At 45.4% G+C, this 67,040-nt stretch overlaps 2 protein-coding genes across 3 annotated transcripts; one reads left to right on the top strand and one right to left on the bottom strand.

Annotated features, from left to right (window-relative positions):
- The first annotated feature begins 2,925 nt into the window (after window positions 1-2,925).
- On the top strand, window positions 2,926-35,580 carry POU2AF1 (POU class 2 homeobox associating factor 1). The gene is made up of 5 exons (XM_081843198.1): window positions 2,926-2,956; window positions 25,529-25,668; window positions 26,779-26,821; window positions 27,344-27,615; window positions 33,330-35,580. The coding sequence occupies exons 1-5, from the start codon at window positions 2,941-2,943 to the stop codon at window positions 33,642-33,644; spliced, it is 786 nt and encodes a 261-aa protein (XP_081699324.1). The 5' UTR covers window positions 2,926-2,940; the 3' UTR covers window positions 33,645-35,580.
- Window positions 35,581-46,439: 10,859 nt separating this feature from the next.
- POU2AF3 (POU class 2 homeobox associating factor 3) lies at window positions 46,440-63,362 on the bottom strand. Of its 2 annotated transcripts, none has more exons than XM_081843200.1 (5): window positions 62,771-63,362; window positions 55,318-55,412; window positions 50,182-50,245; window positions 48,662-48,891; window positions 46,440-47,696 (listed from the first exon to the last, which is right to left on the bottom strand). In XM_081843200.1, the coding sequence occupies exons 1-5, from the start codon at window positions 62,775-62,777 to the stop codon at window positions 47,340-47,342; spliced, it is 753 nt and encodes a 250-aa protein (XP_081699326.1). In that variant the 5' UTR covers window positions 62,778-63,362; the 3' UTR covers window positions 46,440-47,339. The 2 variants fall into 2 exon arrangements, with proteins under 2 accessions (XP_081699326.1, XP_081699325.1); XM_081843199.1 differs by lacking the exon at window positions 62,771-63,362 and adding an exon at window positions 61,805-62,033.
- Window positions 63,363-67,040: the final 3,678 nt, after the last annotated feature.

A 67,040-nucleotide genomic window follows, 5' to 3' on the forward strand; every position in this document is an offset into this window, starting at 1 on the left:
TAAGGAAGCAGGTGTAGGTTTGTGCTGCATGACTAGTCATTTATTTCATCACATTTGTATATCCTCTGTTGTATGGAACTCAGGGCCGGTTCCCCACCAATATCCCATCCAGAGACTGGCCAGTTAAAGATTTGCTTCACTACAGAAAATGGTGCCAGTGCCAGACCTGAATCGGGGGGGGGGGGGGCTTTGGTAATATGGCACCTTCAGTGAAGACAAAATTTGGGGGGCCCTCCAATATTTCTTATTTTTACAGTAATTCATGTTTGTACAGTTGCTTTTTTATGAATCTCCTCAGTAGTTACTGTATAAATATAGATATTATTGTTATTGTTATTGTTAATATTTTGTGCCCTCTCGGATTGGTGCCCTGTGTGGAGCAACCACCTCCAAGACCCTAAATCCAGTGTTTAACAACAACAGCAGCAGCAGCAGCAACAACAATAATAATAATAATAATAATAATATTTTTTTATTTATACCCTGCCCATCTCACTGGGCTGCCCCAGCCACTCTGGGCAGCTCCCAATCAAATATTAAAAATACAATACAGAATTAAACATAAAAAACTTCCCTAAACAGGGCTGTCTTCAGATGTCTTCTAAAAGTAGGATAGTTGCTTATTTCCTTGGCATCTGATGGGAGGCGCATTCCACAGGGCGGGCGCCACCACCGAGAAGGCCCTCTGCCTGGTTCCCTGTAACCTCACTTCTCACAGTGAGGGAACCGCCAGAAGGCCCTCGGAGCTGGACCTCAGTGTCTGGGCTGAACAATGGGGATGGAGGCGCTCCTTCAGATATACAGGACCGAGGCCGTTTAGGGCTTTCAAGGTCAGCACCAACACTTTGAATTGTTCCCTGAGTGGACTCACAGCTTGGAGCTGCAACAACATGAACCATTGCTTGGCATTGCTTCACCCCAACACACCTTGTGTTGCATCTACTGAAGAATGTGTATACTGCCGCCAGTCACCCACCTCCCCTCTCCTCCCTGGGCATGTCTTCTCATTGGTGGCACTTTGGAATGGACCCCGTCAATGGCTGTCAACCACCATTTTGCAACAACAACATGGAATGCCCAGTGTCAACATTCCCAGGGCCTCTTTCAAATGCTGCTCCTACTCTAAGGAGACTCATAAACATTCGTGGTCATGACTAATTTAAGCTCATTAATTTAGGTGGGTTTACTCTGAGCAGAACTTACAACCCCAAGGTTTATATTTCACTAATATGCACATTTTATGCACTCTTTTTTACCCCAATATATTAATTTCTGTACAGGTAATGTAGCTGGAGAACTGCGCTGCAGAATTCAGAGAAGCACAGATTTTGAAAGACGGCTGTGTTTTGGTTCGGAAAGTGAGAATTTGGTAGGTTCACTTTTAAATGCAAACTGAATTGAATTTTTCCTTTAGACCACCTCCAGAAAGAAGGGGCTCTTATGCTCATCTCCTGCCCATGGGCTTTGTATTTCAGGCATCTGGTCAGCCGCTGTCAAAAACAGGCTACTGGTCTAGATAGGCCTTTGGTCTGCTCCAGCAGCCAGGCTGCCCTGATGTTCTAAAAACAAGACTTCACTGAAACAGCTGGGGCTGTTTCATCTGTCAGTCTTTCTCCACTTTAAAGCGGCATTTTTGATTTTAAAATGACTAACCGTGCTCTGACCCTTATAGGAAATGTTATATTTTCACATGCATGAACCCGAAAGGAATCGGTCGTCTTTGTCCGATGAGGCATGACATTCTTACAGGTGCTTCCTCCCAATTTCTGACATAGGGACCCCAGGGACTTCAGATTCTTGTAAAGAAACTGGAGTGGGGGTGCACACATGAGACCAGCCACCTTTCTTGAGAATCGTTACTGAGACAAGTCCTTCATTTGGTGTAAATAAATGAGGAGAACCGCCAACTGGTTTTAGCAGAGAATTTAAAGTATCCTGGAAGCTACCTTAAAACAGACTCAATCTCCAGGGTCAGATTTTGTCCTCTGCCTGGCAGGGTCTCAGGCAAGGTCCTGTTGCCTGGTCCTTTTTGACTGGAATCACCAAGGTTTGAACTGATGCACTCAAAGGAGCAGCCACTTCTGAGTTGCAGCTCTTCACCCAAATCCTCTAGCTCACATCAGAATATGAGCAGAAGGGCTCCTCATGACTCACCCGGCTAATTTCCACTGGTTGTGAGCAGGCACTCACAAGGTTATCTAAGTGATGGGTTCAGTCAGAGGGCCACATTCTCTTCTGGGCAAGCTTCCAAGGGCCACATCTGACTGGTGGGTGGAGCCAGAGGCAAAAGTGGGTGGAGCGACCTATGTAAATTTTAGTCTTGTACTACAGACTAGTTTCGACACTATCCTCCATTCAGACAAGCAAAATGCTTTATCAGAGTTCAAGGATGCTCTCCAGTCAGGCAAAAAGCACTAAGACTGCACAGCAGGACCTTGCCTAGGGAAAGTGGGTATGGCCAGGGAGCATTCTGAGGGCCAGGCAGAGAGGTCCAGAGGGCCACATTTAGTTCCTGGGTCTGAAGTTCCCCTAATAAAAGGTCTACTGGCCTTAAGAATCCTACAACAGTGCCTTCCTCCCATAAATAACAGCTTACTTTATTAGGCTGAAAATATGCGGTGTTCTTTGTGGGGTGATTGTTGTTGTTTTTAACGCTCAGATAAGAAATTTGTGCCGTTTGTGCCCAACATCTTTCACATTACAGTAACTTTGGAGGAACTGTATGTTGTGGTGAAGAACAGCACTGTGCAAAAGGGAGGGAATTTTTTTTTTAAGTGCTTGTGGTTAGAGGATGTGACATCGTCACGCCGTTCAGCGGGAACCTGGTCTTTAAAGAAAAAAGCTGAAAGGAACATCTTGACGGCCTGTTATCACATCAAGGTGCAACGAGCAACTAATAAGCCCAAGAGGGGTGGAAAGGACCCCCTCTTGCCCCAGAATATGCACTGGCAAAAATGTGAGTTCTGGACTCTTCTTTTTTTTTTTAATAATAATAATAACAACTAGAATGCAAAGATAGGCTCTGGGAGTAAGCCCTACTGAATTCAATAAGATGCATTGCTGAGTAGACATTGTTAGGATTGCACTGTTGAACAGTTCTGTAGCAAAACTGTAGAGGAAGAACTGCTAATTTTTATTATCCTTTTGGATTTTCCAAAGTGCTTCTCAGTTTTTATTGTACTGGAACCACTCTGAGGTAGGTCTTTATTCTTATTCACATTTTGCAGCTGGGGGGGACTGAGGCTGAGAGTTTGTGACTTAAGCAGAGATGGCCCTGGAGCTCTTCCAGATTAAATCATTCACAGCATAAAAAAGAAGGAGGTGCAAGGCTGAAGCCTTTTCCTCTTGCTCTCTGGCATATTTGGAACAAGCCGTGCTTACCGGGTGATAAATGGTGAGCACTTTGCATATGCTCAGATGAACACTGCTCTCTAGAACTACCTTGCAACGTTTTGTCACTGAATCCTGGCTGGCAACCAACAGAATAGAATTAACTCTTCTTACTCTTTTAACTCTCACCTTGGTACCGTTCAGCTTTGCTTCAAGTGCGCCTGCTAAGAATCCACAGATCTGAGGCTGACAGATCTGTGGCAATGCCTTCAGAGAAGACGTTTGGCTTTTGTGTACTGGAAAGGCAAATTATCTGAACCATCACTTGTTTTCTGGCACACATACAAATTCACAGTGCGATTTAAATCCTGCATAGTTTTACTTAGAAGCCAGTCCTGCTGAGTTGTATCCAATGCTAATTCTACTGAGCGTAGACTTATTGAAATTAATGGACACGACTAACTTAGGTTCGTTCATTTCAATGGGTCTACTCTGAGTATAACTTAGCTGGGTAGAGCCCACTGACCTTTAATGGAGGATTCTCCAAGGTAAGTGGGTAATAGCTCAGCAGCTTTAGGCAGTGATCCTAAGCACACTTACTAGGGAGTAAACCCCAGTGAATACAATGGGACTTGCTTCCAAGTAAGCATGTTAGGTGTGCAGAAGAGAGAGCAGAATCCCCTAGTTGATAGCTGTGTCATGTGCAGTAGTTTGGCAAGGATTTCTGATTCCCAATACTTCAACAATAGCAAGTAAAATGGATTTTTAAAAAATCTGCTGAGGATGATCTTGTGCAAACCTCTTTCCTCTCAGCCTCAGTGATCCTCACCTGTATAATAACTGCCTCCCTTTGATCAGGTCTTAGTGCTGCTTTACTACTGATCAGGGAATTTTGTGTCAGGATCCCTGATCAATCATAACTTAGATATCGATTTGCATCTGTGAGGAGCAATAGATAATTGACCTCACTCTGATTGAGCCCTGGAGTTCTACTGAAAAACAATGTGCCACATTTACTTGAAAGTAATGCACACCTTTTTGGGTCAAATTACATCGAAGAAAATTAGGGTGCACATTAAATTCGATGGCGCATTAGATTTGCGTAAATATGGCAGGTCTTGCAAGCCTGAAGCCTGTCAACCCCTGCAGTAAAGGACGCCACTGTTATTCTCTAAAAACCAAGGTACGTGGAATCCCAGGAAATGTCACAGCATCGTGTTATCTGCCCGCAGCCGAGCAAGCTTGCCATTAGGAGCGTACAGAGGGTAAAGTGGTACCTCGGGTTAAGTAATTAATTCGTTCCGGAGGTCCGTTCTTAACCTGAAACTGTTCTTAACCTGAAGCACCACTTTAGCTAATGTGGCCTCCCACTGCTGCCGCGCCGCCAGAGCACGATTTCTGTTCTCATCCTGAAGCAAAGTTCTTAACCCGAGGTGCTATTTCTGGGTTAGTGGAGTCTGTAACCTGAAGAGTATGCAGCTTGAGGTACCACTGTAACTTACCTAAGGCTTCCAAGGATAGTGGTGAAGTTAAAGCACCGTTTTACAGAGATGGAGGATGAAAGAATGTTAAGAACGTAATGATCTAAGAAGAGCCCTGTTGGATCAGACCAAAATCCCCTCTAGTTCAGCATGTTGTTCTCAGAGTAGTCAATTGTGAAGCCCTAAAAGCAAGACATGAGCGCAACAGCAACACTCCCCAACTGTGAATCCCACCAAGTGCTATTCAGAGACACGTTGCCTCTGACAGTGCAAGTACCGTGGTACCTCGGGTTAAGTACTTAATTTGTTCCGGAGGCCTGTTCTTAACCTGAAACTGTTCTTAACCTGAAGCACAACTTTAGCTAATGGGGCCTCCTGCTGCTGCCGTGCCACCGGAGCATGATTTCTGTTCTCATCATGAAGCAAAGTTCTTAACCCGAGGTACTATTTCTGGGTTAGCGGAGTCTGCGACCTGAAGCGTATGTAACCTGAAGCGTATGTAACCCGAGGTACCACTGTAGAGTATAGACAGCAGGCTAGTAGCCAGGAGTAGCCTTCTCCACCAGGAGTTTATGCAACCTTCTTTTAAAGCCGTCCAAGTTGGTGGCTGTAATTGCAGGGAGTGGGAGCAAATGTCATAGGTTAACTATGCACCTGCCTTGGTCTGTCCTGAACCTTCTTCCAACATTCAGCTTCTTTGAGAGAGGGATAAAGACTGTCCGCTTTCTCTAGACAATGCATAATATCATTTACCTCTTGTCACGTCCCTTTTTTACTCACCTTTTTTGGCGAGTCGATTTACTTTCTGTGGGGCAAGCAAATTTCCAGCATGTATAATGCAGAGAGAATATTTCCAATGCTTTTGTCAGATTAGTCACCATGAATCAAATGTCACTGAATGATTCACAAGCGCAGCAATGCTTTTTTTTTTTAATGACAGCAGTGGTTGCCAACCAAACAATTTCCATTTTAGAAAGTGAATCTTTTCTTTTGCATCTGCCTTCAAAAAATGTCAAATAATCAGCAAAGAGTTAAGGGGAATGGCATCGATCAGGCCACTGGCAGCTGCTGTTGGGCTATTGCATTTGAGCATGTGCAGAATGCCTGTTAACACAGAGTAACTACAGGGTACCCAACCACCTTTATTTCTTTCACTCCTTCTTTTCTATATAGCATAGATTCAAAGTGGCTGACAAATCAGAAAAAGCAGGTAAAAGTACAGTATGTACATCCATCAACAGGGATGATTGAAGCTTTCAGCTTCGGTTCTCTCCGTTTCTTACTTTTCCAAATCTTAAGCACAGTTCTCCTCATTTCTGTTCGTTTATTATGTTTATTTACTTTTAAAGTTCTCATGAACTTTAAGTGCCATTTAAGCGCACATTTTGCCTATTGAACTCATGTTTGTATGCAATTCTCCTTTAATAAATGTTACTTTTGTTATTTTTCACTAATATATGCCTTTATAGGCACGTTTTATATTAGGGATGTCATATTTCTAAAAGTGAAAATCCAGATGCAAAAGTTGTTTAACCTTTTATGGCAAAATCTTAAAAAATAATAATGAAGTTTTTGAGCTATTTTTAAGGAAATTCACCAAAATTTACACTTCTGACATGGGTTGCCATACGTCTGAATTTTCCCATATATTTCAGCAATTTCTGCCCGGACACAGTTTCCAACGGCCGAATCCCGGCTATGTCCTGGAAATTCCAGATGTATCCTATCTCATACAAATCCATGTATTTCTGTATGCCTTGTTTAGCTGGAGAACTTCACTGCAAAATTCGGAGAAGTGTGAATTTCAAAGGATAGTGGTGTTTTGGTCCGTGTGTTGTTTTGAAAAGTGTGAATTAGGCTATCTGAATTTCTCCTCCATCCCAATTGGAACTGGAGGCTGCTACTCCATTTGGTTCGCCATTACTGCGAATGCTTTTTTTAAAAAAACGAACTTTTAACCAACCACATTCTGGCTGTGAACCAACACATATTTTGAAGTGCTTTCTTATTTTGGGCATTTCCAACAGTTAATTTATGGAATATGCTGCCCTAAGATGGCCACTGGCTTAGGGAGATTTTAAAAAGAATTAAACAAATTCATGGAGTAAATGGTCCTATCAAAGGACACAAAATAGAACCCCTGGTTCAAAGGCAGTGTCCCTCTGTGTTATGTACTGAAGTTCTCACCCTGGGCCAGCAGGGGGATACTGTAGATAGTTTTCACTCGGGTCCACATATGCAAATAAGGGATTGAAAGTTGCATTCAGTGATTGGATAGTTACAGAAAGTGGTTACTGTTGCGTTGTAGTGGAGCTCTATATAAGCTGGGTGGCTGAACCCTTCAGTTCAGTTCTGTTCTGGCCTGTGAATAAACAAGAGCTGTTTGAAGAATCACTGTGTTGTCTGATATGTTCACCCACAACTTAACACTCTGAGTACCAGGTGCTGGGGACAAACAGTGGGAGGGGGGGTTCTTTCCTTCACACCCTGGTTTGGGGTTTTCCCAGAAGCATCTTGTTGGTGACTGATGGGGAAAGGATGCAGGACCACGGATCCATTTAGCGCAGTTCTTAAACTGCCACTGTGCAAATGAGTCCCCTTGGAAATTCAGAACATCAAATATTTAGACATCCCGAGCACAGCCAGTTGAAATGAAAAGGTGGATGTCAAATGTTTATCCTTCACTGATTCTGCAGCAGGTGAGGGTTAAGAACCCAGCTCTGAGAGTTCTTGAGAAGTGAGACCGAAAGATGAAACCGCCATGTGTGATGTGTTCCATCATGTGCGCCTCCGTTCAGGCGAAGCCACCTTGGGAAAAGTTGGTGGGGGGAACGAACTTCATTGAGGCTTCGTAAAACAGCTGCTTGACTGCCAACAACATCAGCAGGGTTCTTAGTAGATTTTTTTGTTTCTTGAAATGTAAAATGCAGCTAAGGATGGGCAAATCTGTCAATTTCGGCTTCTCCCAGTTTATATGCAACATTGCCTACCATGCACAGTTTTGCAAATCAATTTCCCCTAATATAAGGAATCTTTGCATGTTCTTTTCACTAATATATGCAGACTTTGTTCTAGTACGTGCATTTTTGAACACGTAGCTTGGCTGGAGAACTGCACTGCAAAATTCAGAGACGTTTGAATTTCAAAAAACAGTTTCGATTCACGTACCGCTTCAGAAAGCGTAGATTTGGTGTGTTTGTCTTTAAATTGTGAACTGAATCAAATTTCTGCCCCATATCTAACTGTAGCACAGGGGGTGGCTATGCTCTGCCTTCATGGTCAGATCCAGTAATGCTTCTGAATACCATCTGCTAGAAGGAGCGTCTCCACTCCCATCGTTCTGCCTGGACGCTGAGGTCCAGCTCTGAGGGCCTTCTGGCAGCTCCCTCACAGCGAGAAGTGAAGTTACAGGGAACCAGGCAGAGGGCCTTCTCGGTAGTGGTGCCTGCCCTGTGGAACGCCCTCCCATCAGATGTCAAGGAAATAAACAACTATCTGACTTTTAGAAGACATCTGAAGGCATCCCTGTTTAGGGAAGCTTTTAATATTTGATGAATTATTGCATTTTAATATTTTGCTGGAAGCCATCCAGAGTGGCTGGGGAAACCCAGCCAGATGGGCGGGGTATAAATAATAAATTGTTGTTGTTGTTGTTCTAGAGAGAGTTCTCTTGTGCTCAGGTCCTGCTTGCGATTTCCCCACAGGTTGGCCATTGTGAGAACAGGATGCTGGGCTAGATGGGCCATTGGCCTGACCCAGTAGGCTCTTCATACAGTTATGATTAGTAGCAAAGAGAGCCCAGCATGAAGCGTGACATTTTCTCACTTCATGTGTATTTGCCAAATTGGCAGAGTGAGCAAACCATGTGATGCCTGGAGCGGAGTTTGGCATCATCTGGATCCCAAATTCCTTCTCCTTATTTTTAAAACTGTAGCTTAAACCAGGATAGACTCATATCATGGACCAGAGACCTCTTGGTCCTGGGAGTATGTCATGTGATCCTGGAGAGCCAATCCCAGGTCACGGCCCACTATATTGCATCAGTGACTCGCACTCCCTCAGAGTGGCATATATTTGTTGGAGAGGGACACAGCTATACATCTTGGCTGCCACCCAACCCCTTGTTGCCTCCCAAACCTGCCTCTTCATCAATTCCCTGGCTAGGAACCTCAAGTCCAGGAACTGTGATGCTGTCTTAACATGTCTAGGATATACATATAAGCAAAGACCTTGCTTTAAGAGACACCTTTCCCATTTAGGCCAATCTTGTCACAAAACTGGAAGCTGCAATCTATTGAGGCAGTTCACCTGTCCATCTAGCTCAGTGTTGTTTACACTGACTGGCAGCAGCTCTCTAAGGTTTCGGACAGGGAATCTGTCCCAGCCCTACCTGGAGATGTCAGGGACTGAAGCGGGGACTTCTGCCATTGAGGTATTGGCCTTCTACAAAGGCAAGTATCTTTGCATACTCAGCCAGACAATGGCTCTCTAGCATCTACAGCAGAGGGCTTTCCCATTATCTGTTACCTGGTCCTTACGACAGGAGATGCCAGGGACTGAATCTGGGACCTTCTGGCAGACAAATCCAATTCAGTTAATATTTAATTTGCACTTACTTTCTGAAATAGTGCGAGAACCAAAATGCAGCCGCCTTTCGGCATTTTGCACACCTCCATTTGCACACCAGATTTTGCAGTGCAGTTCTCTAACCAAGCGATGTGTACAAAAACGCACAAGCTAAGGAACTGCATGCCTAAAAAGGTGCATAAACGAAAATAGCATCCATAAATGCAGTATGTTAGAAGAAGCTGTTTTGCAAAAAATATGCGTATCAGGCATAATTGCACAGAAAAGAAAGTGTCTATTATGAAAAAATTGCATAGAAATGAATCACAACTGATGTGGAAACGTGAAGAACTGAAGACTGGAAGAAACAAAAATTGACAGGATTCGCCCTTCCCTTACCACTGGCAGAGCTATCATTCCCTCTGTGCAAGCACCATCATGGCTGGACTCCTCAGTATCCAGGAGTCTGCAGCCTTTCCAGTTCTTGCAACCTAACCATTCTAGCACTCAGAGCTAAGCACTGGACATAGGCCACTACTGCTTTGTATTGGTGGGGTTTTCCTCTTCTGCCACACGCGCCAATAAGGCCCATGCAAAACGCTTTTCCCACATGCACTGTCAGCCATATACTCAGAATTCTCCAGCGCTATAACCAGCTCTACTTTTGCTCAAGGGCTTTTGATCACTGAGTAAACACTCCCAGCCTGGTGTTTGCTTAATATCTTTGCACAGGGTTAAATGTTTATTGAAACATCCTGACCCAGATGTGACCAGAGATGGGGAGGGCACGGGGGGTTGGATCCATTCCTTGCCAGCTTTAAGTGACAGCTTTGCTCCAGAAAATCAAATGCCACCCTGGGAAAAGCTAGACCTGTGTCAGTTTCAGAAGGGAGCCTGCAAGAGTCTCTCCAACAAACAGGCCTCAACATGCACCAAGGGTGGGTGGGTGAGCGTTGCTGGATAACTGACACTGTTGGGGGATTGCGGTGACACACACAGCGTCAAACTGAGGCCACAAGCTCACTGACAGGGCGATGGGAGCAATTGACAGTCAAGAAAACAAGGGTTGTCTTCTGCGTGTTGACCCAGCACTGAGTTGACAACCGCAGTAGGAAGCAGAAGGCATTCCCACAGGCCAGCTACCTCTTACACAGCTGCACAGCAGCCAAGGAGGAAAAAGGTACTCTTGAGGTCACAGAGAGATCCCTCTTCAGGACCCCTTCCAAGGTAGTGTCGTTTTTTGGCGCTCCTCTTGAGATTCTGAGGGCTGCAGGGACAAACATAGGGGCACGGCTGTGTGGCTTCCATATTATTGTCCATGCAAACTGTCAAATTCACGGTGATGGCAAAGTAGAACCTCCATGTTCAGGGGCAGCCTGCGCCACTTACTACTGGTTGCTGGGGGGGGGGAGGCAAGCAATGGAAGAGGGCTGTTGACTTTAAGTCCCAGGATGCACCTGGCTCTTCTTGTGTCCCCACTTTCCCACCAACTCAGGAGAATCACAGAACGTGAAGTCGTAGGAAGCATATACAGTCATACCTCGGGTTGAAGTAGCTTCAAGTTAAGTATTTTCGGGTTGCGCTCCATGGTGACCCGGAAGTAACGGAGCGTGTTACTTCCGGGTTTCACTGCTCGCGCATGCGCAGATGCTCAAAATGATGTCATGCGCATGCGTGGAAGCGGCGAAACATGACCAGCGCACGCGCAGACGCACAGTCGCATCTTACGTTTACTTCAGAATGCGAACGGGGCTCCGGAACGGATCCCGTTCATATCCAGAGGTACCACTGTACCGTATTTTTCCATGTATAAGACTAGGTTTTTTTCCTAAAAAAATAATGTCAAAAATTAGAGGGTGTCTTATACACGGATACACCCCCCCCCATTTTATACACGGGGGCGTCTTATATACGAAAAAATATGGCACTTACTAGAGTCAAAGACATCCTCTGGAACTGCAGAGTCCTAGGCTGAAGAGTTTTTGTGTGGCATCTCTCTCTCTCTCTCTCTCTCTCTCTCGATGGTAATGTGTCATATTAATTCACCTAGTTCAACAGGTGACAGAGCCCACCATACTGCATTGGGGCCCCTCATCTCTGCTCATTATGCTGAGTAGGGCCCTGAATGTCTGCCCCCAAGTCTTACCCTGATGGCACAGGAAGGTGTGGAGAGGGCATGGATGTGGCAATGTCCTTGTGAACACAGGAGCCAAAGTAGCTCAGCTGCGAGAGCATTAGACTAGAAATCTGAATGCGCCCTGATTTGATCCCAGGCAATTCTACTTGGCAGGGCCCTCCTTGATGCAAATGGGCTATCTTTCAGTGACACACTTTAGGTGTCAAAGGCCCTGCATTACACCCCTGGAATCTCAAGTTAAAAGGGTTGGGGGTAGCAGGTAGACATGGGGGAGCAATTAGGTTTGGTTCACATGCTTAACGCACACTTTCTGGAAGAATACGTGAAGAAAAGCATTCTTTGAAATTCACGCTTCTCCAAAATTTGCACCGCAGTTCTGCAGCCAAGTAATGTGTACATAAATGCTCATTAGTAAAGTGTGCTTATTAGTGCATTTAATTTGTGATAATATAACATGCAGAACGCATATTATGGAAACGGCTAGCAAAAATGTTTCTAGTAGGTAACGTTACATATGAAGATGTGTGTATTAGGAGAGATTTGCACTAAAATGCTTACAAATTTAAAAAATAAATAAGCCACAAACCGAATGCAGGATTCATCCACACCGTAAGTACATTTAAAGCACATTGGTCGCCCCCCCCCCAAAATAATAATCCTGGAAACTGTAGTTTGTTAAAAGTGCTGGCAATTATAGCCCTGTGGTGGGGTAAACTCTAGTTCCCAGGATTCAAGGGAGCACTTTAAAAGTGTGCTATGGGTGTGACTGAAGACTGGAAAACTGGAAAGCTGAGAGAAGATGAACTTAACAGGGAATTGGAAAGAGCCCCTGCCTGAGACTCCGGAAAGCTGCTACCAGTCAGAGTACTGGGCTCGATGGGTAAATAACCTGTCATGCAGACTGGCAATTAGTTATTTTTTCACCTTGCTGATATGAAATATATTACCGTTTCACTCAAAACCATCTAAAATAGCATTTCAAAGCAGAGGCTGTTCTGCCTCCAGATGTCGTTCTACACCTCCTCAACCCAGCCACCTGCTCTGAGATTATCTACCCAAAATAGTCCCAGCTGTGGTCTCGTCTGATCAGCTCCGGCTTCCAGTTAGTCTCTCCAAGATAGAGCAGCTCAACAGCTTCTTCCTCACACTGCCAGCTTTATAGGTTTCCTCCTCGCATTCATGTCTACCATGTTTACCCCCATACTCATTGCTTCCTCTTGCACTTGCTACCAGCATGTATGGTTCAGCTGAACGTCTTGATTCCTAGACCCGGTTTCTTCTGGCTCCCAATTTCTTTCCATCCTGTGGTCCTCCTGATCCCAGCCTGCTTGCCTCTTTTACTTTCTGTTCCTGGTGCCAAGTCCCTGTGGTGTAGTGGTAAAGAGCGGTGGACTCGTAATCTGGTGAACTGGGTTCGCTTCCTCACTTCTCCACATGCAGTTGCTGGGTGACCTTGGGCCAGTTACACTTCTCTGAAGTCTCTCAGCCCCACTCACCTCACAGAGTGTTTGTTGTGGGGGAGGAAGGGAAAGGAGGATGTTAGCCGCTTTGAGTCTCCTTCGGGTAGTGATAAAGCGGGATATCAAATCCAAACTCTTCTTCTTCTGGCATCTCCCCCATGAAAACCCATTCTGAATCGGAACAAATAGCAAACAGCAATTTGAGTTTGGTCTGATTCAGTGACAAAGAGTGAGTTTTTATGGGGAAAGTACCGGAGCAAAAAAAAAAGAGGACAAGGAGTTTTCAAATGCCAGCCTGTGGCTAGAAATGCGGCAACAAAGGAAGTCTGAAGGAGACGCATTGTTCCACTGCCCCTGCTGATGTTAAGATTCAGCTGCTGGTCCAATTTGCTTCTGAATATACCATGGGAGGAAGACACGATTTTTGTCCTTGACTTCTTGCCGCCAGATGTATTGGGACTCCCCCCCCCCCCCGCATGTAAATGAGCCTAACAGCAAAAGGATGCTTCACCTGAAACTCAGGTTTGGTGACAGGTGCTCCTTTTATTACTTTTGAAACACCATTTTCGACAGCAAACTGCCGCTTATTCTGGAGTAAATGTGCTCAGCGTTGGGGCAGCAGGTGCAAACTCTGTTTTATTCCTGTAGTCATGATGGTGCTCTGATTTAAGTGGGTTTAAAAAGGGAAGAACGTAGAAGCAAGCTGGAATGGCGGCGAGAGAAGGCAGAATAAGTGTGAACTGTGTGTCACAACTGAAATAATATACATGATTGTCTAAACAGGGTCTCAGTTTTGCTTCTGTGCTTGTTGAATGCTAAGGGGCTTCCGTTTACCACGCCACAGGGTAGTCTGTGCTCTGGCCTCAAATCACACATGCAAACGATTTCGCCTTCTGATACTTCCTCTTTGACTGTACAGAGGGCATAGCACAATCACTGCCTATGCTAAGATTTCGTCTAAATTACAAATGCACAGTGGTTTTATACCACTTTAAGCAGTTTGGCTTCCCTCAGGGCATCCTGGGAGCTGTAGTTTGGCGAGGTGTTTCCAACAGACCTACAATTCCCAGGGTCCTGCTTTCCATAGGCATTCCATAGGCATTCCATAGGCATTCCATAGGCATCTTGTTGTCCATTGTGAGAACAGGACGCTTAACTAAATGAGCTGTTGGCCTGATCCACCGGGGCTCTTAAGTTCCTATGGTTCTCTGGGAAGAGGAGGTGGTGGTCTGTAATGTGAGCATGCCTGTGAGTGCTATTCAAGAAAGCCCCTGCTGTCCTGGTGTATGCACAGTGTACAGTGGTACCTCAGGTTACATACGCTTCAGGTTACATACGCTTCAGGTTACAGACTCCGCTAACCCAGAAATAGTACCTCGGGTTAAGAACTTTGCTTCAGGATGAGAAAAGAAATCGTGCTCCGGCGGTGCGGCGGCAGCAGGAGGCCCCATTAGCTAAAATGGTGCTTCAGGTTAAGAACAGTTTCAGGTTAAGAACCGACCTCCGGAACGAATTAAGTACTTAACCTGAGGTACCACTGTACATTATTGTAGTGCACAAGGAATCAGGCCTGCATGAGTACAAAGTTTGGAATGGTTTGTTTTCTTTAAAAAAAAACAAATGTGCACAGTGTGTGCCAAAGTGTGAGAAAATATTTTGTGTAATTCATTTTTTGAGAAACAAGCCAAGAACCCCAACTGCCTTGAGAAGGAAACACTTTCTGAATCATAACAATTATGCTCCTTGGGGTTTGTGTTATCAAGCGAATGTTTGCTTTCCATACTTCTGCAAACAGAAAAGGATTTCCATTGTATCTCCTCAAGAGCTTATTATTTTAATGTGTGTGTGTGTTTGTGATTATACCAGAAATGCAAGCGGGGGGCGGGGGGAGGGAAGGAAAACAGTAGTGTGTTCTGGTTTGCGCCTCTGAATTGATAGATTTCTCACCTGCCAGAGTGTCGGAGGGGGTGGGGAAAGGCCTAGCGGAAAGTGTGCACTTTGGGGGTTGAAAGGCAACCAGTCAGCCATGCAAACCCTTGCAGGGTGACAAACTCTTTTCAGTGGAAAGTTGGCTCAGTGGACAGTCCTAGTGACTCATCTTAAAAAAGTCCTTTCCAGCTAACTTGGAGAGGTAGTGTGAGTGAAGCTTGGCAGGCTCTCAAAAGAGGGCTCAGCTCCTTTGTGATCTGAATATCCGTGACGGGCTGTTGCCAATAAACCCTTTCAAAATCCCTCAGCAAACTCTCAGGGGCCCTTAGACATTTCTCCTTGGTTAACGTTGCCTTTCACTGTGGCTTTTGAAGAAACCTTGGGTGCCTCTGAAGTTTATCCAGGGTCTGAAGTAGCCACTTCCTTCAACGTCGTGCCCATGAGATGTCAACTGGACTACAATTCCCACCATCCTCTAAGCATTGGCAGTTCCAGCTGGGGGCATCTGATGGGAGTTGGAGCCCAGCAACATCCTGGAGGGCACCAGCTTGGGGAAGGCTGGTCTGAAGATGGTACAGGAGGCAGCTGCCTTACTTTATTTATTCAATATTTACAGAGAGAGGCTTGGGAATGCAACCACTTGGAATAATGGCGTTGTCCCGAGTAATCTCCACACACACCATTCTCTTCCACTTCTCCTTTCATCAACAGCACCACCACCTCTACGGTTGCCGCTTAGGTCATCTGTCTCTGGGTCCTTTCGTCTCCTACTTTTAAGGTTTGCCAGGTTCTGGGAGCTGGTCGGTCTGGAATGCTTTCTAGTGATAACATGTCAGCCTCAACCTCAGAGCATGGAAAGCTAACCAAGACTTATAATTTGGCATTAAATTTGGATAGTTTGATTATTTTATAATTTGGAATGTTTTTAATGTGGTTTTTATTGGATTGTTAAAATGGAAAATTTAATAAATATTATTACCAAAATAAAATAAAATAGTGATAACATGTCAGCCAGCTGCTCCAGCTCTGCCTCCTCCTCCTCCTCTCCCATTATTTCAGTCCAGTCCCTGACAGAACCACATGTCTGCTGCCCTGTGTCCCATGAGAGAAGAAAAGCACAATACAAATGTAAGGAAATAAGTAAAGGCAAACAACAGGGTAGGGGCCATAGCTCAGTGTCAGGGCATGTAATTTGCATGCAGGGGACCCCAAATTCAGTCCTTGGTGTTTATAGTTAAAGGGATCAGGTGGATCTTGCTGTGCCTCAGAGACTGCCAACTGGGAAGTCCAATACTGGGTTGGATAAACCAATATTCTGACCTAGTGGGAGGCCGTTTCCTAGCTTTAAGTAAAGTTGTTATTATTTTTAAGTAGAATGGTGGGAATTAGACTCTAGTTCCCATTTGCAGAGTATGCGGAAGACAGCCCTGGGTTGTTTGACTCTCTAATTAGTTCTCTTTTTTTATCTTATAAAAACTACGCAAGACCCTCTCTTCTAAAGTTTAAATAACATATAGTTTTTACTCAGTGTACTTTCAGTGGCAGATAAAATATATACAATGCAGGTGGATGTTTCTTAAGATGCACATAGATTACCAGCCATAGGCAAACTCCAGCCCTCCAGATGTTTGGGACTACAATTCCCATCATCCCTGACCACTGGTCCTGTTAGCTAGGGATGATGGGAATTGTAGTCCCAAACATCTGGAGGGCTGGAGTTTGCCTATGCCTGGACTAAACTGTTGCAGACTAACTCTGAGGCAGATGGAAGCAGCACAACACAACTGTTAAGGCTGTTCTATTAACTGCCATAACTGTACCAACTGAAAATAACTGCCACAGAGTCTTTGACATCATAGAGTTCTACAGCTCTTGCAATCAATTCTTTGCATATGCATTCTGGATGCTAACATCCCACAGGTATCACATTTCTGAATACATTTCTCAAGCAGGCAGAGCCATTCTGACAACACCACCTCATTCTGTTGCAAGGATAGACCAGGCCAGAGTCAGAGGTCATATTTGCAATCAGTTTTCAGCATCAATCCCAGGGAGAGAGACATGAAATAACAGGTTAAAATCGGGCAGGCGTGTTTATGAAGACTTCTGACAATTGTGGACATTAAAATTACTGGGCACGTTATCTTTCCTCGATAACCATTAATTGCCCTTGAAGCTTGTCGGCAGGTGAGACAGTGAATGCGCTGGAGGTGAAGAATGAAATCTGGCTTGAGTTTAAATCACTTCTCTTTAAAAACAAACTAATAATAATAATAATACATGCTCCCTTCCTCAGTTCTGGAAGGCATGTGCCAACATTTCTTATCTCATGGTAAGAATCGGTCCCTGACAAGATGCAGAGCAGGGAGGAGAAAGACCTCACACCAATTTGAACCTCCCAAAGCAAGATTCCTCCTGGCTGTCTATCATTCCTATGACTGCCGTGGTGCTTGGTGCAACACACAGAACAGTGATAAGCATGTTTCTGTGGTGGAGGAAGCCAATAGAGCTGGAAGGAGTTGCATCTCAGTTGCTTCAGGAGCCAAGGTTTTGCAGAGAGAGAGAGAGAGAGAGAGAGAGAGAGTCCTCTGTCTGTCTGTGCCATCAATCTGCTTGGCATTAATTTCCCTTGTCTGTTCTTAAGGTTCTCATAATCTCAAGTCCTCTAGGACACGCTGATTTTCCTTGTAAGATTTAAATGTGCACTTGCAAGTAAGACATCAGGGGTCCCTTAAGTCTGTGCCAGGTGGAAAGCTACACTCCCACTACGCCATTTGGGAAGAGCCGACTACACAACAGTTTGGTTAAATGGTGTTTATTATAAATTTGGGTAAGGATCTATTTCCCCAGAATATAACCCTGTCCTCTACAAAGCAGTATTCTTTTCTGGAGAGATGAATCAACACAACTGTCTCTTTTTCCTTGTCCCTGCTGATAATACAGAGTTGCCCAAGTGTTCTTCTGAGCAAGGATGGCCAAATCTGACAGTTTTTGCTTCTCCCCATTTCTCCCCCCCCCAAAAAAAAAATTCAGCTCACTTTTAAACATCAGCTTGCACTTTCTTCTAAGTCCTCGTGAACATTTGTCAACATATGAGTGTGAATTTCTCCTAATATTAATGCTTGCATGCAGTTTTGCCTAATATCCACATTTTTTGCAAAGCATTTTCCTCCTAACAGAATGCATTCTGTATGTTATTTTCACCAATATATGCAATTGCATGCATACTGTACCCTAGCATATGCACTTTTGTGCTTGGCTGAAAAACTGCACTGAAAAATGAAGAGAAGAGGGGATTTTGAAGGATGGCTGTGTCTTAGTCTCATATTGTTTCAGAAAGTACAAATTAGATAGATTCACTTTTAAATGTGGTCTGAGTCATATTTCTCCCCCCCCAATCCCTACATCCCATGCTACTCCCCAATGTTCCAAAGACGGTTCAGAGATAAATGCACAATTTGCAGGTGTTTTTGTCAATGTCAACTGTGAACTTACTTAATTCTCTGGAGACGGTGGTAGACACGAATTCTTTAACAGAAGGGGCTATTGCCTCATACAATGGCTCCAGAAAGATAAACGAAGAATGGAGGAAGGGGGACTGTGGCGGGAGACTGTGTGATGATGAGCAAGTGATGTTAAGTGAAGATAAATGCTTCTGGCCCATTTCTGCAAGGTTAAAGGTACAGACGCCATCTGTGATCAACAGGACTCTGTAAGAGAATACCTTTTAGAATTTCTGCTTCACATATCTGCAGGCTGGGAAAGGGTGGCTGGCCAGAGAGAAGCACAGATTATTATTTCACAAGATTGTGGCAACATGTTTTACATATGCAGAGACAGAAGTGGAATAGAGAGGCAGAGAGAGAGAATAGGCATGGGAAATTATTTGTGATAAAGGTGTTGGACAATTTGTGACATCCAGTTGTGACATCCAGTTGTGAGAATGCTTGGACTGCAGAGTGATGAGAGAGCAAGCATTGATTTCAAAAATTATTTGGTGGGCTAGAGCATCAGGCAGAGCGCTTGCTGGCGAAGCTTACTCACTGCCATAACAGCCATGCTGTTTTAATAGAAACCTTTTTATTATCTGTGAGTCGCCAGGACATGGGTCACCCATGTTTTGGGACCTATGGGCTCATGTGTGAAACTGTGAGCAGGGGTGGAAGCATTTGTCAACCTTGGTTCTCTCATTTTTCCAATTTTAAATCCAGCTTTTTCACATTTCTACAGCAGTTTGTGGTTGGTTGGTTTTAAGCAAAATCCTCATGAAAATTATCCAGTGTGTTAGTGCTATTTTCTCCTAATATACACATTTTTGTATTCATTTTTGCCTAATACACGATTTCTTGAAAGTATATTTTCCTTCCTACTTAGTTTCCCCCTAAGATAATGCATGTTTGTATGTTATTTCTGATAATAAATACATGTTATGCACTGTTTAATATAATCATTTGTGTACAAATCACTTGACTGAAGAACTGCATTGCAAACTTCAGAGGAGTGCAAATTGCAAAAGGTGGGTGTTTCCATTTGTATATTGTGAGAATTAGATTTGCCTTTAAATGCAAACTGAATTCAACTTCTCCTGCATCCCTGCCCTCAACCCTACTTGTTACAATTCAATTTCTTCCCTGTTTCCCTAAACAACTGGCCTTATGAAACATAACTGAAGCAAAAGAGCATTAAACAACATAGCAAAACAAGCTGAATATATACATTACTCTCCCAGATTACATTCTCAGATACTTCCTTGAGTAAGAACATTCTCACCTCTTACTTATAGTTCCCCACAAATGTCTTAATTATGGTTCCATGTGGCCCTCTCCCATAAACTCCAAATTCTTTAGTCTGCCAACATTTCCTGCAAGTGTATTTCCCCTTTCCACAATGCCCCTGAATTACTGACATTCCAATATGCCTATATCCACCTTTGTAGTGTCATAGCTTGGTTTCATCTTTGGGAAATTTTCTGTGTCCATGAAGTTGGTACTAAGTTAAAAAAAATAAGCTTGTGAGGTTGCTGAGGATTCCCCCTCTCTGATTCCCAACCTGTGCATCTTATAATAGCTTCTGAAACTGATCTCACAGATCTTCCTGTGGTGCATGTTCAGTCTTTCTCCAACCACCATCCATACATCTGGGCAGCATTTTTCACCGCCTTTGAGAATTTCCTGGTTCTTTATTCTTTCTTGTTATCTGCGCTGAACTCTGCCACATTCTTTGCAACATCATCATCTGAGGAGCCTTTTTGGTTCTGGGTTTCCTCCTCTCTCTCCCTTCACACCACCAGCAGCTTTAGTACGTTTCGATGTCCTGTCTTGCTCATTTCCGCAGAAACATTTGTCATTGCAAAGACTGGCGAGTTTTCAAATGTTGCCTTAACAACTTTTTAAATAACTTTCTCCCAGTAATCTTCCAACTTATTTCTTCTTTCCTTTTTCAGAAAAACACAACCCCCTGTTTTTATTTCTGTCTTTTTTACAATCCTGAGTTGCAATTCTGCTTTTGTTTCTCGCTCTTTATCTGTGTCTACCCTTTCTTGCATACATAAGCTTTGCCATTTTCTGTGACGACATTCTAGTCAATAATTGGACATGTGGTTGTTCACTGATTTTCATCTTTCCCTAAGGAGACAACATAGGCTGACACTCTCTCCCCAAGTCCCCACAAACTACAGTTTTGGAGAACAATACATCCATTGTTAGTAGCTCCATCTATGAAGTTCTTGAGGAAGAGCTTAGCTTAGAGCATAGGTAGGCAACCTACGGCCCAGGGGCCGGATGTGGCCCAATCACCTTCTCAATCTGGTCCGCGGACAATCCAGGAATCAGCATGTTTTTACATGAGTAAAATGTGTGCTTTTATTTAAAATGCATCTCTGGGTTATATGTGGGGCATAGGAATTTGTTTTTTTGTTTTCTTTTCAAAATATAGTCTGGTCCCCCACAAGGTCTGAGGGACAGTGGACCAGCCCCTGCTGAAAAAGTTTGCTGACCCCTGGCTCAGATGAATTTAGTTTTGAAAAGCACAAAGATCAACATAGTTTTGAAAAGATCAACCAGACATTCTAAGGGAGTGGTCTTCAGCGGCCATCTGTGAGAAACTCTCTACTTGTTCTGATGGAGCATGAAAAGAGGTGCAATCCAGGAGATCATTTGCTGTGTTTGGAGAAATTGTTGTAATTGTTTCCCAACAGTAGCTACCACATGTGTGCATATATTTTCATCTTACATGCAGTCTTGTTTTGTCAATTAATAAATTTCACCGGGGTGTTTTTTTTCATGTGACTTTGTCTGTTGTTGTTTTTCCATATTTTGGGGGGCTATGGTTGGTATGCAACTAATGCATCCCATTAGTGCAAGAATTTCCACTTGTGCAATGGGTCTTCCTGCACTCTCCTCCCTGCCATGTGCCCTGCACTGTCCCCAGATCTGCTCTGGAGAATTGGAGGAATCCCTGCAGCACATTTATGGGGGTGGGGGAGGAGAGTGGGGAAGTCCCATTGCACAAGTGGAAATCCTTGTGCTGATGAGATGTGTTACTCAGCACTAATATGAATACAACCCCTTCCTCTCTGTCTCAATTTTTTTCTGGTGATGGGACCCAGTTCCTAAAGTTGTCATCACAGACTTAGCAAACTGCCTGTAATTTTGATAGTTGAGGTGTTTTGTAGAGATGGGGCTTGTGTTTTTCATGGTTTCCTGGGTGTACAGCCTCTCCAGGGATCCCTGTTATGGGAGCCTGTCAATGACAGGGGCATAGGACACAATTTGCCCTGGCCAGACTATAGCCTTCCCCATATAAATGAATTCTAGTCACGAGTGGTGACCGCAGGAACTAAGAATCTGGCCTCTCCTACCTGCCAACCAAGCTTCTGTTTTGTGGCGGGCAAGAGTGTGATTCATTCATTCTCTGGCAGTGCTTGTCTGTTTATCTATCAGAAGATCACACTATTTGTGCAGTCAGGCATCAATGTTTACGGCATTTTGCAGAAGAACATAAGATAAAGCAATAGTTTCTTGCCCTAAAGAGCTTACAATGTGATTTTTGACAAAGGTGTGAAGAGGAGGGAGAGAGATGAGAGGCTGTGGGAAAGTAGAGGGTCAGTGGCGAGGCATGGGAAAACTGAGGATCAATGGGGGACACAGGGAAGTTGCTGGTCAATAGAAGATATGGGGTGGGTTGAGAGACAGGGACTATTTGAGAGCAAGTAGAGTCATATATACTTATCCTATGTTTTTGTTGGTGATGTGGAGTAAGTGCTGGTCCAAAGGCTTCATATGTCTCTGGTGGGTTGTCTAGGTGCACACTTTGTTTACTCCTGAATTATTTACTCCATTCATTGGGGTAGGGAGGAGGCACTGGTTATTTCCTTGTGTTGCTAGTCTTCCCAGTCCCCACAGCTTGGCATGGGTTACAATGAACACATTGCTGGACAGAAACAGCTTAAAACAATATATCTTTATCAAAACTCCATCTGTCTGGAATCGGCCAGCAACACAAGGGTGAAATGCATGGGGTTAATATGGACTTGGGCACAAGCCCGTCGGTAGCTCCATCAAGGACTGGATGACAGACCACAGCAGCATCCTGTAAAACTGTACGCAAACCTCAGGGGAATCTTCATACTAGTATAAAATGTGCATTGGATATAATTTTTGTCCAAGGATTAGTGAGCCAACCACATTGCCTTAACAGGCTTTTTGCTGGATGGCTTTGAAACTGGCAGATGGTTTTATTTCTTCCAGCCAGGTATTTGTCGTCAGTTGCAAAATGTTTAAAATATGTGTGGGTCAGTAGAAATATTTACAGAACAATCTCTGGCAAAGACAAGGTGGTTTCCTGGTGCTTGCGTTTAGAACAGAGGCGAGATGGGGGTGAAAGGTAACAGTGTGTAGCAGATTGGTAGATTAGTGTTTTGCAAAACTTTTACTGGTGGTCCAGATTCAAAGTTATGACTTGAAACGCCGCTTTCAACTCAAATGGGCTTTGAATTGAGGCTGTAAAGCAGGAATTGGAAGACCACAGGCCTTGGGGTTGAATGTGCTCTCCAAAGACTTCTGCCTGGTCCTCAGGATGCTCCCCAGTCTATAGCCTACTTTCCAGGCCACATTTATCCTGAAGCTACACCAGGGACGCGGACTTATAAAAAATATTGGGGGGGCCCGGGAAAGCTCATGAATAATAAATAAGCTCATGAATATGCAAATAAAGTGGCGCCGCCTCCTCGTGAGCGAATAGGGGAGAGCGTGCTGCGCCTATTAATCAGCTCCAAAGGAAATTGGGTGGAGCTTTTGCTCGGGAGGGAGGGCAGGAGGCATGCAGCCCGCCCCTCCCTGTGCATTTTGGGCTGGGGGAGGGGCGGCGATGGCGCTCTGCTGGAGGGGCGCCGGAGATTATTGGGGGGGCGGAGCCCCCCCAAACGAATTTTTGAGGGGGCTCGGGCCCCCTCAAGCCCCATGGAGTCGGCGCCTATGAGCTACACCTCTCCCTGGCCCTGTTCCTTACTCTTTGAGTGCTTTGCCTGGCTGGAAACTGTCCTCTGGCTGTGATCAGCCACCAACAACTTGGTACCATCCAGATATTATGCAGCATAGCCATCAACCCCAGCCATCCCAGCTCTTTCCTGTTGCCTGGTACCTGAGGCTCTTTAAACTGGAGATGCCATGGATTGAACTTAGGCACTTCTGTGTGCAAAGTCAGTGCTTGACCACTGGGTGACATGCCCTCCCCTCAGGATTGAAGGTGCCGGGTGGAACTCTCTGAAGGGCGCAATTTATAAACAAGGTGCCACCTCTGGCAGTGGAGGCCTCTGTTAAAAATTAGCTACCATTAGAGATCGTGCTTATACAGTGGTACCTCTGGATGTGAACGGGATCCGTTCCGGAGCCCCGTTCGCATCCAGAAGCGAACGCAACCTGTGTCTGTGCATGCGTGGGTTGCGATTCATTGCTTCTGCGCATGCGTGTGATGTCATTTTGACCATCTGCGCATGCGCAAGCGGCGAAACCAGAAAGTAACGCACTCCGTTACTTCTGGGTCACTGCAGCGCGCAACTCGAAAATACTTATCCCGAAGCTACTTCAACCTGAGGTATGACTGTACCTGCTAAAGGCAAAGATCCTTTCCTTTGTTTTTAATATATTTTTTATTAAATTTTCTGTTTTACAATTTAAAGTGCACCCTTAAGATATCAAGGACTTCCCTTCTGCTCTTTCCAAGGTTCATTTTACATATCAAAAATCCCTGCATATTTTACAAAAACTATTGTTATGTACTGAAGTTCTCACCCTGGGCCAGCAGGGGGATACTGTAGATAGTTATGCAAATGAAGGATCAAAAGTGACATTCAGTGATTGGATAGTTTGTATGCAAATGAAGGATCGAAAGTGACGTTCAGTGATTGGATAGTTTTAGAAAGTTGCAACAGTTACGATTGTTCTGGAGCTCTATATAAGCAGGCTGACTGAGCTCCTCAGCTCAGTTCTGTTCCAGCTTACAAATAAAGAGCTGTTTTGGAAGAATCGCTGTGTCGTCTGATATGTTTGCCCACAACTTAACAACTATACCGTTCAGTATTCCATTATTACATCCATCAAAACGTACACTGTTGAATTTATCTTAATGCTGCCAACGTTTTCAGCTGTACACAGTAATTTCCCATATATTCAATAAACGTTTTCCAATCTTCTCTAAATGTATGTTCTTCTTATTCACTTATTCTATATGTTAAGTCTACAAGCTGTGCATATTCTGTGAAAAGGCAGTAAGCAGTGTTTTTATGTGGAATGGCACGTATCTGTTTCCCCATTTCTGCTGACTACCTTCTGGGTCTGTGGCTCAGTGGTAGAGCACCTGCTTTCCATGCAGAAGGTTCCTGGTTCCATCCCCAGCATCTCCAGGAAGACCTGGGAGAGACCCCTGCTTGAAACCCTGGAGAGCAGCTGCCAGTCAGTATGGACAGTATTGAACTAGATGGGCCAGAATCTGTATAAATGAGCTTGCTTCCTGCATCCAACCATTCAAGTTGTTTATGTTTTGATGTGGCTTTAATGAGAGAGGGTGAAGCTGGACTCATCTGAAAAGGAACGGGACTGTTACCTGTTTTGATTAGTTAGAACTTGGTTGGGAAGGAAGCACTGGTTATCAGCTCAGGTATGCCTACCGATTGCAGTCAAAGCCCTGTGCCGCGGAAATTGCTGCCGTCAATGGATTTATCAATATTTCCTTACGCCCGTAAGCTTTGATACGGTGTCAAGTCATCGCCGCCAAATACTTTGCATGTGATAAAGCTTACCTGTTTCAGATACAGAAGTGAGTTGTGTTTCCTTGTGACTCACACTATCGCAAGGCTTCAGAGTGGCTTCTTGGCTGACTGCCGGGTTGATTATTCAGAGGAGGTTTTATAGCCAGCCATGGGGCTCAGACCTCACGATTTGCAATTGTTTTAATTTGCTAGAAAAGAGAGAGGAAGGAATGGTCAGGGTATGTCTACACTGTACATTTAATCCAGCTTCAAACTGGGGGGGTGTGGAAGGGAGCAAGGGGAAATTCTATTGCACAAGTGGAAGGTGCAATATTTGAAGCACTGAGAGAGAAAAATAATTATCATCTTCCCCTCCCAGGTTCTGCACCCGAGCAGCCCCCGCCCCCAACCCGCCCCTATCAAGGCGTCCGTGTCAAAGAGCCCGTAAAGGAACTCCTAAAGCGAAAGCGTGGCAGTGTTCAGAATGCAAACGTGGCCACTGCTGGGGCAGCGACGACGGTAAGAAGAGCTGTGGGCAAAACCACAATTTGTGGGCAAGATCCTCTTCCTCTCTGAACCTCCTTGTTGATTCATATGGGTTTCCATCATGATGTCACCTACGCCAAGCTTGGTGTCTTATGCTCAGAGCTGGCAGGCTAAGCAGATCTGAAATCGAGCTTTGTACAAAGCTCATGTGGCGAAAATCTGAATTTAAAAACTGAGCCAGGAGAAGCAGCACTTGCAAACAGCTGAAATAAAAGGTGGCCTGTTGTGGGGCAGTGTGGCTTGTAGAATTCCCACCCCACTCCTTCTGCCCTTTTGTTCTCCAATCAAAAGCCTTTATTTGGTTTGGTCATAAGATTTCTTACCCACCCTTCATCATCAAGACCTGGGACGGATTCTCACAATATAATACAGTTACAAGAGCAAGTGAAACCATTATTATTATTATTTTAAATCAAAACTGATGAGGTGGGTCCTGCAAAACAAAACACCGTAACTATCAAAGGCCAGGGTAAAGAGGTGCATCTTCAGGATTTGTGGTAAGCTGTACAACAAAGATGGTAGACAAACTTCTGCCAGAAAGGAGTGGCACAACTGAGGTGCTGCCACAAAGAAAGCCTTCTCCCAGGTTGTCATTCCCTGCTCTTCTGAGGGTAGCAGAATGACCAAGGCCATATTCACGCCCTGCATTTAAAGTGTCGTGGTACCACTTTGAACAGCCATGGCTTCTGCCAAAGAATTCTGGGAGATGCATCTTGTCAAGAGTGGTTACAATTCTCAGAGTGGTTTAATAGTCAACTCTTCTTCACAAGGAGCTCTGGGGAATGGGGTGCGGGGAAGAGATGGCTTTCTAACAACTCTCAGCACCCTTAACAAACTACAGCTACCAGAATTCTTTGGGAGAAGTGACATCATAGTGCTTTAAATGTAAGGTACATGGGTGGCCTAAGCGAGCTCCCTACTGCCCTGACGATATGCTGGACCTGAAAGCTCATTAGCTGGCCTTGAAGTCTGATCGCAGTTTAAATATCACTGAAATGAGTTTCCTAGTTGGCCTCTGAGTAATATTTTCTCTGGTATTTCATTTTCTTAAATAGCTGATGTCAAACTATTATTTTCCTTTAGGTATTTTTCCCCCATCAGCCTGTCCCTTCCTATTCACCCACTGGTAAGTGTCTCAGTATTCTAGTCTATTCTATTTTTTGCTTTTGTTTCTACTTCTTTGCTCACCGGTTTGTTTCGGACCTTCTCACAGCTTAACTCTCAAGTACAGCTGGGGGAAAATTCATTTCAGTTCGTATTTAGAAGCGAACCTTCCTAACTGGCCTTTCCCCAAAGCTAGCTGTGAGCCGAAACACAACTATCCTTTGAAATTTGCACCTTTCTGCATTGTGCTGTGCAGATCTCCTAGTCAAGTAATGTGTTTCTAAAAATGAATATTTTAGCGAAAACAGTGTGCAAAATATATGCAGGGGAAACAAACGGTTTGCAAAAATAAATAAATGTGTCTATCAGGCAAAATTGCATAGGAAAATATGTATGTTAAAACTTTGCACTAAAATGCTGATGAATTCTGAGGACCTTAAAAAACAACAACCCTAAGTGGAAATGACTTAAGATTGGGAAAAATGAGAAGCTGAAACTCACAGATTTACCTCTCCCTACCTTCAAGACTCTTGTCTCTTCACAGGCCAAGTCTGCACAGATTCGGATTTCGTCACTTCTGCACTGCCAGTGATGGATGATGGGTCGCTGTATTCCGGGTGGTTAACACAACCTTCTCCAGCCTCTCTGCAGCCTTTGACCCAGTGGACCACCTACCCAGATTATGTCTCACATGAAGCTGTCAGCTGTCCTTATTCAGCGGACATGTATGTCCAGCCCATGTGCCCAAGTTACACACTCGTCGGAACGTCTTCGGTGCTCACTTACGCATCTCAGCCACTGATCACAAACTTTGCGGTGAGTCTGGCTGGGTCACTGCAGTGGACCAGTTCTACTAATTTCTTACATTTTTATTGAACATGATTTATATGCCTCCTAACAACACTGGGACGTGGGTGGCGCTGTGGGTTAAACCACAGAGCCTAGGGCTTGCTGATCAGCAGGTCGCGGTTCGAATCCCCGCGACGGGGTGAGCTCCCATTGCTCGGTCCCTGCTCCTGCCAACCTAGCAGTTCGAAAGCACGTCAAAGTGCAAGTAGATAAATAGGTACCGCTCTGGCGGGAAGGTAAACGGCATTTCCGTGTGCTGCTCTGGTTCTCCAGAAGCGGCTTAGTCATGCTGGCCACATGACCCGGAAGCTGTGCACCAGCTCCCTCAGCCAATAAAGCGAACTGAGCGCCGCAACCCCAGACCTAATGGTCAGGGGTCCCTTTACCTTTACCTTTACCTTTAACAACAACAGCAGCCTCTAGGTGGTTTAACTTAAAACTATATCAGCCATTTATAAGATGTCGCAGATAAAATCAGCAAACTTTAAAAACACCAAGACGATAACATGATCAAAATATCGATGAAAAGCAACAGTTTTAAATCCAAATACACATAGTAAAATTACGTTTTTGGTTAGGCTAAGCAATGAAGCTTTTAGCAGTTGTAGAAAAGGGTGCAATGAAGGCACCTGCTTCAGGGAGTTCCAAAGAGAAGATGCTGCTACTTTGAAGGGGCAATTCTATTTTTACAAGTGCAGCGCAAACAGTGTGTGGCAGTTGCAAGAATGCCAGTTTCATAGATCAAAGTGGTCAAGTGGGATAAGGTGGTCCTTTAAGCAAGCTGGTGTCAGGCTCCTGAGGGCTTGGTGAAATATTTCCCTCAAGATTGCACATTAAGTATTGTTGAAATCAAGTATCACTGGGTGACAAATACACATTGTATGCAATATCCAGTAAGCATTCATCAGATATTTAAATATACAGTGAATGTTTGACATCACAATTCTCAGAGGCCATCACAAAGGGATTATTTTCCTGATGCAAATCCTCTTCGACTCTAATTTAAGCACAGGCTGTTATAGAATTAAGCTTCCTCATGTGAGAAGTAAAAAATTAAGATCATTGTGTGCACCTCAGGGGGAAAAAACGAGAGAGAAAGTGAGAGTATAGTCATCAGCTTAGTATTGGCTTTGACTAGCAAGGAATCTCATCGCTCCGACTGGCAGCTTCTGAATTGCTGTAACTGAAGAGTGCCATAAATTGCATTGTTCTGTCTTGCTACCCAAAATATCAAATATCGGATCTGAATATTTGCGGGGAGCACCTGGGTCCTTTTCTTCCTGGTCTGTTTCCACACAATATTTTTTACAACATTGTTTTCAGCTGCATTTCAAATGCTATGGATAATTATTTTATTTGATGGCTTTCAGGGTGCTTTACGTTGTTGTTCTTTAAAACAACACTTTGCACAAGACCAACTGTATATAGCAAAAGCAGCAGTGAGGCCTATTTCCCAACCAAAGACCTGATCACCCATTGATTTCAGACATGATCAAGAGGGACAGTCTGCAGATACTGGGCTGTCTTCCACACTGAAGCCCACGGGGCTGGAATTTCTTGCAAATGTAGTTGTTGCTGTCAGAGATCAACACTGCCTCATGCTATGTGCCACAGCAAAGTGCCATCGAAGGTGGGAGGAACTTACATCACATGTTCTGTTCTTCTCTTGTAGTTGTTTTACTCAGCTACGGGTATGCACACCTCCGCAAGTGATTGATCCAAGTTAATGCCACGATGCCTCCATTAATTTCTATATGGGGAAGGAAGAGGCAGCATCCCTAGAAACAGCAGAGGGGAGGGAGGAATCTTGTTGCACCACAGCAAGGACCCTGTTAGGGACACTGGTGGCGCTGAGGTCTAAACCACTGAGCCTTGGGCTTGCCGATCGGATTGGAAGGTTGGCGGTTCAAATCCCGGTGACCGGGTGAGCTCCCGTTGCTTGGTCCCTGCTCCTGCTAACCTAGCAGTTAGTAGTAATTTTATTTACGGCCATAGGCCCATACAGGTAAAAATGACACATAAATAACAACTTGTGCACGTGGGAAAAACAGCCGCTAAAACACCACTATAACAATAAAATACTATAAGATATAATGGCATACTACGCCTTAGTTAGCTTGTAGTGCTCCTTGGCGTCGCTTTTGGGTAAGGACAGCGACCAGGAACCTTGCCACTTTCAGGGTCATATGAGTATCCTTATCCTGCAAGATTTGGGCAAGGTGGAATTTTGGTGGGGAACCCTCTAGTTTCTGTATGATTGATCCCAACAAATTTGCCCGTGGCACATTGAACAGGGGGCAAGTGAACATAATGTGCTGGAGCAACTCCGGTGTCTCCTTATCACATTCGCACATGGCGGGGGCTTGGCCCTTTGAGAATCTATGTCTCAGGACGTTGGAGGGAAAAACGTTGAACCTCGCTTTGGTGAAGGCCAGTCTATGGGCAACAGTCGAAAGGGAGGAGAGGTATGATGGAATGCAGTAAGTTAAAGTGATACCAATGTTCTGAGGCGAACAAACACCTCCCCCCAGCATATAATTACGCTGTAGATCGGTGTCATCCAGTCTTTGGCGGATCAGTCTTTGAGCAGTAATTTGGTCTAGTTTTAGGGAATCTGAAGGAGAGATTCCATAACTCAGGAGTTTGGCATGAATTTTACTAGTCCAAAGGCTAGAGAATTCATCTCGCCATAAGCATTGGACAAGGTAGTGGTTTGGTAGTCTATGCCACAATGATAACCAATAATTGAAGACTTGCTTCCACAGGCAAGTTTCTAAGGATGTGATCTTCAATTCTAGTCGCATGGCTGCGTTGCTTACGCACAGGGGGAGCATTAGGAGCCGACGTAGGAATTGATTTTGCAGTGTCTCAAGAGGGGCAAGATCTGTCATCACAGCCCAAAGCGGGGCAGCATAAGCAAGCACGGCAACCACTTTTGCCTTGAACACCTTTAGGGCCGAGGGAACATGCAAAGCTCCATCCGAAAAAAAGAATCGGAGGAGCGCATATGACAGAGTTTTGGCCTTGTTAAGTAGGTGTTGAATTTGAGCTTTCCACCCCAAATTGTATTGAAAAATAACTCCTAGGTATTGAAATTTTAGAACTTGCTCTATTTTTGCTCCACCAAGCTTCCATTCGTATAATCTCCGACTTCTGGAGAAAATCAGAATCTTGGATTTAACATGATTGATGGTTAATTGATTGAGTTGACAATACGTGGCAAAGATCTTCAAAGCTCTGGTTAGTCCAACACGTGTATAAGATAGAATTACTGCGTCGTCCGCATATAAAAGGAGTGGGCAGCGGTAGTCCGCTAGTCTAGGTGCGTGTGTACTTAGAGATGAGTTAACTAGGGGTGCTCGCATGTCGCTGATGAATAGGTTGAATAGACAGGGAGCCAATATACATCCTTGGCGCACTCCCTTGTTTATTGGTATCAAATTTGTGAGGTCGCCCGCAGGAGTAAGTCTCACTCTGGCAAGGGTACCTTCGTGGAGCTGACTTATAAGCCATAAGAGTCTTCTATCAATGCCCTGTTTCGCAAGTTTCTCCCATAGGATGTTTCTAGGGACGCTGTCAAAGGCTGCCTTTAGGTCTAAGAAGGCAGCACAGAGGTAGCAGTTGTCTAAGTTCAAGTAGATAAATAGGTACCACTCCAGCGGGAAGGTAAACGGCGTTTCCATGCGCTGCTCTGGTTTGCCAGAAGCGGCTTAGTCATGCTGGCCACATGACCCGGAAGCTGTACGCCGGCTCCCTTGGCCAATAAAGCGAGATGAGCGCCGCAACCCCAGAGTCGGTCACGACCGGACCTAATGGTCAGGGGTCCCTTTACCTTTACCTTTAAGGACCCTGTTATTCCAAGGGTGCCTAGTAGCAGGTGGGTTTCTCGATGCATCAGCCGTGTTAAGGAATCCAGCCTATTTCCCACCATGCAAGTTAACAAATACATAACTCTCCCATTCGTATGCATGTGGAAGAAGAAGGTTTTCTGTTCTGGGTTGGGAACGAACACACAAACTGAGGTGGTTTCTGGTACAGTTTGGAAATCCTCGGATTTCTCTGCCGTCTCTCTTGGCAGGTCCAGAAGTTGAGAACCTAATAAAGTAATGCAAGGAGAGTTAATTGGGAGTAGGCTCAAAGGAAGCTGTTTCATACCAAGGTCAGACTTCGTCCTTCCAGCCCAGAGTCAACCACACTGGCTGGCAGTGTCACTCTGGCAGAGATCTTTCCTGTCAATACTTACTTGACCTTTTCTAAAACTGGAGCTGCCGGGGATTGAATGTGAAACCTTCTGCATGCAAAGCAAGTGCGCTGCCATTGTTGTTGTTTCCCTCTCCTCCCAGGTATTTCATGGCATCAGTTAGCAGAATTTATTTATTCATTAGCCCTGGGCAGCTGCCATGGTTTTTTGCCAACTCCCATTTTATCCTCCGGCAATGTCCCCCATGAAGCAGGTGAGGTTGAGAGTGAGTGATTGGCCCAGCAGCAGTTGGTGGGGTGTGGGGCAAAGTCACAAAACCCCTCCTGACGTGAACGGCATTACTGTTTATATGGACAAGGTTAAGGCAGGCTGCTGCTTCTTTAGCAGAGGGGCAATGAGGTTGGAGCCATGTTGACACATTGGCATGACAGAATTATTTATATGACCTTTGCAGACTAAAAATAAATAAATTAATCCAGTGATAGCAGATTCTGCTCTTATTCGCTTGTGCAATTTCTGCTCCTGACCTGTGGGTGAGCAAGCAAATTGTGGCAATTTCCATTTCTGATGGTATCCTCCCACATTCCTAGCCAAAGGTTGCCTAGGGAGCTTAATGGCTGATTGGAGATTTGAACCTGGGTCTTCCCAATCCTAGGCCAACACTCTACTGCAGGGGTGCAAAACCCAAGGGCCTCCAGATCTTAGAACTCCCATCAACCTTGACTACTGGCCGTCCTGGATGGGCCTAATGGGAGATGGAGCTCAACAATACCCATGTTCCCCATCTGTGGCCTAGTTACTCAACCACACTGTTGTTGTTGTTGTTGTTGTTGTTGTTTAGTCGTGTCCGACTCTTCGTGACCCCATGGACCAGAGCACGCCAGGCACACCTGTCTTCCACTGCCTCCCGCAGTTTGGTCAAACTCATGCTGGTAGCTTCAACAACACTGTCCAACCATCTCGTCCTCTGTCGTCCCCTTCTCCTTGTGCCCTCCATCTTTCCCAACATCAGGGTCTTTTCCAGGGAGTCTTCTCTTCTCATGAGGTGGCCAAAGTATTGGAGCCTCAGCTTCACGATCTGTCCTTCCAGTGAGCACTCAGGGCTGATTTCCTTCAGAATGGATACGTTTGATCTTCTTGCAGTCCATGGGGCTCTCAAGAGTCTCCTCCAGCACCATAATTCAAAAGCATCAATTCTTCAGCGATCAGCCTTCTTTATGGTCCAGCTCTCACTTCCATACTGTATCCTTCATTTATTTGTAACGGTTCATTGCTAGTTTTGCAGTTTTTTGTCTGGAGGATTTTAATCTTGACCATTGTTTTTGATTTATTTATTTTAAATAAATGAATGGAGGCATCATGGCTGGGGCTGGTAAGATCTGGAGACCCAAAACATTTGGGCCCCCCCAAAGTTTAGCCTCTCTTGCTCTAGAGAAGCACAAGTGATGGTTCAATCTGTTTTTTCCTTTTAATCAAACAGGCGAGACCCACTTCTACACCAGCTGTTGTGCCTCACTTGGATGTCATGGACCAGCAAGCTCCTCTGAGCTACTTCCCATGGACTCAGCCTATTTCAACATTACCAGCACCGTCCCTGCAATACCAACCAGCTTCAACCACCCTCCCTGCACCCCAGTTTCTGCCTCTTCCCGTTTCAATCCCAGATCCGGTCCCCGAGGAGCTGGAGGACTCAAGGAAGGAAATGGGCACCCTGACCATTGAGAAGCTTCTTCTGCAGGATGAAAACAATGGCACATACGATCTGAGCAACAGCCTCCCGGTCGAAGGCCTTTAAAGCCAAAGTTTCGGCATACAGGGATAGCTTGAAACGTCTCAAGTCTTTGTGGCTCAAGGACAACCCAGCTCTCTCTCTCTCTGCGTCTCTCCTTTGGGTGTGAAAACCCGGTTTGTCTTCTGTGTGCTGAGCCCCTTTCCATATTGCGTATGCAGAGAAATGGCGGTTTATTGGGGCAGTTCTTCAGCACCCGTGTTTTGGCAAAAGAAATACAGCAGCCCAGCCCCACAAGTAGGAATACCACACTGTGAATAGGCTCTTTCCTTCTAGATGGTGGAATAAAGCGCAGAAACAAGGGGACAGTGGTAAGGCAGGCCACAAGAACCCTATTTCAGCTTAAGGGAGCCCCATAGCACCTTAATTCGTATGGCTAAGCACCCACCCAGTTCCATGAGTGGCTCAGGAGGCTGCCTGGAACTCGGGAATTGAATAGGTGCTGCTTATGGGCTCCTCTAGAAAAATCTTTCAAGGGGGCAAGGAGCAGATGGGGACACATTTCCCTTGCAAGGAATGTACCATAGGCTGAATTCAATTGGGGGTTTCTGTGCCCATTCCCACTCACACCCCACTCCCTCCAGGCAAGCAAGTGACAGTTGTCACACTCTAAGAAGAAGTGCTCAAGGAAGGTGTGGAGTGTTGCTAGCCTAAGGAGAAGGGGTGGTCTGGGCAGAGTCCCAAGGGGCAGACAAAGAGGCTGGAAGGCCACATTTGACTCCTGGGATGGAAGTCCCTCACCTGTAGATCAAGGGCTTATCCACACTTTCATCTGTGCTGCAGTTTCTATTAGTCCATGATTTGTAGGCATGGGTGGTTTTTTGTTTTGGTCACACCACTGCGTTCCCCGAGCAAACCCACTGTTTATCACTGGATCAGAACAAACAGAAGTTCATGGAAAACCTGACGTTTGTTCCAATTCAGCAGTAAAGCATTGGTTTTCCAGGAGGAAGCAGCAAGATAATAAACCCCAAAAACTGTTCGGACCTGTGCCTAGAAATCATGGCACAAAAAGAGCCCCAAGTGCTCACACCAGCCATTCACAACCTGGCACCCTCCACTATAACTCCCATCAGCTTGTGGCCATTGGGCTGTGTTGACTAGGGATGATGGGAGTTGTAGTCCAAAACATGTAGAGGGTGCCACGTTGGGAAAGGCTCATTACATTCCTTTCCCTCAATCTGTTAAAGACGCACATTCTTCTGAGATTTGCTCAGCCCTTACGAAACCTATTTAGAAATATCCTGTCATATTAAGTGTCTTTTGCCAATTATCTCTTGAAACACTGGTTTTTCACAAGCTATTCAGGATAGAGCCAATAAAAAAATACAAACCCAAGTTAGGCATGTCCATTAACTTCAATAGGCCTACTCTGAGTAGGAGTAGGATTGGATACACTTTTTTAAAAAAAATGAAATATTTGAATGTAGAGTTCACCTTCTGTGTTTTCTTACACCAAAATACTCAGAGTGCCCCCCAGAATGTCAGTATTTTCCAGGAGAGATTTAAGCACATAGCCGAGCTTTAGGTTTGCGTAATTAAAAGTGTCGTCCTAGCACCCCAAATCCACGTTTGGAAAAAAAAAAACTTTTTGCAGTTTGGAAAGTGACAGGCAAATGTGGGATGGGTGGCTGACTCACAGTAAACAGCCCACAAGCAAATAAGGATGAATGCAGGATGAACGTTTACTGTCGTATAACCACCCTGTAAACAAATCAAAAAGTATGCTCAGTAAAGTATGCACAGAGTTGTCTGGAGGAGGTCTCCCAGTTCTTTGTATATAATAGTCAGGATAAACCAATGAAGATGACAGAAAGGCAACCTGGGTCCCTGCTGTTTTTGAAATCTGGCTTGTTGTTAAATTTTAAAGAAGGGATTCGTGCTGGGTGCTGTTATTTCTTTAGGCAAAAATCATAATAAAACTTAGCATTGATGTAGCACATTCCCAGTGTTCCGATGGCTCTGCTTGCATACGCATTTTCCTAAGAATGATTTCCCATGCAAGGAATATTCCTCCTGTGAAGGATGCTACAGAGAGCACCTTTTAAAGCCAAACCCTCTTAAAAAAGGACACTTTTCCAATGTACACTCAACATTATCTTGGCAAACGGCATTGCTTCGTTTCCAAAAGGACTGTCGACATTCTGAGCACTCAGTGCTGTAAAGTTTTTATCGTGTGTACAGTATAACAATCTGGGGACAAATATTGTCTGCAGGATCCGAGGGCCAAGCGGAGCATTTTAAAAAAAGAAAGGCAATTTAAGACTCTCTCCCCCCCCCCCCAATACACACACCTCTGCACCTTTCCCCTTCTTTTGGCTTGGATTTCGACTGCTGGAGAAACAACTGACTCTTTGTCTGGGAACGGGGAAAGCGTTGCTTTAACTGAATGCTGTGTGTAGCAATTCTTCATCTAAAAGATCAACAAAGCCTGGGAGACTAAATGGAAGCAGTCGGGTCTAGTTCTGTAGGGTAGAACCTGAATTATCCAGCATGCTCACGCAGGCTTAACCCTATGGCCTATGCTCCTTCAAGCCTGACACCCTCACCTGCCCAAATCTTTTTCTGCCCTCTCAAACCTACTCTCTTTTGGCACCCCTTGCACAGTGAAGGCCACTTTATTGGGGGGAACAGAGCACTGCCTCACCAACATTATTCAGCAAAAGCCAGCCCCCACCCGCTTGCCTTCTTACTTAACAATTAGTCCAGGGAGTGGTAGTACCTGTCACCATCCTCCTAGAGTTGCCCTTGTGGCACTCAGTAGGGAGGAGGATGGAGACAAAACTAGAATTAGTTGCCTCTGCCTGCCGTTAGCTCTGGCGCCACCTACTGTTGGCCTCCCTGCCTTCTACCCTACCAGTGGAAGCATCATGCCATTTTCAGCGATTGCGTTTGCCAGTTTTCTTCTCTGGGTGTTTCTTTCCTTCCTTCCTTCCTTCCTTCCTTCCTTCCTTCCTTCCTTCACCCCAAGCTTTATCCGCAAGCAATATGAATGGCAATCCTCCAGCTACCTTGGTCCTAAGTTGTAATGCAGTAGTGGAGGGCCTGTGGCCTTCCAGATATGGCTGCACTACAACTCCCATGATCCCATGACAATTATCTGTGCTGACTGGGGCTGATGGGAAATGGAGTCCAATGGCATCTGTTTCTATTGCCTGGTTTCCCTCCACCACTGTAAAGTAAAATTCATATCTGCTGAACTCGGAACATGGACTTCAAACAGAGGGAAAATATTGTTTTTTCTTCTTCCCACAACTGGCCGAAGCTAGTAGAGCTGTTTACAAGTAAACCAATGTTCAAACTCTGGGCATGTGCCTTTGTGCACACTCGTACCAGGAGAGCTGTGTTGCAAAAGCTTTGATGTCTGTATTAACAGGATGTGAAAGAGCAGCAAAGCGATGTTGAGCTTTACCCTACAGGATGGGAGCCTCTTTTTCAACCTCTTTTTCAGGTTCCTGAAGATTGCAAGGGGTGTTGGGTTGCCTACAGGATGGTAGAATTCACTTTCATCACAGTAAAAATTAAATAGCCCACACCTGGCAAACGTTCCAATTTTGCCCTGCCAATGGTGAATGCAGATCTTTCACATTTGGGTTTTTTCCCATTTTGGAGCATGAACTCTTAATGTAGGATTTAACTTGGTATAAGTGTTTTAGACTTGTTGCCATGTCTTGGCAGGTTTGATCTGGGTAGGCATCAAATATGAAATTTCATCAATTAATGTATGAAGAAAAACAATGCAGTACAGACATGCCATGCAAACAGAGCTTTTTCTTCAGGAGGAACTCAGTTCCAGCCCTTCTCAGGTTGGCGTCACTGCTATTCTAAGAGAATGAAGGAGGTGTTCATTGTGAGTTCCGGCACCTCTTTTTCTAGAAAAATAGCGCTGCATGGGAGCGTAGGCTTCCTGAAGGCATTTGGCTGGCCATTGTCAAAAGCAGGATGCTGGGCTAGATAGACTTTCATTCTGCTGTGACTGGACTATGGAGGAGAAGTCTATCAACAATGGTCAACAGCATCTGTTTTGCATGCAGAAGGTGCCACGCTCAATCCCAGACAGGGCTGGGAGAAAACTCTGCCTGAAATTCTGTCTGCCTTTGGTCCCTCAGTGTAAAGAATATTGAGCTAGATGGCCCAATGGTCTGGCTTGGTATAAGGCATCTTTCTATGTTCCTGTGTATTAAGGGAGGGGCTGTAGCTCAGTGGCAGAGTAACTGCTTTGCATGCAGACAGTCGAAAGTTCAATCCCCGGCAACCCCAGAGTGCTGGGAATGTCCCTTGCTGAAAATCCTGGAATTCCAGCCAATGTAGACAGTATTGAGCTACCTGGCCCAAGGATAAGGCAGCTTCCTATATCGCTAGTTATTGCTCTGTGTAAAACCAGAAATCAGGGCTCATGCCAAGATCTGTGGGTTTAGCCGCGTCCTTACCCTTACTGCAGATTCTCTCTTCCACTCAAGAAAAGCCAGGTGTGTGTATTCTGTCCCCCAGTAAATGCCACTGCTAATCAAAGTGTTTGATCCGTGGGCCCGGAGCATACAAATATTTACTGAATCGCTCCGGAACCTGAGAGCTATAAAGACAAGCAGTTTAAGTAGGAAAAGCGTAAGATAGGGAGGTGAGTGGTTGAAAGCAACGTGTGGCCTCAAGTCACATTTTACAAGAGGTACAAGAAAATCACCAGGCTAGAGGCAAGATTCTTGTCTCTCCCCCCAGTTTTCTTTTTTGAAAAAATGGTTTAGCAGATGGTTACCTACCAGCCCTTGCAGCTGTTGATAGGGATAACACCTGGTTCCTGACCATGGAGACAGCAGGTCTGAGCAGCAGCCGTGAACTTGTTTGGTTAGGGCTTGGTTGTTGAACTAACACTATACTGAAGCAGCGATGGACGGACTGGCTTAGATGTTAAAAATAAATAAAGAGGACAAATTCATGAAGGCTATGAATGGACATACAAATAAAATGGTGGTGGTGGTGGTGATGGTGATGACATGAGGTGCAATACTGAACCAATAACTTCAGTGTACAGAGATTCTGAGTGACAGGTGTTGAGGGCAAACCACGGTGGAAGGTGTTTCTTCCTGCTGATTGCTTCTGATAACAGGATGCTGGACCAGATGGCGCTGTGGTCTAAACCACTGAGCTTTTGGGGCTTGCCAATCAGAAGGTTGGCGGTTTGAATCCCCACAATGGGGTGAGCTCCCGCTGTTCTGTCCCAGCTCCTGCCAACCTCGCAGTTCGAAAGCACACTAGCACAAGTAGATAAATAGGTACCGCTGCAGCGGGAAGATAAGCAGCATTTCCGTGCACTCTGGTTTTCATCACGGTGTACCATTGCGTCAGAAGTAGTTTAATTCTGTTGGCCACATGACCTGGAAAGCTGTCTGTGGACAAACACCGGCTTCCTTGGCCTGAAAGCAAGATAAACACCGCAACCCCATAGTCGCCTTTTGACTGGACTTAACCATCCAGGGGTCCTTTTTTTGGTCTGATCCAGGAAGATGCATCTTGTAAAGCAAGGGAAGGTGTCCTATGGCGCTAAAGGCACAAGCAGCCCTTGAACTCTCCCCTACTGATCCCTCCCCTACTGAAATGAGATTTGAAAGAAGCCTTCTATTGCTGTCAGAAGAAGGGCCATTTTCATGCCTAATTGTTGGTGGGAGCAAGGAAGAGTTAGTATGCCTGGTTGAAGTGTACATGCACATCTGTGACTGGAGTCTGTGCACTGTGACAGTGTGCATAAGATGCTCACAAATGAGCCCATGGGCCCCAAACTGTTGAGTGACTCTACTATTAAAATTTCACAGGTAAATGTAACGTTTCTATTAAAATTATGTCCATGTTTTGAAAGTGAGCAAGCTTAAACAGCAAACTATTTCCTTTGGGTTCAAAAGCTGAGTCCACCAAAGGATTTTTGAAATCAATGCATGTACTTGCATTACCCTACAATCCAAGTTATACATTGTGACCTCTGGATGCCACAAAACTTTCAACATCTTTATCATAAATAATCTGCTCTCTCCCAAATTACCATGCTCGGAATTTTTAAAATTCAGTGCACACGGTCAACATTTCAAGCTTCAGCCCTCTCTCTTTCTTTTGCCTCTCTGTGTAAAACATGTTGCCACAATCTTTGGAAAATAGTAATCTGAACATCTCTCTGGCCATCCGTCTTTCCCAAAACCGCAGGTATGTGAGCCAGAAATTCTAAAAGGCATTTTCTTCCGAAGTCAGGTTGATTGTGGACAGCGTCTGTGCTTTGCGCTTTGCAAAAATGGGCCAAAAACAGTTATCTTCACTTCACATCACTCGTCCAAGATAGCTCAATCTTGAAGCTCATCTGCCACCTCCACCCTGTAATTTTTCCTTTATCTTTCCGGAGCCACTGTATGGGGCAATAGTCTTCCATTTTAAAAAAAACATTCCTGCCACTGTCTCCTGGTAATTCCATAAGTTCACTGTTGACATTGATAGAGTCGCCTGCAAATTATTAGCTTATCTCTGAAGTGTCTCTGGACCATCCTTCCTGCCCCCACCAACCCCCCTCAAGGAAAATACAATCTTTCTTTTCCAGTAGAAGAATTTGAATAATTTCTGAACCAGCATCTGGCTCTCCTTATTTGGTCCAGCTTTTGTGGGGCAGGGAGTTGGGGGGGGGAGGTTTAGAGTTCACACATTTAATTCCTGTTTCCTTAACACATAGGGAGGGCGCTGAGTTTGAATTAGGAATGGAGGATAAATCCAGTTAGGATTTTAATCCAGGACCCTCCCCATCCAGTTCACACTTTCTGAAAACAATACACCAATCTCAGCACAGCTGTCCCTCAAAATTTGCACCTCGCCGAGTTGGGTGGTGCAACTGGTGAAAATATAAAATGCCTTCTCTCAGAGGAACTTGCTTGCAAAAAATAAATAAATGTGAATCTTGGGAGAAATTTCCAGTAAAATTCTGATGGATTTTCATGAGGACTTTAAAAAAACAACAACACAGAAAAAGAATTCCCATGCACAACAGCTCTTCTGAAAACCATATTGCTAGCGGTGGAATCAGAGAAATTATGGCAAGTTGTTATGGTGAGGCAACTGCTTTATGCGGCCAACTGATTGCAGGTACGTAAAGACAAAACACCCATAAAGATTAATCTCATTTCCGTCTGTTAAGGCTTGGCCTTGGAACAACAGGCGAGGAATGGGGCTTCTTCTATCTGGGTCTATAAATCATGGCTTCTTGCGCTACAAAAGGAACTTTTGGCAGGCGCACTGTTTGCAGGCAGAGGCAGAGCTAGCTGCTCTTGCACCCTGAGCGGCACACATGCTGTGCACCTGGGGGCGGGGCTAGCCGCCCGCAGGGGCAGGGCAAGCATCCCAGGGGGGCCACGCGGCGATGTCACCCCCCTCAGGGATGACACTTGGGGTGGGCTGCACCCACCACCCACCCGTTCCTCCGCCAGTGTTTGCAGGGAGCACAGAAGGCAACACAAATCCTGCTTTCTTTCGGGCCATACATGAGAAAGCAACCTCCTTCCAGGTCGCAGGTCCACAGGAAGCTGCCTTTCACAGAGTCAGAGCTTTGGTCCACTCAGTATTGTCTGCACAGACTGGCAGCAGCTCTCTAGGGGTTTGGGCAGTGAGTCTCTCCCAACCCTATCTGGAGGTGCAACTGGGTATTGAACCTGAGACCTTCTGCATGCAAGGTGGATGTTTCACCACAGAGCTACGACCCTTCCCCAAGGTCAGACTATTCATCCCTCTTGCCAAGTACTGTCTCCTCCAGCGGTGTTAGTGTTAGTGGACTACAACTCCCATCCGCTCCAGACAGCATGGCAAGTGGGCAGGGATGGTGGGAGCTGTCATCTCACCATATCCAGAGAGCTGACTACCTCTGGTCTGTTCAGACAGTGTGGGGTTCCTGAAGAGCCTCAGGCAGAGAGGATCTTGCCCATCGCCTGCTGCCCAGAATAGTTTTCGATGGAGATGACAGGAGTTGTGAATATAAAGCAAGATTACTCACTTTGGAGACCCAGGACAAAAGAGGCTCTTTGCTGAGGAACAGGCTAAGGCACAACTGCACAGGAAAACAAAAGTAACCACAGTTTTAAAAAGCTAAAGCATGGCACCTAAGCTCCAACCCATAGTAACCGGAAACAATGTTTAACTCTGTAATTACCAATTCCCTACAACTCCCAGAGACTGATGTCAAGAGGGATTGACTGCTAAACCACTCTGGGAATTGCAGCTCCGTGAGAGGAATATGAGCCTCCTAGCAACTCTCAGCACCCTTAACAAACTTCAGCTCCCATAATTCTTTGGGGGGAAGAAGCCATGGCTGTTTTTAGTAGCTCTAAAGGCATAGCGCAGATGCAGAATTAAGTTTCTTTGCATTGTGAAAAGACAGACTTCCTTTTGGAAGCTTGTTTGTCAGAAGCAAACTAAGCAGGACAGTTTTTAAATACAGTGGTACCTCGGGTTAAGAACTTAATTCGTTCTGGAGGTCCGTTCTTAACCTGAAGCACCACTTTAGCTAATGGGGCCTCCTGCTGCTGCTGCTGCTGCTGTGCCACCGGAGCACGATTTCTGTTCTCATCCGGAAGCAAAGTTCTTAACCCGAGGTACTATTTCTGGGTTAGCAGAGTCTGTAACCTGAAGCGTCTGTAACCCGAGGTACCACTGTAATGACATCAATAGCAGTAGTTGTAGGGTTAGCCTCCCCCTGCCCCCAGGCACAATCTGAACAAAAATCACCCCATGCTGCTGTTCACCTAAGGAAAAAGCTCCTTTTTGACCCAAACACATGTTCTGTTAAATGGAATAACAGGAACATATCCTCAAAGGCATTGCATTTTTTTCCTATTAGGCCATGGGGGAAAATGGAACATTTTACAAACGTCCAGCAGGGGTCACTATGGGCTTCTAGAGGTGGAGATACAACATTCCTTCAAATCCAGATGTTTATACATAACACATGTGGCAGGCCACATTCTGGACCTTGTTTTCTCAACAGGGCAGGAAAAGAATGATCTGAAAGTGTGCGATATTGACATCGGTCACTTGACATGGTCAGATCACTTCCTGCTGAGATTTAGGCTTTCAGCACTTTCCCCCCTCTACAGAGGTGAAGAACCAAGTGGGATGGTCCACCTTGATGGATCCAATGGGTTTTCAGATGACTCTGGGGTATTTTCTGGCTGATTTGACTGGCGTGATTTGACCCACTTCTGGAACATCCAAATGGCTCGGACCGTTGACATGAGCGCCCCTGAGTGCCCTCTCCCACTTTGTGGAGCCCACGTCTTCTCAACCCTGGTATACTCCAGAGCTTAGGGCAAGGAAACAAGCTGGGAGACAGCTGGAACGCAAGTGGAGGAAAAGTCCAGCTGAATGCAATCAAACCCTGGAGAGGGCTCATCATCTAGTCTACCATGTGGCAGCGAAGGCAGTAATGAAGGTACACAGTGGTACCTCAGTTTAAGAACAGCCCTGTTTACGAACTATTTGGTTTACGAAATCTGCAAAGCCAGAAATAGTGTCCCGGTTTGCGAACTTTACCTCGGTCTAAGAACTCTTGAGAGTCCCATGGACTGCAAGAAGATCAAACCTATCCTTTCTTAAGGAAATCAGCCCTGAGTGCTCACTGGAAGGACAAATCCTGAAGCTGAGGCTCCAATACTTTGGCCACCTTATGAGAAGAGAAGACTCCCTGGAAAAGACCCTGATGTTGGGAAAGATTGAGGGCACAAGGAGAAGGGGACGATGGAGGACGAGATGGTTGGACAGTGTTCTCGAAGCTACCAGCATGAGTTTGACTAAACTGCGGGAGGCAGTGGAAGACAGAAGTGCCTGGCGTGCTCTGGTCCAGGGGGTCACGAAGAGTCGGACACCACTAAACGACTAAACAACAACAAGAACGGACGTTGAATGGTGGAAAGGCACCGGTGGCGGGAGGCCTCATTAGGGAAAGCATTCCTCAGTTTCGGTTTAAGAATGGACTTCCGGAACGGATTAAGTTCGTAAACTGAGGTACCACTGTACTTTGCTGCCTCCATTGCATCCTCATTGTGCCAGAGCTTTTCTGGGTAGTGTGGGGCCTCTTACAGGCTGCCCCAAAAAACCAACAGTAGCTGAGGACAAAATCCCTTGCATCCCCTGGGATCTTGACTCCGCTATTACAGCAGATGACTCTCAAGGGGTGTTCAGAGCACTGTCTAGTCCTGGTGTGTTGGATGAGTTTTAGTTAGTAAGGCTTAAGGATGTGGACAAACTGTTTGGACTGGTTAGGGCCACCACTTGTGCTCTGGACCCTTGACCCTCTTGGCTGACAAAAACTAGTAGGGAGGGAACAGCTGGCTGGGCCAGGGAGGCGATTCATGCCTCCTTTTGAGAGCGGGTGATCCCTGCCTGCTTGAAGGAGGCCACACGATTCTTAATAAACCCTCCCTGAATTCAGAAAATCTAAGTAACTACCAACCTGCTGCTAATCTCCCTTCCTTGGGCAAGGTTCTGGAGCAGGAGAATACAGACTAGATCCAGGCATTCTTGGAGGAAATGAATTTTCCAGAACCGTTTCAATCAGGGTCTAGGTGCTGCTTTGGAACAGAAATTGCTTTGGTCACCTCTGTTGGGAGAGGGACAGGGGAAATGTGTCCCTGTTAATTCTCCTCAACCTCTCAGTGGCTTTCAATACCACTGGTCATGGTATCCTTCTGGAGCAGCTGTCCGAGTTAGGGGTTGGTGGCACCACATTGCAGTGGTTCTGGTCCTACTTGGACGGTCGTTTCCAGAGGACAATGCTTGGGGAGTACTCTTCAGCCCCGTGGAACCTTTAATGTGGAGTTCCTCGGGGTTCAATTTTATCCTCTGTGCCGTTTAACATCTACAGTACATGAAACTGCTTACTGGCATTATGCAGAGTTTTGCAGTACAGTATGGTGTCAGCAATATGCTGATGGCACACAGCTCTACTTCTCCTTTACAATTGCAGGTGCAGAAGTGGAAGCACTGGACCAGCCTTTCCTTGGTAATGGACTGGATGAGAGCTAACAAACTGAAACTCAATCCAGATAAAGGCACTGTTAGTGAATGGTTCCCTAGACCGGAGGGCTGGGAGGTTGCCTGCTCTTGATGGAATTCCACTTCCTCTGGAGGAGCGGGTACGTAGCTTGGTGGTACTTTTGGATCCCTTGCCATCACTTTGAGGCTCAGGCGGCCTCAGCGATGAGGAGTGCCTTCCATCAGCTTTTATCTTAAACAATTGTGAACGCAATAAATAAAGAGTTCCGGTAACCAGACGTTTCATCGTTAAAGAGATTAGTCATCGAGCTGTCAAAATCAATTGTATCAGGAAGAGCATAGAAAGAGGATGATGTCCTTCAGTTTGTTAAACCCCCTTTGGAAACATGGGTAGGGCTCACAAATTTAAATACATTTCCTCCCTATGGAAACATACAGATGGGAACAGGTAAGTTTCCATAGAGAATTTTTGTATTAGTGAGACTAAGGGTATTAACTATGTATGTGTGAATGGACTAGTTATTGTCTCGCCTTTATTCTTGTAGATATACCCCTGCTTTAAGTTGTATACATACTGTCTTACCTTGTATATTATTTACTACAAAGGTATGTCTTACTTATGCATTCTCAGTGTATTTTTAATTTTCCTTATTCTACTTGTTAATTCAGTGCAATTCTGATACAATTGATTCTGACAGCTCGATGACTGTGACGAAACGTCTGATTACCGGAACACCGTCTGAGCACTGAACCACTGGTATAGCACAAGTTGACTCTTTATTACTGTGTTTGCAATTGTTCAAGATAAAATCTATTTTGGAAAGAGAAGAAATGAGCACTGAACCACTGATATAATACAAGTGAACTCTTTTATTTACTGATAAAGATAAAACCTATTTGGGAAAGAAACTACTTTTGCCATTTTTATGGATGTTTATTGTTTGTTTACAGACAGTTGGTGATATTAGCTTGCGTCGACTGCAGTAGTCATTGTATCGCCACCCTGTTGTTTTATTGTTCCATCAGTTTTGGCTGGTGGCCCAGCTGTGCCCCTATCTGAACAGGGATAGCCTAACTTCTGTCGTCTATGCTCTGGTAACCTTTAGATTTGATTACTGTAATGCATTCTATGTGGGTCTGCCTCTTACAGTCCTTGTAAACATAGGCTTCAAAATGTGTGATTCAGATCTCAGAAGACTGAGCCACAATTCCGATGTCCAAAGTGCTTCTTGTTGATGAGCAAAGGCAGAATAATTACTTGGGATTTCAAGTTCTAGTTTATTGGTGAATTTTCTGCAGGCTATGCATGCTGCTAGCCATAAGTGAGGAAAGATGGGGTGGTTTGACTAACTGACCCCCAATGATAGATTACACCCATATACTGTCAATGTCTATAGGACTACTCTGGAATATCCAATAAAACTCCCCACTCAGCCTTTAATGGAAATGGAAAGCATCTCTCCCACGACAAAAATCAAAATTTTATCAGGACAAAAATTTAGAACCTAGAAACTACAGGGAAGCAGATTTCAGCTGTGTTAGGAAGGGTTTCCTAATGGCAAGAGCTGTTCAACAGTGGAAATGCTGGGCTCTCTCCTTCACTGGAGACATTTAAGCAGCTGTCAGGGGTGCTGTAATTGCATATTCTGCACTGAAGAGTGGGTCAGACTAGATAGCCACCGAGGTCCCAGCCCACTCTAGAATTATTTCATTCTGTGTGAACGCAATGCATTGAAATACGCCTCCAGCTATCAGTTTGTGCTGTGAGAATGAAAGGGGGAAAACACACCCATCTGCGGCAAATTGGCTGACGTTTGTTTAATGGAATCAAAGATACAAGAATGACAGGATGGCGAAATAAATGCTGTGATGTGGTTTAAAACGTTGTGCGCACCCTTAAATGAACCCCAGAGAAAACACCACCAGAAGAAGGAAAAGGTTGGGTTATGTTCGTGGAGGCAATATACTGGCTTATCTGATCCGAGCACAAACACATATACATGCTGTATTCATGAAAGAGATGAAGGAAACAGAATATATATTATATGGATAGGCGTATGCAAGCTTTTGTGTTTCACAGCACCCTTCATCTGGAGGGGACCAAAGTTTTAAATGTATTGAGCACACCAGGTTGCGAGGGTAAAACATGCCACTAATCCAGGGTGTTAAACAACGGGCTGTGCGCATGCCGCAATTCCAATTGGGTACAGAAGAATTGCAAAATGTGTTGCTGGATGCACAATTTAGCTCAAGCCTTTTTTTAAAAAAAGAAGTTTCTAGTACTTATGATTACAGAGATGTGCTTGCAAGTATACAGGCAGTGCTTGATGAAATAAGATATGGTGAATAAGATACCCAGTGGGCAAGGAGTACCATGGCAGCGCCCTGCCTAGCCCCTTTGATTCTCCCCACAACCAGCAGAGGCAAAGCAAATTAGGCAAAACAAGTGACATCCACATCAATTAAGTCACTTGCAGGATTCAGCTATTCTCCGTGCAGAATGTGGATTCTCCTGTGTGTGTGTTTTAGCGCAGAGAACAAACGGTCTAATAATGTCACCCCCCTTTCCATTACACCCGATGAAGAACTCTGTGAAGCTGGGATGCTTGCACCCTCCTCCAACCAGAATGGCAACCAGAGTCTATGCTGATCTCCTGCGTTTAGGACAGCGGCCGCCCACCGGACGCTCCCCCATTAGCTGTAGCATGTATCCCAGCTCCGATCTCTCCGGAAGAAGTCATCTGCTACGGAGACGGAAGGGGCATAGTCCCTGCAGTCCGTGTTTGCGTAGGGGAAATATTCCGGTACTCTGAAAGCGTCCAAATGCTGGGAGCCGCAAGACGTACAGCAGCACGCAGAAGGGGCGTGGCTGTACTGTAACTGGGACTGCTGGTGATAGGGGCTTCCTTCTGACGATGGATACATGCAGCTCTTAGCATCCAGAGGGGAAGGGGAGCTGTAAGAGAGTGGGTTGAAAGCAGGAGGCTGCGGTGGAGAGTAGCTGTAATCAAATGAGCTGGAGGGGTCAGAGGAATCCGGGGATCCGGGACCCTACAGAGAAGGGAAAGGAGAGAGAAAAGGAGGCATCTAAGGGAAAAAGTCAATAATAATTAAGGCTCCAGGCTTCGTTTATTGATTCCCTTTAGAGTGGTACCTCGGGTTACACACGCTTCAGGTTACAGACTCCGCTAACTCAGAAATAGTACCTCGGGTTAAGAACTTTGCTTCAGGATGAGAACAATAATCGTCCTCCGGCGGTGCGACAGCAGCAGGAGGCCCCATTAGCTAAAGTGGTGCTTCAGGTTAAGAACAGTTTCAGGTTAAGAATGGACCTCTGGAACGAATTAAGTACTTAACCCGAGGTACCATTATATATTTCACCTCTTCTCCAAGGGGCCCAAGGTGGCAAACACAGTTCTCCCCCTCTCCGTTTTATCTTCACAACAACCTTGTGAGGTTGGTTAGGCTGAGAGAGAGTGACTGGCGTATGTGAGGTTCATGGCTGAGTGGGGATTCGAACCCATGTCTCCCTAGTCACACAATCTAACCCAGGGGTCAGCAAACGTTTTCAACAAGGGGCTGGTCCACTGTCCCTCAGACCTTGTAGGGGGGCCGGACTATTTTTTTGGGGGGGGGGATGAACTATGCCCCACAAATAACCCAGAGATGCATTTTAAATAAAAGGACGCATTCTACTCATGTAAAAACACACTGATTCCAGGACTGACCGTGGGCCGGATTTAGAAGGTGACTGGGCCGGATCCAGCCCCCAGGCCTTAGTTGGCCTACCCATGATCTAACCACACTATCACACTGGCTTTCTTTAATTGCTTTAACAGATGCCCAAAGCAAAGCTTCATCAGAGCAGATGTGCTTCTCCCAAAGCTATTTACAGCTTTCGGCGATTTCTGTCCTGCAGTCGTGGCTTTTACTTTCCTGCTGTATGAATCCCCCAAGCGTACGGGTGCTTTGTAAAATCCTGAACCCCAACCCCATAAAAACTGAAGCACAATTACCAGGCTTTGGTTGAGGTAGGGAGGGCCTAGTTGGAAGCTGTCGGGCGAGCAAGGCATGTTGCCCTGGGTAGTCCCCATAGTAGCATCCAAAGGTAGCTCAGTTTGAAGGCAGGAATCAACCAGCTGCTCCAGGTAACTGGGGAGCTCCTCGCAGGCAGTGCAGTTTTGGAACTGCCAGGGTTGTACGCAGCCGGACGAAGAAGAGGGAAGTTCTGTGTCTACGTAAGAGGCTAAGAGAGGAAGGAGAAGAGAGAACAAGACAGTAGGACGCAAGGACAAACAGCTGTCATTTTAGTTAGTTGCATCATTTAGATGATTTATATGCTCCCTTTTGCACAAGCCAAAGGGCAGCTGAAAACAAGCAAATAAGAAAAGAAAAAATCCATTAAAATAACACAATTATTGAAGAACTCATGACAAGTGTAAGGTTCGACACTAGGCAGGAAGAATCAGCTGCATAAATAGGAGATGGGGGACACCAGGAATGTCAATAGTACACGTGAAAAGGATATAGGGGTCTTAGCGGACCACAAGCTTTATATGAGTCAACAATGCAATGCAGCAGTAGCAGAAAAAAAAGCAAAAAGCAAAAAGCTGGTGCTATTCTAGGCTGCATCAACAGAAGTATAGTGCCCAGATCAAAGGAAGTAATAGTACCGTTCTATTCTGCCTTGGTCAAAGCACACCTGGAATACTGTGCCCAATTCTGGGTGCCACAATTTAAGGATATTGACAAGCTGGAAGGTGTGCAGAGGAGGGCAACCAAGATGTTCAAGGGTCTGGAAACCAAGTCTTATGAGGAACAGTTGAAGGACCTGGGTATATTTATCCGGGTAAAGTAAGGTTACCAGACGTCCCCAGATTTACAAATCAGTCCCCTGACAATATCCTATCATTCCTACTGAAGTTGAAAACTGGATTCATTGTGGGGGGGGGGAATCTGGTAGCCTTAGGGTAAAGAGGAGATATGACAGCCATCTTCAAGGGCTGCCACGTGGAGGATGGATCAAACTTGTTTTCTCCTGCTACGAACCAATGGATTCAAGTTACAAGGAGTAAACATCAGGAAGGACTTTCTGACAGTAAGAGTTCTTGCACACCAGGAAGGAGCTGATGTAAGATGTGAAAAGATTAACCCCCCCCCCACTACCCGCTGGATTAACAGGAAAAGAGAGAGAGAGAGAGAGAGAGAGAGAGAGAGAGAGAGAGAGAGAAAGAAATGGATGGGAGAGAAAGCAAGCCACTAAACTTGGTCCATTAGTTCCTTTTGGGAATAGGATGGGTCTATAGGCCAGCCCCAAACTGAGATGAAGAGGCTGCCAGGTGGGGCGAGGACATCTTTGCTGGCTTCCCCCTCTGTGTGTCCTCCTCTGCATTTAGCAAAGTTCTGATTGGCTAGGTTCCTAATTAAATGCCAGGTTTAGGAAGTCCGGAAAAGAAGTGGGATGTGTTTTGGGAGAGAGGGGAAAGGTGGGGGGTGGGGAGAGAGGAAAAAAGGTGCTCTCTCTTTTTGTACCAACCTGCACAGGGAGGGGAGAAAGACTCCGTCAAATGGACATTGTTGCCACTGCCTTCTCCGGAAACCTGAGAACACAAGGAATAAAGCAAAGCACAGCTGGGTGGTTCTCCATTTATAAAGCAGAAGGAAGTCCTTGCCTCCTTCCCTCCCCCCTTCCTTCATCCCCTTAACACGGTGGAGGTAAGTCCAGGCTTTATCTCCAAGAGGAGCACGCAGGGAGTTAGCAATGCAGGTTGATTCTGCTGTTATCTGTGTAGGTTGAAGTTGTGGCCATGTTAGATGTTAGTTAGTCTGTTACCTAACTCATAAGATGCATGCTCCCATAGAAGAAACATGCAATTCTTGAAATCTGTTAAGAACGCACTATTTTGCCATGGGACAGGCTCTCAGCATTTTTTTAAAAAAATAACCTGCTATCAACATGCCTGTGTTTAGGGTGAAGCACCACCGAGAGCAGGAAATATTTTTTAAAAGTTACTGGAAGGTCACCCCTATTTGCAAAGCATTCCCCCGCAGGAATTTACAACCTTGCTTTGTTTGATCACAGTTAAATCCATAAAGGCAGGCTCTGTAACAGCAGCTGTTCCAACTGAACGGCAGATGCTTTGAACTCCAGAAGTCTAGAGCCCAGACAGAGTTCACCTAAAAAGGAATTCGAAGGCAGCTCAAAGCGAATGGGATGGCTCTTCCACAAACAGAGGGGTTCTTCATAAGATCAACGAAATTTCCCCCCAAGGGGGGGGGGTGTTTCACAGTCCCTCCACTCCTTGCCAGGTTTCGACTCAAGCGAAATCCAAGGCAGTTTCAAACACCCAAAACTATGTTGAGGAAAGCCATCTGAGTCACAAAGAAAGCTAGTGAAAATTCTCAGATGAGATCTTGCATGTTACAACAACCCTCTACCCACTGGTTTTAAATATTGGGGAGAGGTCCCTCTGGGATTGCTATTAATCTGTGTATTTACACTAAAAAATATTTAACTATTTATAACATTCCATTTTTGACACACAATGCTTAGGACACTCCCAAGGCAGCTAAGAAACATTAAAAAAATAAAAAGCAGAAACAGGAATGTGAAATGGCATTAAAGTCTCAGGAGCAGACATGAGACAGCTTCATAAACCATTGTCAGTAGAAACTGAGAAAAGCTTAAATTCTTTCCTGCATGAGGAAGGATATGATATGAAATGACAGGTGAGCAAATCTATCAATTTCGATTTCTCTCGGTTTCTCATTTTTCCACTCTTAAACACACATTTGCACATCAGCAAGCAGATTCTTTTTAAAAAAGAAGTCTGTGTGAAAATTTGTCTGCATTTTACTGCTAATTTCTTCTAATATACACATTTTTGCTAACGATTTCCCCTAACATAAAGCATTCGTGTATGCTCTTTTAATGTAATATTTGCATTTTTATGCACACTTTATTGCACACACATTAGAAGAAATGCATTGCCAAATTTGGAGAAGTGCAAATTTCCAATGGTGATTCCGTGTTTCAGTTTGCATGTTCATGCCCCAATACATAAAATTTCTTTTGCTGTCTCTTCTCTCCCCTTCCCTTGCAGGCTGCCCGCAGGATCATCTAAACGGCTGCCTTGCTTGTGTTCTAAAACCTCCTGCTTACAGTAAATAAGAAAGCGACCGTTGTTTTCTTACAGCACAGCTAGAAAACTAAACTACATTCACAGATTTTTATGTCATCAGAAGACTTATCTTCACTAGGGTCATTTCAGTGCTGAAGGGATTGATTGATTCTCTCTCTCACACACACATACTTCCCAGATTGCCCAGTTTCTTAGACAAAGGGCAAATGTCTTTTCCAAGGAATAGCAACAGGTGGGTACGAGAGTTAATCTGTGAAGGTGGAAAACAGCTCTCCAGTGATGTGAACCCAGAAGCAGTATTTGGCTGGCTTTTTCTTTATGCAAATCACTAAAGCAACATAAGCCGGGGAGCTCTTTGCACATAGTGCAATGTGCTGTGTGTGACTTCTTAATCACTCCTCCTCTCGCAGAGCAGTTAACACTTTCCCACAGGGAACCTGGGCTCAGCCGGTGCAGCCATTGATCAGGGATGATGGGCCGCGTAATCCAATATCATCTGGAAGTCCTCAGGTTCCCCATTCCTGAGCTATAGGATGCTCTGTGTTACCATCAGCAGCATTTGAGCCCGATTAGCTACACCTTATGGGACATGGCTGCCGCTGTGGTCTAAACCACAGAGCCTAGGACTTGCCGATCAGAAGGTCGGCAGTTCGAATCCCCACGACGGGGTGAGCTCCCGTTGCTCGCTCCCTGCTCCTGCCAACCTAGCAGTTCGAAAGCATGTCAAAGTGCAAGTAGATAAATAGGTACCGCTCCAGCGGGAAGGTAAACAGCATTTCCGTGCACTGTTCTGGTTTGCCAGAAGCAGCTTAGTCATGCTGGCCACATGACCCGGAAACTGTATGCTAGCTCCCTCGGCCAATAAAGCGAGATGAGCGCCGCAACCATAGTCTTCCACGACTGGACCTAATGGTCAGGGGTCCCTTTATCTTTTTTAGCTACACCTTAACTATTAAGAGATTACAGGCTGCACCCTAATAAATTCCTCTCATCAGATGAACAGATCTAAACGACCCACGTCCATTAATTTCAATGGGTCTACTCCAAAGATGACAAATGTTGGAAACTCAAAAGTCTACGCACTCTTGCTTTGTAAATTTAACAAATGATAACACAGGAAACTACATTATGTAAGGTCAAACTATTTGCCTATCTAGCTCACTATTGCCCACTCTGACTGGCAGCGCCTCTCCAGAGTCTCGGACACAAACCTTTTCACATCAGCTGCTGCCTGATTCTTTCGGATCGTGATGCCAGGGATTGGAACCTGGGTCCTTCTGCATGCGAAGGAGGTGTTGCAGCACTGAGCTATAGCCTCCCCACCCTACCCGCACCATTAGAAAATGGGAATTGTAGCTTTTTTAAAAAAGAGAGAGACCATGTAAGACTACCCATGGTTTAAATTGCGAAACAGGGATGGGTGTAACCTGGAATCTTGCGTTGGCCTAACATCCAGAGTGGAGGCATCAGAGGGTGACAGAAACACCCAGGTCTCTGTGTCATAACCCTCCCTGATGCTTTGGAGCAGCAACTCCCACAGAAATTCAAGCACAGTCCCGAAAAATTCCACCTCCACAGTTTATGCATTGCAAAAGCTGACTTGTGGTGCCACATCCAAACTGGTGTGTGTGGAGCAGTCCTTCAGCATTGAATTCACCCCCTTCTGCCTCTTTCTTCTGGACCAAAAACTTCCACTTTCTGCAACCCACCCACAGAAAGGGAAGGTCCTCTGGTTGAGATGTTAGAGCCCAAGTTTTGCATGCAGAAGTCTCCCTGTATCTCCAGATACAGCTGCGAACCTGGAGGACCACTGCCATTTATTGTAGACAGTGCTAAGTCAGATGGACTAATGGTCTCTGCATAATACAGCTTCCTATGTTCTTCTGCTAAAATTAGCAGATTAGGCTTTCATTCTTATCATTTGTTAAATTTGCATGCCGCCCGTCCTCTGAAGATCACAGGGCAGTCCATAACATAAAAATACAAAAGGCGAACTCAAAAGGCGTAAGAAAACAAAAACAAACCAATAACCCTCCTCCCACAAACACATTTTAAAGGCCATAGAACGCTAATGTCAATTGAAGAGGAACGTTTTCGCCTGGTGCCTAAAGGTGTCTAATGAAGGCACCAGGTCAGCCTCCCTGGGGAGAGGCTCCCACAGACAGGGAGCCACCACAGAGAAGGCTGGTTCTCATGTTGCCACCCTCCAGACCTCTCGTGGAGGAAGCACACAAAGAAGGTCCCCAGATGACGATTGCACTTTGATACTTGATTGGTCAGAAAATACCGGTCAAAAATTTCATGCATTAATTTATGAGAACAAAGAGGGCACCTTATGGCTGGTTTACAGATAAATGTTCAATGCTTGAGGGGTGATTGGTAGTACAGTGGTACCTTGGGTTAAGTACTTAATTTGTCGACATATGAGCATGAATTTCTACTAATATTAATGCTTTCATGCAGTTCTGCCTAAAGGTAAAGGTAAAGGGACCCCTTACCGTTAGGTCCAGTCGTGACCGACTCTAGGGTTGTGGCGCTCATCTCGCTTTATTGGCCGAGGGAGCCGGCGTACAGCTTCTGGGTCATGTGGCCAGCATGACTAAGCCACTTCTGGCGAACCAGAGCAGTGCACGGAAACGCTGCTTACCTTTCTGCTGGAGTGGTACCTATTTATCTACTTGCACTTTGACGTGCTTTCGAACTGCTAGGTTGGCAGAAGCAGTTCTGCCTAATAGCCACATTTTTTGCAAGGCATTTTCTTCCTAACAGAATGCATTTTGTATGTTATTTTCACCAATACAGTGGTACCTCGGGTTAAGTACTTAATTCGTTCCGCAGGTCCGTTCTTAACCTGAAACTGTTCTTAACCTGAAGCACCACTTTAGCTAATGGGACCTACCGCTGCCACCATGCTGCCGGAGCACGATTTCTGTTCTCATCCTGAAGCAAAGTTCTTAACCTGAGGTACTATTTCTGGGTTAGCGGAGTCTGTAACTTGAAGCGTATGTAACCCGAGGTACCACTGTATGTATGAATGAACTATTGCAGGAAGACTTTCATATGGCTTTGCATCAGCTCCAGTACAATGTTTCTTCTGTAGTCAGGCCCAGTCTAAACGAGCAATAAACTGTTCCTGGACTGCACCGCTTCAGATTGCAAGTGGAGGGTGACAATGGTGAATGCTCTTGCGTATATTTTAATCCTTGCAATAGAAAGCTAATATGCTAGGGAGAAGGGTTGTAAGCCCCACATTTCTCACTGACAAGCTAGTTTTCTACATGCAGTGTTTGGTAGGAAAGGATTCGAATGCATCACCCCTTAAATCTGAAGTGATGCTATGTGGGAACAGCTGTTTCACGATCCCAGGTTCTAGTTCACACACGTTCAAGTGTTGCACAACCAAGTGGCATGGTGCAGGCCACATCACTAATTGAAAGGAAGAAAATAACAAGTTTATTATTATTATTATTATTATTATTATTATTATTATGCAATTAGCCACAACTGTGGGAAGAGGAGGAGGTGCTTACTGCTTCATCTGCCACAGCCTGCTTGGCTCTTCTCTGCTGCAGAAGCTCCTTCACTGTAATCTTGACTCGGACACCTTGATAGACCTTTGGTTTTCCTAAAAGAGTCAATTTAACAATAGGACTTTATATTCTGAAAAGTAAAAGGTGAGTTTAGGGTTTACCAGCTTGGAGCCATAAACTGCTTAAGCAAGTGATTGGGGGACTTGGGTTCTAATCCTGACCACATTTCCTTGAAATATTTCCTCCTTTACAGGGTTTACTTACCTCTGGGTAGGAGGGAGCTGAAAGTCATGCTGAATTACAAAACAGGAAGTCAAAATAAACTTGTAAGGGGAAAGGCCCTAAAATGTGGTTTGAGCCTTTGCATGTTTTAATTGGATTTTTTACATCAGCTTGAGCACAACATATAATTTATTCTTATTCTTATTACACTTTACATAGCACCCTTTATCAAAAGATCACAGGGTGGTGTACAACATTAGAAACACATTGTGTATGTTTACATTTTAATGTTTGCATAATTGGTTTTTATACCTGCAATTTTAAGTCCGTGTAATTGGCTTTTATCATCAAATTGCCTAGGCACCTACTTTGCCATTCATTAAGAAGTATATAAATAATAGCACTTTATTATTAAGAATAATAATACTCTGAAGTAAATCCCACTTAGTTTGCAACGCCACTTTGGCACTTACTGTCTTGGCTGCAATTCCAACTCCACTTACCTGGGAGTAAACTCAACTGACCATTGGGGCTTGCTTCTGAGTATATGTAGTTAGGACTGCACTGTTAAATGTTCACCATCGTTCCCTTATACTAAAAACTGTATTTGTGTGAACATTTATCAGACTTTCATGGATAACATATAAATACTTCAGAAAGACGGGGTCAATGGCAGACTGTTGGATGAGTGGAATGATCAAAAGCATTTTTTTCAAAAAAGGAAAACGTGATGTCAGTATATCTCTCTGAATATATTATTGATGGCCTTGCAACCATTCCTTAATTTGTAAACACTTCCTGATAGAACGCGTGTTGTCAAACATTTGTCAAATAAAGCTTCCCCCAACATGAGTTTAGAGTTCGATAAACCAATTAAGTCCAGATTGCACTCAAGGAGGTCTCATGCCATTCTGCTCAGTAAGTCTGAGGAATCTGCCCCCCCCCCGACACACACCGCAGGGAGGGCGCTCAGTATCTTTTTGTCATACCTGATGGTCCTGTCGTGAACCAGTGTGAGTTCCCGTTCACATAACAGCAACTCAGTTTTGGACATCCTCCCATTTGATTCTCAGGGGGAGGGCGGTGGCAGAGAGGAGAACACATTTCAGCCCGACTGGGGAGACGCAAGTTGAATTTTAAGGCTGGGAGATTATCCTAGAAGCTTATTGCAGAACTAATGGGGTGTCTCCTACAAAGTTCTACTCCAAGTGGGCCTCCTGAAATCAATAACCCTAAATGAGTTGCGCCACGTCCGTTAATGTCAATGGGTTGACTTACAGTCTGAATAGGGACCGGTGTTGGCTGCACCATTGGCGTAGCCAAGAGGGGACAGGGGGGCAGCTACCCCCCAATCAAGTAAAACAATAGAAATACATAACTGACCAATCATGTTGGTTCTGCCCCTCCCCCACCAAACAAAAGTCCTGCCCCCCCCCAACAAAAATCCTGGCTACAGCCAAGGGCTACACCCCGATATTTCGCACCATATTTTTTCTTATAGTAACAAAGAGCCTTGGCTATGCTGTGATCCAAGGCTTCATGGGCACATCTATTTAATTCTGAATTCATAACAATTTGTCTCATGATGGGGCAGTTATGCGCAATCCTGCTTTCAGGGCGCACTGCTTCATTTCAGATCGGCACATGTCCCATTGCTCCTTGTGGTTCTTCTCCCAAGCAGAATGATGTGCGGACAGCCCAGTATAAGTCCACCACTAATACGCTATCTGTTTCTATTGCTACTTTAAACTAATATGTATATCATTTTATGTAAACTGCTTAAGAGATTTTAAAAAATAATAATTAAGTGGTATATTTGTCTTGATAAATAAATAAATACCAGCAGTCATTAAACAACAAAATACAGCTGGTCATTAAACAACAGGAAGTGAGTGTTGCACAGTTATACAGATACAACTAGCACCCGGCAGTAGACAGTTGTCATTAATGGTGCAATCCTGTGCGGGCTTACCTTGGAGTCAGCCCCATTGAGCAAAGTGAGACCTACTTCCTAGCAGACATGCATAGGTAAAGGTAAAGGGACCCCTGACCATTAGGTCCAGTCGTGGCCGACTCTGGGGTTGTGGCGCTCATCTCGCTTTATTGGTTGAGGGAGCCAGCGTACAGCTTCCGGGTCATGTAGCCAGCATGACTAAGCCGCTTCTGGCGAACCAGAGCAGCGCACGGAAACGCCGTTTACCTTCCCGCCGGAGCAGTACCTATTTATCTACTTGCACTTTGAAGTGCTTTCGAACTGCTACATTGGCAGGAGCAGGGACCGAGCAACAGGAGCTCACCCCGTCGTGGGGATTCGAACCGCCGACCTTCTGATTGGCAAGTCCTAGGCTCTGTGGTTTAACCCACAGCGCCACCCATGTCCCTAGCAGACATGCATAGAATGACAGAATCCTGGAGTCGGAAGGGACAACAAGGGCTGTCTACTGCAACCCCCTGCAATGCAAGAATCTTTTGCCCAATGTGGGGCTCAAACCCACAACCTTGAAATTAAGAATAGTGTGCTCTATTGACTGAGCTATCCCAGTTGCACGTGCTTATGCTGCCTGGCTGTGAATTCCTTGCAACTGGGGTGTCCCTAATTCAAACCTCGCCTTTGCCATGGTTCCACCTGCTTACTCTAGCTCACGCTTAGAAGCTGTATAAGCACATTGAAAGCACACACCAAGAACCCTGGGAACTATGGCTTACCCCTCAGAGAGATACAATTCCTAGCACCCTTAACAATCTACAGTTCCCAGGATTCTTGGTTCGGTGGGAGACGTCCTTTAAATGTACTGTGTGTACACAGCGTTAGTCTCAGTCCTTCTCACTCCCATCCACAGGGTGGGAAGAATGATACCAGAGTCTACATTACAGGGCTGTTGTGAAACTTGCCTGGGAGAGCAAATGTGAAGGCCTTCCACAACGCTCAAAATGTGCTGTGCAAGTGCTATGTATTAAACAGCCAAACAAGTGATACCTGTCCTGAGAAAACAGAAGCATCAAGTTTCAGCCAGCAATGTTCAGTGCTGCAGCTACATAATGTTAGATTCTTGATTTAATGGTCTTAACTGAGCAGGACAGTTTGCAGGGAACGGAGGGGTCCTTAGGTAGTAATGCGTTACAGATTGATTTCCAGGGATGGTCAGTGAGCCCCCATTTTTATTTTTATTTTGCAATGGGAGGGCACCTGCTCATTCTGCTTAGGGGACCACAAACCTCTGCTCAGTGTCCTGTCCTGACAAACAGCACTGACGATTCCTAGAATGAGTTTGCCACATGAGGAGCTGCAACAATTTTATTCCCTTGCAGAGGTTTGGGAAACAGAGCAGGGGGAGAAACCTGGGTGGCCCTTGTGCATCTGGCACCATCTGAGACCATGCCATTCCACTGCAAAATGCCTAAATGTATATAATCAGCGGCAGTATTTTTTATTTTAAGGAAGGTGTCTTGTGTCATGGGAAAAGGAAACCGAGAGGCCTTTCTTTTACTGGAACTCACTACTATTTTCAGTGCTAGCTGGCCTTATTGGGTGGAAGTACCACCCCCCCACCCCCCCAAAAAACCCCAGACTGTGTTGCTTCAAGATTCTGTGCAGCCTTGCTTATATTGAGTGCAGTCATGATGCGGGAATGTTGCCATCAGGCTAGGATTTTAGGAAATTTGCACACACACACACAGCAAGGTTGCTTTACCACATTTTGGTGGAGTAGTACCGTATTCACTCGAATCTAATGCTCACCTTTTTTGGCCAAATTACGTTGCAAAAATTAAGGTGCGCATTCGACAGCAAATACCTTATTTGGTTTCAAAGGTTCTGAAAATTGAGGTGTGCATTACATGCGATGGCGCATTAAAGCTCAGTAAATTTATACCTTTTATCTAAAGAGGTGGGCCCCTGTTTAAGTCCAAAGTACAGTATAAAATTAGCTAGCTGCACCACGAAGCAGTAGTGATTTGGTCATGGCGACATTTATATCCCACGTTTCCTCCAAAGAGCTCAAAAAGTACACACTTCTTCTCCCCTTCTCCATTTTAGCTTCACAACAACAACCCTGCGAGGTAGGTTCTGCTGAGAGACAGAAGACGGGCTCAGTGGGCTTCATGGTGGAGAGGGAATTTGAATCCTGGTGTAGCCTAGCCCCCACTCTTATGCTGGTGGTACCCGCCCCACAACCACTGGGTGTGACACCCCCTTCTGAAAAACCAGAAACTTATATGGCTTCTAGAAGATTGGCCGGCTCAAAGTGTTGCAAACATGCAGAACGGAATTCCGGAATCAAGGGTCACTGTCTAAAAGAGGGGTGAAGAACCTGTGTCCATCCAAATTCTTTGGGGCCTCCAATGTACATCACCCCTTACCACTGGCCCTGCTGCTGAGGCTGATGAGAGCCCAGCAATACCCAGAAGCCAGTGTGGTATACAGTAGTTGTTAGTGTGTTGGACTTGGACCCGGGAGACCTGGGTTCAAATCCTCGTTCAGCCGTGAAGTTCATCTTGGGCTAGTCGCTGCTTCTTAGCTTAGGGTTGCTGTGGGGGTTAAAGGAGGAGGCGGAGAATCGTGCCACCTGGCGCTACCAGGAAAGTGGGTTGGATATAAATGCAATCAGTAAATAAGTTCATCCCTTGTTTTTTAAAAAGCCACCCAGATGGGTATGCAAGGCAAGCACTCAGAAGTGCATTTGAGCAGCTGCAACTTAGAGCATTGCATGCCCTGGGGGAGACACTCTGCCTGCAACCTTGGAAAGCTGCTGCCTGCCAGTGTCTAGACAACAGCACACAATTGGTCTGACTGAATATAAGGCAGCTTCCTTTGTTCCTATGGTGGGCTGGATTCAATGCTAGAGCTGACCCACTGGCATCAAAGAACCTAAGTATGTCAGGTCCAATAAGGGCAATGGGTCTACTCTTAAGACCAGCACTGGGTACAACCCTATGTAATTCTTTGCAAACCAACTCTGTAAATTGTAGTGGGCCTCTAAACTCAGCGGTAAGTATGGATGAAATGGGTTCTTCTGCCCAACTCTATGATGTTTTCCCGCTACTCCATATCTGCCACTCACCAACCACCTACACTAGAGCCGATTCCCACGAGGGAGAGGAACAACTGGTGTCTGGCCAGCTCCCTGAACTGTCCCTTTTGCACAAGGCGCGCCTAGGTCACAAATGCGTTTATCCCCAACCCGGTTTAAATGTCAGGGCTTGCGGGGCCGCCTGGGAAGGGTAGTTTTGCAGGAAAAGCCTATTCACTCTCCGCAGCTCAGAATCCTGCCATTTCATGTCTCTGGGTGGTGCAAACATCTCGCCCAAGAACCCTTGCTTTCGTGAGTAAATCCCGCGTTTGCTTTGGGAGGGTGTGTGTGAGAGAGCTTTGCAGAGGCATCTGAGGACTGGGAAGTTGGGGGGGGGAGAGAAGAAAGCGGTGAAATTTGGAGAGGGGGGCTCTGATCCCTCCCCGCGCCTCAAAAATAAGAAAAAGAGCAGGGGGCACAGACGGGGAGCGGGCTGCTGCAAGCCGTTTGCAAACCGATTCCACGGCACGCCGAGTTCGACCGGGCTTACTCCGGAGTAAGCGCGCCACGGATCGGAGCCCTGCGCTAGGCTGGCTGCGCCGGAGGGAGCCTGGTCGGGGCTTCCCTCGTAAGCGCCGTGAGTAACTGCGGGCCACCGCGCTCCGTTCCGCGCCTGCCTCCTATCCGCGCCGCCGGCCAACAGGCCCCCGCTCCGAGGCCCGCACGACCCGCACGTGGGAACGGGAAAGCGGGCGGAGGCAGGCCAGATCCGCTCCAAGGAATCTCGCTGCGGGTGGCTCCCGAGGTCGGGTTAGGAGGCACCGCAGCCCTCTTGCTCGGGAGTAAAGGCGCCGCGCCGTCTCCAGCCAGGCTGCTTGCCAAGGCGGCGGGCGACTCCTCGCCTGCCAAGCTGCCCTTACTTACCTGGAAAGAAGGAAGCGCCGTGGAGCACGGGGGTGGGGCTTACTTCCGAGTAAAACGTGGCCCGGATCCGGCTTCGGAACTCCGAAGTCAACGTGCACAGCAATTGCAAACTCTATACACGGTTTTTGATCGCTTGCATTTATTCCCCCCCCCCGCCAAAAATAATAACAATTGCAACCTTGTGCACGTTGGCTCCGGAGAAAGAGCCGTCGCAATCCAGGGGACTCGCGTGCAGCGCGATCCTATGCCTGTTTTACTCGGAAGTATCCGGCTTCTCTTCCCAACCGACAATCTCCTGCCCCTACTTTACACCCTACCCGCAAGAGACCCACCTGAGATACCCATTTCCTTCCACCTCGCATATCTGCCTGCCTCCCCAAGCCGTGCACGGAAAGCGTATATTGCGCGTGGGAAGAATGGAAAGCGATCGCGCGTGGGGAGCGCAGCGGGGTTTTTTCCCCGCGTGGATTTTCTTGCGCGGCAGCGCCGCCGCTGGACGCAAAAGGAATAGCACGGGGGACCTCTGGGCACAAGCGACCCTTATTGAGCGCCGCACTCCATTAAAAAAAAAGTCCCATCTGTCCCCCCCCACCACCACCACCGCACCCTACCCTACTGTATTAGGGGTGCACTCATTTAGCCTCTCCTCTTCCTCCCGGGAAGTGGGGAGAGCCAGGTGGCTGGCTAAGCCCCGCTGTCGTGGTGGGTGGGCTCTGATCGTCCCCTGAATATTAAAATCCACAACTAATCACCTGGCAAGTTACGCGGCTGAAGTCTTAAATTGCACCCCGGGGATGGAGGGGGAGAAATGTTTGTAATTTGGAGATCCGTAGCCCCTGGTTGCCTGGGCAGAGAGGCTGGCTTTGGAGGTGAAAATTTCACATAAGCAATGTGTGTTTTAAATATATACTTATACATATACATATATATATTTAAATGCTGCCTTTCACAGTGAAGTTTGGAGCAGCTGCACTCGAAAACATTCCCAGCTGAGACGCTTCTTTTTCCTGTAGCCCTGCTGCTCGGATGTGTTGTGTGCGCCTGTGCATATATATTTATATATTTATTATGTATATGAGTTTGCATCTGGTTAGATTTAACTTGCATGCACTTAAAGAAACATTGATTTCACTGCATTTTGGAGCCACTGGTGCCCTCCTGTTCTTAACTCTCCCCACCCTTTCCTCTTCCACCCTGTTTTATTTGAAAGCAAACTGTCCCAACAAACTACACGGGTGAGAATTAATCCACCCTCCCCACCAAAACCCCACAAAGAGAGAGACTGAAATCAAACTTACCTGACATTTTCCAGGGCAAGAAGAAGAAGAAGAAGAAAAGGTCTTTATTCTGGGTTGTGTTTTTTTCCTTTACACCCAGGGATCTTCTGTGGACAAAAAAAAGGGATCCTCAGCTGGGCTTCCTAATTCAAGTGGAAAACAGAGAAGAAAACAAGGTTTTTTCAGTTAAAAAATCATTCCAAACCCTTTGTGGAGATCTCGAGTGGGAGACAAACAATATTAATGTTTTATACCTACAGATATAAGTTTGAATTTTTCTCCCCGCAAGCCAAGTATTTAAAACCTCAAGAATCCAATGATTTGACAATCAATGATTGCGCGATAGTTTCAATTTGAATATTCAAAGGCTCCACAAAATGGCCTACCTTTGAGTGAAAAAGAGCATCTCCCCACATAGCAGAGGGTCTGATGGAATAAAATCCATCGCTGCTGCCTCCCTGGGACCCCTGCTTGGGGGACATCGCCCACCTTTTAGCTTTCTTGCCACAAACAACCCAGATATCCTTGGGGATGGGCGTTATTTTCACGGGAGAGGAAGGCAGGCTCTCTTGCGGACCTCTGATGTCCCCTGCCAGCTGTCGGGGGTCTCCTGCAACAGGTTGGGGGCCGTGGGGTTCGGGGTGCGCTTTGGGGGACCACATGTGAGATTTCCGGGAGTGAATATGGCCCTCGGGGGGCGTGGCAGGGGCAGGAAAGGCTGTCAAGGCCTGCAAGGAATGCTTGCGGATGGCAACAGAGCTATAGTCACTTCCACTGGCATTTCCTATTCATGTTCCCCGTTGCATGTGGCTCCCCCACCCCACCAAAGTTTTGCTTCACGCAGACAGATGTGTCCCTCCCTCGCAATACAGCTGTTCTGGTTTGCATTCTGGGAAAGAAATGAATTGGCATCGCTGCCCACCCCCACGCCCGGCCCCAGTTCTCTCGCAGCGGCACTGGGTGTTCTGAGATAATGTTGCCCTTGGATGAAATTTCCCAAAAATTTCACATTGCATTTTCATAATCCTGCCCCCCCCCCTTTCACGGGATAGCAGAAGGCCTCAGGCAGGGACAGCTGGGTCAACCAGCGTGTAGGCGAAGCTGTTAATCATCTACCATGGTTATAATTTGGCCATTGTTCCAGTTCAATTTTTTTTATTACAAAAGTTCAACAAATATAACTTGATTTGAGTTAGGGAGTGGTATGGGTTTAGAAATACTTCTTTTCTACTGGCTTTTCATCAGTCCATAGACTCTGGCACATGTAACCTGTAATCCTTTTTTTAAAAAAATTATAATACATATATATTCACATATATACATAAATTGCATATATACATATATATGCAAATCTCCTTAAAAGTACGCTAGAGGGGATGAAAAGACTTCTGAGAGATGCAGGAAAAATTCCTGGATATCTGTTCAAGAGGAGGTGGCTTGTGCTTCCCTCCCCACCCCAGAAAAGCATATTGATAGTGATAAAAACACTTTGCTCACAAGATGCAGAAATTGCATATTTATTTCACAGGATTTATATACTGCTTGATCACAGCAAAACCTGAAAGTGGTTTACAAAGAGAACAAAACAATTAAATTGTTGTTTTTTAAAGTTAAAAGCGACAATTAAGAATGTTCAGAACATTTGCTTGGGGTGGAGGACTTGACGGAGAAGCTGCCTCGCATCCTGAAGTGTGTATTTATTAAACAGAAACTTTTGGATTACTGCTCAATCATGAACACATCGTTGACCCGTGGTAACAGCTAGTGTGTTACTTTTTAATGGAAAGGATGCCAGAGCTCAAGACAACTGCCCAGAAGCCTTGCTTCACGATTCCAGATGTGCCGAGAGTGGGCTGTGATTGCTCTGGGGAGAGAGGCATTCTGCACATGCTCAGGGACACCCTTGTTGCTGTTACTTGGATTCTTCCAGGGCTGCATTCTTGCCATCTAAGGCAGAACACAGACCCGTATTAAGGCCTGATAGCAATACTGCTAACCTCCAGTGCCAAAACTTGGGTACTCTCAACTCTTGGATTTTTGAAACAAAGGAATAACATTGGAAAGAAAGAAAGAACAGAAAACAAAAGGAGCTTGAGTTCTGTCAAAGGAAGCGAGTGTTTTGTTTGGATTACAACAGAACTGTCTAATGTTAAAAGAAGCGGAGACTTCTTTCTTCCCCTCCTCTCATAAATCACCTGTTTAAATTGGGTAGCTGCAATATGGGATATGCTGTGCTTTCTCTTGTTGAATTAATATTCATAGTCATTTTTTTCAAACCTCTTCTTTTTACATTGGGGAAATTAAAAATTCCAGCCAGGGTACCATGACGCTGCCTTGATGTGTTCCAAATTCATATTTTCAAAAACTTCAATGCTTGACAGGTAGAGGGAGATGGGAAAATATCGCTGAATTTTTGTTTAAGTAAAAGGTGCGGCAGATTACTCGAGACAGTTTTCTGAGTTTGAATGCTAATTAATTTATGGACTTCAGAGATGAGAAACGAAACCAACCCACTGGGATGGGTTGAAACAGAGATATGTTTTGATCTCCAATTTTATAAACATAATGGAATATCTCGTGAGATGATGCAGAGGCCTTAAGAGCTCTAGTTCAAACATTTATCTGGCCATTGATGCTACAATTTAAAATCTACATGGTAGCTTCTAACGCAGGAATCAACTGAAGACAGAAAGCGATAGCTGTGAACGGACTGGACACGACCATTAAAAAAAACAGCCACATAAAGCGCCATTTTCTGAGCTGGCCATATTTTAAGGTTGCTCCTCGATGACCTGGTTATTGAGCAATCAACACGATTCGTTTGCAAAAAGCTTGGGGGGAGGTTAGACAATAGCCACATTCACGCTATCCATTTATACTGTCATGGCTTCCCCCCAAAGAATTCTGGGAGCTGTCATTTCTTAAGGGTGCTGAGAGATGTTAGGAGACCCCTATTCCTCTCACACAGCTACAATCTCCAGAGCTTCTGAAGAGAGATCGGTTGCTAAACCACTGAGAATTATAGCTTTGTGAGGGAGAAAGGAGTCTCTTAACAACTCAGCAAATTTTGAAGGATGTCTGTGTTTTCAGTTCACTTTTTTTTTTTTTTTTTTTTTGGAAGGTGCAAATTAGGTGGGTTTGCCTTTAAAGGCAAACTGAATTGAATTTCTTCTCAACATGTCATGTCATTTTTTAAAAAGTTAACCACTTTTATGTGATAAAAATATCTGTGTAAGGGCCTCTGAAGCTCTGTCAAGCATTGGAGTAAACATGAGTAAAATTGTATTTCAGAGAAATAAACTCTAGTTTTTAACCCCAATATGCATTTGGGGGGTTACATGTATTTTATTTTATATTATGTGAATCTTGTCTCTTTTCCCACTCTCCCCCTTATCCTCTTTAATTAAAAAAAAAAAAGGGAAAAGCTGTGGTCTCTGCTAATCCCAAGGTGGTGGTGGGGTGTGGACAGCCCAGTTGTGGCTTGTGCCCGGACTGAGACCAGCTTTGATGTGGCTAAAATGAAAAATGACATTCTTCAAGTATCTCAAACTATTTGCAATAAAATAAGTGAGGACACTCTGTGGTAACTTGAGTTGAAGCTGGCCACGTTAATTCATCATCATTGCAGCCCCATGCTATCTGGACAAACAGCTTCCTATTAATCTGTTCATGGGGCAAGTGCATTTGGAGGTTGTCGTGATGACGCTTTATTGCCAGAGTTTTATCCATTTACGAAGCACAGTTTAATTGAGGGGTGGGGAACCTGCGGCCATCCAGATGTTGGGCGCCAGCTTTTATCAGCCTCAGCCAGCATGGCCAATGGTCAGGGATGATGAGAGCTAAGAGTCCAACAACATCTGGTGGGGCCAAAGGATCCCATCCTCCCTATTTTACAACAGTCCTTGGAGGTAGGCTAGGCTGATAGATTTATCTGTGGTAAATCCATTTTGAGGCTAGGAATCACAGCAAGGGGCTATCTGACAACAGGCCCAAGGTCACCCATGAAGTTTCATGGCTGAGTGTAGATTTGAACCCAGCTCCCTGGTCCTGGCCTGATGCTCCAACTGCTGTCTGGTGTCAGTTAAGGATTCAGGTGGTCCAGTCCTGACACTCAGATCCTGCACTGTTACTCTACAATCCTATGCATCTTTTTTGGGTGGGGGAGGACTAAGTTCCACTGAATGCGTCAGGGCATACTTCCAATCCTGCAAGTGCAAAAACCACCCCTCAAATTCTCCACTGGCTCAGTATTTGCTTGGGTAAATCTGGTTATGAGTTTGAAATGCAGCGC

Source organism: Podarcis erhardii, assembly GCF_964252035.2.
Source record: "Podarcis erhardii genome assembly, chromosome: 16".
Classification (NCBI taxonomy): domain Eukaryota; kingdom Metazoa; phylum Chordata; class Lepidosauria; order Squamata; family Lacertidae; genus Podarcis; species Podarcis erhardii.

Excerpts from the sequence above, each read along its gene's own strand:
- POU2AF1 (XM_081843198.1), top strand. Across the intron at positions 26,822-27,343 it reads CCCTTCCTATTCACCCACTG|GCCAAGTCTGCACAGATTCG; the intron begins GTAAGTGTCTCA and ends GTCTCTTCACAG. Across the intron at positions 27,616-33,329 it reads CACTGATCACAAACTTTGCG|GCGAGACCCACTTCTACACC; the intron begins GTGAGTCTGGCT and ends TTAATCAAACAG.
- POU2AF3 (XM_081843199.1), bottom strand. Across the intron at positions 50,246-55,317 it reads AGGCTGTGGCAGATGAAGCA|GTTTCCGGAGAAGGCAGTGG; the intron begins GTAAGCACCTCC and ends TTGTGTTCTCAG. Across the intron at positions 47,697-48,661 it reads CCTACCTCAACCAAAGCCTG|GGTCCCGGATCCCCGGATTC; the intron begins GTAATTGTGCTT and ends CCTTCTCTGTAG.